A 72,089-nucleotide genomic window follows, 5' to 3' on the forward strand; every position below is an offset into this window, starting at 1 on the left:
CAATAATTCAAGTTGTTTTTCTTAGAACTTGTTGGTATTTTTATATCATCAACAATGTAGTGATCAAGGAATATCATCCCTAGTATTCTTTTCTCATCAACAAGAATCTTACATCCTAGAATGCCCCATGATAGTCACTTTTTCCTTCCTCTTACTGATCACGCAAATCCATTTACTTTTATATTTCTACCAACCGAATAAAGTTAATGAGTAGCGTGACACCCTCTACCCTTCATGCATAATGATATAAAAAATATAAAAATACTTCATCAAACAACTCAAAATTAAGGCAAAAGGTACCACATTCTAGATTTAAGATTCAAAAGACTAAACCAAATTATTACAAGAAATTGTGGAAATGTTTTCAACGGAAATAAACTAAAATCCATATTGCAAAAGAATAGAAAAAGCATCCTATATAAACTTTAACGTCACTTATAATCAAAGCATTTCCATCCACCACCTAAAAACTCCTCTAAAGTGAAAATCACCTACATATATATCACAAAACAAACATAAGGAAAAAGGGGAGTGAGAACATATATCATTTCAGCTATTGGTGTAGGAGAAAGTTGGGTAGCCACATACAAACAATATTCATAAATTGAAAATACATTGGGCTCATCAATAATTATTCCATATATAAAGCTACAACAATTAAAACAATAATTATCAAGTCATGTCTCATCACATCCCAACATGAACCATATTTATAATTCATAAGCAAACAATATACCATGTTCATATAGGGACAAGACTCTCCTATTTATATGCATGTCACGCTAGTAAAACATGTTTATCATTGCCCGAAGACTAAGTAGTCTACGAATAACACTCTACACTAGAATTAGGGATGGCAACGAGGCAGGTCGGGTACGGGTTTCATGATACTTGTCCTCATCCTCGCGAGTCAAATCTATCCATGTCCCCGTACCTGTACCCGTCGGGTATATAATTTTCATCCCCATCCCCATCGGATATCGGGTATACCCGTACCTGTACTCGTCATTTTTTTTTTGTAAAAGAAATATGATATTTTTAAATTATTTTTTTATTATATTATAATTATAATTAGGTTATTTTTCTATCTCATATTATAATAAATAATCACACATAAAATAAATTAAAATTCTTTAATATAATTAAATTGAAAGTGGGTATTAAATTAAAAATGAAAACAGGGACGAGTATGGGTACAAGTACGGGGTAGGTAAGTACATACCCTTATCCGTACCTGATTTAATATATCGGGTTTTACTCGTACCCGTACCCGGTTAAATTGGATATTCCCTGTCAAAATCGGGACGGGTTCTGGTATTACTCGCGAGTACAGGTATATTTGTCATCCCTAACTAGAATGATATACTACTAAGGTCTCATTGGGATAACTGAATCGCATAAGATTTGCCTCATGCACACAATGGACAAGACTAGAGCTTCCCAAACCAAACTATCCTCGAGGATTGATCCCCAAACTATTACCCAAGGGGCCTTTCCCTATCGGTGTATTCCATATCATATCAATCACAAAACACTCATGCAAATGATCAATGACATTTTAACTCTCATGCAAGATCACAATCACAATTTCATATCCACATAGTATCTCAAATCACAATTTCACTTCACTATTAAGGCATACTTATGCTCTTCAAATCACTTTCACATATTCACAGTATTATAGGTTTGCCACAATGTCACATACTCTATAGAATTCCAATGCCATACACTTAATTAACATCTCATCCATAAGAATCACTTGTTGTAAAGTTCATACATATACAACATTTTTACATAAAATTCAATTCTAAAAATAGGGTAGTGCCCAACAAGACATGCCTTACACACAACACACTCGAGGTCGCAAGCCTCTAAAAGGATCACGCTTGACATGATTTTTCTCATGCTTAACGAGATCACAACAAGGAGCCCGTGAAGCTCTCGTGCTTGACATGACCAAGTTCACGCCTGGTGTGAATAAAGTTGCGAGCACTCTAGAACTATCATGCCCAACGTGAACCACCTCACGCCTAACGTGATCGTCCTAGGGGTAAATTATGACTCTCGAGCCACGTGAGCCCAACTTGTCACCCAATGTGGTATTAGTAAAACAAGTTCTACATAATTTGCATTTTCCACGTTTTGTTTCTACAATTACTACGAATTTTATCAAGTAAGGAGCATCTAAGGTCTAATTAATTTTGTACTCAAACATGTTATTGTCATTATTCAAATAGTTTTCCAATTAAGGATTTAGATATATCCTTAAGGTTTTCTTGGGAACCCATAGGTACTCATGAATTCATAAACAAATTGAACTCACAAATCAAACACATAATCACGTACATATATCATTCAAATCACAACAAATACTCATGGATCTTCAAGTTCTTCTCCAACTGCCTCATGTTTTCTTCTCTCTTTAGATCACAAGATACACGATCAAATTTTGCAAGTGAGGCAAATTAACCTAGTTACTAACGTATTTAACCGAAAACCCTAACCATCACCCACATGCATAGTTCGTCAGCATAAGTCCAAATAAATTATTCTCACTAATTTGAATTTTAAACAGATAATAAACTACTATAATCTTATCTTATCTCAAAGAATATATTATCTTTCAATTAATTAAATAGAAAATCTTTTATTAATTTATTTAAAAAAAAGTGGATGTTACAAGTAGTGTGCTATAGGAAAAGTATGTACACAAATAAAATATTACTCCTTTTATCTATACTAGATAGTAGAATATCTATAACTAAATCAAGTTGTAAAAAAATGCATAAAATAATCATGTTTATGGTTTTGTATCATTTATCCTAAATCTTATTTAATTTTTTTTAAATAATAATTAATTTGAACAAAATATAATGGATTAAATAAGTAAATAAACCTCTACTTTTTAGAGTTGACTATTATTAATTTTGATGAGAGAATAATTTTTTTGTTATTTAAGGTAATTTTATATTAGTTTTATTAAATTTATTTATTATATTCAAGACTTTTATATTTTTTACAAATATGTTATATTTTTTTAGTGCATGTAACTTTTTTTTTAATCCGCGAATTCATTTTCTTTTAACATAACTTTTGTTAGTTTTTCTATTTATATTATTGATATGACACTATTATTGATTTTATATTTTATTTTTATTTTAAAAGGGCAAATATCTTTCAAACTAAAACTATGAAAGAAAGATATTATATAAATGTCTACAAGTACAAAATATATTATACTCATATATATATATATATATATATATATATATATATAAAGATGTAACATAAATGATGTGATATTTTACTAATATGACATATGATAATGTCATTTTTTAGCTAAATTATGCTTTTGATCATTAATCTTATTTTTTATTCATTAAATTTGTTTATATAATGAATAGAAAATTCAATTGACATTCAAGTTCATAAGAACTGTAAATATATATAGTGAAAATTGTATGAGAAATATATCTAACAAGCGATTAGAAAATAATATAAAATTTGATTCTTTTTGAATTATTCAAATGTTTTTTAGGCTTATTTTTATACAATTTTCATCATATCTAGAAATATTTTTTTTTGCACTTTAGTTAATTTTTGTATAAGTCAATTCAATAAAACAAGTTTCAAGTACAAAATAAGTTAAAAATGAATTCAAAATCATATTTCAAATTTGAAAACAATTATTAGTCCAATAATATTAAAACAATTATTATTTGAATATGATTAAATCTATCCGAATTTAAGAGGTAAAAGACTAAAATAAATATTTTAAAAGATAAAAATTTAAAATAAATATAAAAAATAAGATAAAAGACTAAAAATATAATTTAACATTTTTTTATGGGATGACATGTGATGACATCAACAAACTAACATTATTGTTGAGGTTGTTTAAATTTTATAAATATCTTTTTAGTTCTTGTAAAATTTTACTTTGTTTTTTATTCTTTTAAAACTTGTAAATATTATTTTTGGTCTTTAGAAAATGTTTTTGACTCTTGTAAAATAAGTAAATTTTGCTTTTACTCTTTCTAAAATATTTTTATTTTATTTTCACCATTCTAAGATCTAAAATAATTATTTATGATCCTTATAAATGATTTTAAGGTAGATAAATAATATTTATTTTAAGAACATATACTAAATTTTAGAAATGTCATATATAGTAAGAATGAGAATATATTAGATCAGACCAAATTTTAATTATATAAGTCAAATTTATTTTTATAAAATTAAAGTCCAAATTTAACGTATTATTTATCATAAACCTTTTTATAGATTTAATCTAACCTTGTTAAAAATTTGGGCTAACCTATTAATCTTTTTGAAAGTCAATTTAAATTATTAATTTTAAATAAATCAATAAATTTAGATTTAAATAAATCAATAAACATATTTTTAAAAATATGTGCGAGTGTTTTTTAATCTACTTAAAAGAAATATTCACTTTATTAAGATAATCTTATAGTTTATTTTTTATTTTTACAAATATTTACTATATCCTATTTGAAATATTCTAAGTTATTAATCATTAAAAATGAAGGAAAAGAACATTTTCTATTTTTTATATCTTAATTTTTTTTATAAAAAATATAAATATTTAAGCATAATATAAATTAAAAAATATTGATAATTTAATTTTTTATTCTAAATTTAGTTACTTAAACATATTATTAAAAAGATAATACCTATATTATTTTTATTATATTATTATATTATATAGATAAATATTATAATTTATCAGACTTAATAAATTTTATAAATTTAAGTTTAACTTTTTAAATAAATATTTTTTTTTTAAAATTAAAACTTAAATTTTTATTAAATAGATTATATACTTTTTTTTAAGGTCCTGCCTATTGTCTTTAGTCGCACACTTAATATAATCACTTGACTAAATAACGAAAAAGCTAGAAATATTAGATAACAATAAAGATCTGAAGTAATAATTTTAAATTTTGAAAAATATTTTTTTTCACAATATTAAAATCAAAACATCCTCAATTTTTTAGCAGAGTCAAAACATATTTAACTTGACAAATGTTATAAAAAAAAAGGTTAAATTACAGATAACAAAGTTATATATATATATATATATATATATATATAATTTTTTTTTAAATCACCTTGCAGTTAAAAAACAGAGGAATGAGGTCTTAATTTCTAGGGTTTGAAGCTGTTTGGAAAACAAGAGAAGAAAATGAGCGAAAACACAGAGACCCAGAAGCGTGCTGGTGAGACAGAAAGCAAGGACGACGTTGTTGAGTCGAAGAAGCCAAAGATCGAATCTTGCGAAAGGTATTCCGTTGACAATGGCACAAAGGAACCATCTTTCCTCGTTGAAGCGGATGCCGCAGAAGATAAGGGGTCCAGGCACACCATGGAAGATGCATCTGTCGTGCTTCTCGACGCAAGCTTAGATTACCCTGGAAAATTGAGGTTCTTCTTCACCCACCTCTTTTTGTTTATGGTGATTTAGTTTATATTGTTGTTGAAGTTTGTTAATTCCTGAAAGTTTCCAAAACGAGTAAACAACTACTTTGGTACTTGAATTTGTAATTACGGTTATATTAGTTCCTGAAAGTAAGAAATTGTAAAATTAGTTCCTAGAATATCAAACAAGTCATTAAAATTAACTATTTACTGTCATTTAGTCCTTAAATATATATCAACATTATTACTTTTGTCTTTTTGACTTTTGGACTAATGTGATTGTGAGTTTGTACTTTCAGGTACTAATTTTACAATTTTTTTCATAGACTAATATAACAACGCCTTACAAATTCCTTAAATATATATCAACATTATTTCTTTAGTCTTTTGACTTTTGGATTAATGTGATTGTGAGTTTGTACTTTTGGGTACTAATTTCTTAGTTTCATAGACAAATATAACTATGCCTTACAAATTTAGGGATCAAAGTGGGTGTTTACTCTTTTCAAAACCTAGTATCTTGTTTTTTGAAAAAAAGATAAAAAGGGTGTGATGTGAACTGCAATGTGTGTTACAATGAGGGGAACTGTCAATGATTTTCTGCAATGTCTTATTTTTAGATTAAGAAAGGATACTAAGTTATGGTCACTGAATAACTGAGCAAATTTTAACAGTTCCAGGATTTGCAATATATGTGCTTATTTTATTACACTGTCAATGGTGTATTATTACTATGCAATTTTCTTTCTTTAGATGGATTGGGTTCCTGCTTTACTTCATTATTTATGATATTCTTTCTTGGGTAATTTATGAGTGAAAATACATGTGAAGAAGCATGCTGCATATAACCACAATCAATCATAAGCTCTAGATGCATTAAAGTAATAATTTAAAAGATAACAAAGCCCTTGCTGAAGTTATTTTAAATGTTATATCGAGTTTTTATCCTGTTGTGCTTATCGGTCAGGATTCTGTTCATGCAAAAATTTCTATTCATTTACTAGTGGTGTGTGTTTGTGGAGTTATGATGTATTTTTTTCTCTCTGTAACTCTGGCTGTATAATTTTCAGATGTGCACACTTTGCAATTTATGATGGACATGGTGGGCGGTTAGCTGCAGAATACGCCCAAAAGCATTTGCATCAAAATGTTCTTTCAGCAGGATTACCACGTGAGTTGGTGTGTTGACTTGGTCTAATTTGAAGTATACTTGATCAATTGGGCTCTTAAGGATATGACAAACTGAAAAATCTATTTCTTGGTTTTGGTTGTTCTATGTTTACCTTTTAGTTCATATTTAAGAACCAATTAGGGACAGCTATGCAGGCATTCTTAACTGAGTAGTATGGTTTGGAAACACAGATGTATTTTATCTCTTTGTTAGTTGAGGCACCGGGAAGTAAGACATAAATGTTATGTTATTGAAAACATGGTTATAATTCCTAGAAAGCAGTGTGAAGCAGCTGACCTGCAAATGCTATACTGGTACAGTGCATAGTGGGATGGTCTTATTTAGAATTTTTATATATAGATTAAATAATTTAATTTATACCATATACATATAAATGCTATTGTTTTTTTTTTAAAATACCCAATTTTCATCACATATTCATAATTAATGATATAAGATCATAGGTTTTAATAAAATATACAAGTAAATATAGTAAAATTCAAGGAAACAAACAAAATTTAAAGGCCAATTCATATTTAAAATTTCAAAAAAATATATCTTGAACATTCAATGAAGAGTGGGGGTTGGTATTGCACAGAGAAAGGAACAGAGGAGGCTGAGGTTTTAGAGTTTAGAATGGTTTGAAAATAGATAAAAGAATAGAAGGCGAGTGTTGCCAGAAATATTGCTGAGGTGAGTGATTGTTAGTTGAACAGTGTGTCCCACAGTAGAGTAGATAAAAGCTTGGGAAACTTCCAATTTGGGATTTTTTTTTTAAATTCTTAGAAGGGGAGGGAAATCTAAACTTTGCCCCTAACTCCTCCGTCTCCTGCCCATTGATGCTGTTTTGAAGGGCAAATGGGTTTTTTAAAAAAAAAGCCTCACACTAGTGATGCTACTAGGAAAATGCACTACTATTAAAAAATTTGTAGTTGTCCATGGCTTCTCCACACTGCTACACCGGCATAGCTGACTATTGATAACTATGATTGAGAATTAATCTTTTCCTTCAAAAAAAAAAATGTTGATTTGATGCAATGAGTCTCAATTAAACTATTAAGGAAAAAAATAGCCCAATTTACAGATGAAAAACGGATTATGATCTGATCATTTGAATAATTGAATGTTTGAAAGGAATTCTATTTCCTTCTCTGGGTATATTTGTTTAAAAATGTAAACATTTTTCTTTATCATATACTTTTATCTGAGTTGCTTACTATTTTATATATTTTCTGTATTTTCTTTTCTTTCTTTGTGTATTTCAGTTGGATGTGAAGACAGCTAAACGATCTATTCTGAATGGTAAGCATTCGGTTCACAATTCCCCTATTGCTTCCCCACTTTTTGTAAATTACCATGTGGGATGTTCATGGAATTTTACTATTCTAATTTTTTTTGGGTCATAATAAATTTTCATTTGATATTTTTATTTCAATTTAGGTTTCCATAAAACTGATGAGTCTCTTCTTCAAGAAAGTGCTGAAGGTACAGTTTGAATGCTTTAAATATGTTGATATGCTGCTATACAAATGCTAAATATAGTGTAAACTTTGTTTATACAAGAAGATAAATCAAGTTTTATTTCCATTTCAAAATTTACTGGTTTCAAGTCCATCTAATTTCCTTTTTTGTGCTTTGACAACAATGTATCACAAAGCTGAAGGTTATTTGCGCATCTCTTTATTCTGATTTTAGCATTGCAGATCTCAATTCTTGTACTAATAATCATAATCATGAGAGGTATTTTGACGTACTTTATATCTTGCTGAGGTTTAATTACTATTTCCAGGGGGATGGCAGGATGGTGCTACAGCTGTATGTGTTTGGGTATTGGGATCAAAAGTAAGTTTCCTGTTATTTTTTTTCCATTTTCCATACTAGTACTTTCTGCTTTTTTACAGGAGTTATAAGGTGGTCAAGTAGTTTAGGGGGAGGGGCATAAGGGCTGGAGTGGTAATGTGGTGTCTGTTCCCCTCAACTAACATAGCATACTAATTAATAACATTTGCCTATAAAAAAACTGCTTCTTTCCAATGCTACATGAATCATGTTTTAGGCCATATGCTAACTACAGATAAACATTATAGGTAGTATAATTACGGGTATTTGTTTGAGCAATCTTGCAGAAAAAAAGGGAAAATCAATGTACTGTTCCGTATTCTTGATGTTTTTATCCTTTTAATGAGTTTAGCTCTTGGTTTGTTTCAGTCTTCTTGCAAGTCAGTGGTAACTTGTTTTGGCCTTTTCTGTTTGTTGAATACTAGGTTTTTGTTGCAAATATAGGAGATGCTAAAGCAGTATTAGCTCGGTCAACTGATGGATCCCGAAATCACTCAGATGGTGTGCAGGTGCTGAAGGCCATTGTTTTGACTAGAGAACACAAACCTATCTTCCCACTGGAGCGTGCACGCATTCAGAAGGTGTGAAAAGTCTCAATGATGATTGATTAGATCACCAGAATTATTTGAGAATACTTGATGATTAGAACCTGCCTCCCCTGCTGTACATCAAAGTTGCCATTGCCACCTCTTTTTATAGAGCATTTAATTGCACTCTCTTTCTATGCAACATACTTTTTCACTCTCATTATTGAGTAAAATGGAACATATTGATATTTAGTTAAGCACTTGTATTATGATTAGTTGTTTGAACCATCACTTTTTGTTGCTAACAGATTGAGTTAATTTTTGATTGGGATTATTTAGGGGATGATAATCACTTTGTTTTTTCTTCTTAAAGCTCTCTCAAGATGGGAATAAAAGTGCACTTATATTTCTTAAAAATAAACTGATCCAGACATGACTCAAATTACTCGGGACCTGTTCTAACTAGTAAGGTGCCAGGTTCAGGCTAGATTTAAAATGAATTATTAAGCAACCCAACCTTGATCCACTGTTATTAATTGTCTCAGAGAGATATGGTTTATTTTATATATATTGCTCTCTTGAAATTGTGCTTTGAATAACTGTCAGAAGTGATTGAATTATTCATTCTTTGTGATTTGTTTTAGTTTAGAATCAATGATTTGGTAGTGAACCTGTCTCCAGATATATGTGATTCATTTTCAAATATGATATTTTCTACTTACAGTCAGGTGGTTTTGTGAGCCAAGATGGACGGTTGCAAGGGCGTCTAGAAGTTTCTAGGGCATTTGGAGATCGCCAGTTCAAAAAGGTTTACTCTCATTTGTTGAAAAGGCTACTGTTATTTTTGTTACTTATCGAAAGATAATTTCTTTATAGCATCAACTAATCCTCAAGAAGAGCATTTATGGGCCTAAAAATGTTTGCAGGTGGGTGTTGTTGCTACCCCAGATCTATATTCATTTGACCTTTCTGATAGAGAGCATTTCATCATTCTTGGCTGTGATGGCTTGTGGGGGGTATGTCTCTTTGTATGGCTAGACATTGTTTACCCATTTTACTGGTTTGAATTTTGTGTTCTAAGATGAACATGGCATTTTGGGTATGTATCAGGTGTTTGGTCCCAGTGATGCTGTTGATTTTGTTCAGAAGTTATTGAATGTAAGAGTTTGTTCTATCCTTTTCTATCCTGCAACTAGAACAAATAAGTGTACAATTGTTATGAAACCATAAATGAAGAATGAGATAGAAAGGAAAGGGATGAATCTATTATTGCTGAATGAAATCTGAACAGAAAAGGAGAAAAATCTCCTTTGAAGGGTTTCCCTTTCCCCTTTTACAAAGTGGAAGCCTTTTTTACAATTGAGCTACCTGCATAATTCCAAGACTTATGTCCTCACTCTAACTAATTGTTCTAACTATTGGTTCTCTAATTAAATTGTAAATAACTATTGGTATCTGGGGCATCTTAACCTCTGTTAAAAATTCTAATGCGTTTTTGGTTCCATTTAAATGCATTGCTTTAAATTTAATGTCACTATAAAGGTGTTTTGTCATAGAATTTGGTCTTAGGACCTAATTGAACTCCCAAATAACCAGCTTGTAAGGTGAGGACTATCCAAGCTTTATACGCTCTATTTTAGCCATATCCTCAATCAATTAAATTACCACCCTTGAGGCTGCAATTAAGGCAACCCCCCAAAGAGGCCACAACTAAGATGGGTTAGGACTTAGGAGTGACTGCAACTAAGGCGGGGCTTTCCAACATTTTTGGTTTAACAATTTACATGTCCCCCTATGATAACTGAAAGGTAGGGGTGGTGTAAGGTGGTACTTTCTTGTAATTATTGGTTAAATCGTTTCTGTGGACGTGATTAGTGATTTGGCAACTGCCACCCTTATAGTTTGCATTGCAATACTCATACCTTTTGATATCATATTTATTTATCAAATTAATAAAGTTATCGCCATTCTTTCTTAAAAGCTGGTTAAAAATGTCCATTAAATTATCCGTGAGTAAAGGAGTTCGAATCTAGATAAGTTGATTACGAACTTTGGCGATTGGCAAAATGTCTTAATTTTCCATTCTATGAAGGGTTCCTTTTCTAGATTTTCTTTTCATTTCTTATTTTTTTTTCTCCCTTTACTGAGGGAGGATGCTGTCTTACATGAGAACATATTGAATTGAACCTTTGTAGGAGGGGCTACCTGTTACCACTGTGAGCCGCCGTCTTGTAAAGGAAGCGGTTCGTGAGCGTCGCTGTAAAGATAACTGTACTGCCATTGTCATTGTATTCAAGCACAAGTGATCCCTTAGGCACCATCTCCATGTGTCACATACCAGCTGGGGTATCAATAGAAATGCAATGTTTCCAGATGCTGCTTTCAAAATGTACAATATGTGAATGTGAATTATTTCTCACTATAAACAACTGGTGGTGTCACTATACGCACACCTAGTTTTTTACACTTACGAAACCGATTTTTTTTTTATTGTAATACATGTTGAAAGGTAGTGGAGGTCAATTTGTTTTACGACATCTAACTTTTATTTCAGTCCATTAGTTATTACAGCTGCAGCTATGCTACCCCTCATGTTCATTGGACCTACTTTACATGTTGTGGGGGTAATGCAAGTAAGCAAAGACCTTAGAGCATCTACAATGGGAGTTGCTATTTTAAATGGGTCCTATTGTACCACATCACTTATAAGCAACTCATATTATATTTTTACAATTTTTATTCCAATGAGAATTGTTTATAAGCACTTCAACTTTTCTACAATTTATACTACACTTTTTAATATCTCAAACTATACTTTATGATAAATTAATTATAATAATTTATGTACAGAAAGGGAAAAGGAAAGTGAAGAAAAAGCAAACAAAAAGTACAATAGAAGCAGGCAAGCACCCGTTGTTTCTGCAAGACACGGACCTAAAATTTTTTATTTTTTTTCTTCTTGTGCCACGCAAGCGTACTTCAACGGGCGTTCCTTGTTGGAGACGGTGCTTGTGAATAAGAAACTCGTTAAGCACCGTGCGTTGGAGGTGCTCTTAGATACAACCTAGGTGAGAATGCAGTATCAACTTTTTGTCAGAGACAAAAAAAAAGTAACATGGCAATCCCATCAGTATTAATTTTAAAACTTTGAATATGGAGAGGGTATGCACAATTTTGTTTTGTTTTTTTTTTTTGCAAAATCGAATGTGATTTGGACACAATGTTAATATGTTGTTTTGTTAATTGAAAATTGATATTGATTAGCACTCATTTAGTCGCTTGTTAATTCATTTCTGAAACTTATTTACACCGATAAATCTGTAAAAAGTTCAAGTAATTGCTGCGAGTAGTTTCTAATTTGAACAGTTTTTCAATATAATAGAACTACTTGGCTCTACCAAGTACCAACCCGTTTCACCACCGTTGCGCATAAGAACACTAGAATTGAATGTTGAAAAGTAACAAATGTCAACCTTTGCCATCTATTAAAGGGGTTGGCAATTGGAAAATGTGGATGCCAAAATAGAGTAGGACAAGGCTCATGGATGGTGAGTTGGTTTTAAAGAAAGGATTGGCATTTGGAAGAGACTCGAGAGATATAACAATCATAATGCAATGATATATTAAAGTAAGCAATCAGGACAAATTATGAACTTTGCTACCAACAAGCCACATATTAATTAGTGATTCTATATTTTAGTAAACAAATATTGTTGCCTCTGCTATGCGGTGCAGCAGATGCATAATGTATCATCCACACGCAGCCTCTTAATCCCGAATATTCTCACACTTCAATTACATCTTTGTTGTCATTTCTTTTATCTTTTTTGCTCGACACTTGTATGAACCAATCTACCTTAGGTTCATGAATAAGTACATCAAGGCAATAATGTTCCTCCCATGATCTAGTTGATGTAATGATTGAGATATTATTTTTTATTCAAGGGAGCACCTACCACTGAAGAACTCTGAGAAAGCTCACTGAAACGTGAAAGGTCTCATAAAGAAAAAGAAAGGGTGAAGTACCTAGTAAGGATTGAACCCACATATTTTCTTTCATGTCTCGCAAAACTGAATTATCTCAAGGTTAACTAAGAAATTTGTCTAGAATGAATATAATTTATAGCTTCATTCTATAAAATACCGTGTCACATCTAATATCAACTTGATAAAAACATCAGTTCATAGAAAAAAAAAATAGTCTCTACAATGAAGAAGACCAAAAGAAAAATTTTCAGTTGCAATTTATGCGAATTTTCAGGGCAACATGGAAAGTTTAATCATAAAATATGCCTAGTTGTAATAAACAGCAGCACATGCATCTTTGATTCATATTCTCATTCTTCCCCTCATTTAAGTGCATTCAAAAGAATTATCGAGTCTGGAGCAGCAGCCAATCATCATCGTTATTATGGTTGATATGTGGCTTCAAACTTGATGTATAAAATAATCAAATCCCTGTTGTATTAGATTTGTCAAAAATAAAAAAAAAAGTTGAACTATTCATTTGGTCCCTACAATTATCTTTATTTCAAGTTTAATTTCCTATACGAAAAAACTGTAATTTAATTCACAGACATGCATGAAAGTTAAGCCTCTGACACTAGCATCAGAGAATTATTTCTGGCACAATAAAAATGCTTCAAAAACCATTTAACAGGAATAAGCCATTACACAAAACTGTGTAGAGACTAAAACATATAGTTTTCCTGTATAGGGACTACAACTTGAAATGGAAACTATAGGACCAAAAATGAATATTTTAACCTAAAAAAATGAAATGATTAATCTCTACAAAGATAGAGAGTTGGGACAACGGTCTAATAAACATAGTATGAAAAGTGATGGTGGGAACATGTTCATACAAATGATAGAGGTTGGTTACTCTGTAGCTACCCGAGTAACGTGATACACCTTGACTATGTCCCCCTGAATTATTCAATTCAAAGTCAACGAGCAAAATAAATTGAATTATATCCAAGATTTGTAGAGCATGAATAACTTAGCATAGCACATATGTTAAACGTTTACACACCTTAGTAGCTGCTATTCTGATACATCGTATAACACAACTAACTACCGATGGTAACAATAACAAGATCTTTATAATTTAATATTCCTTCAACATTTTTCCATCTATATAAGGGCCTTTCACTCTTCTAGTCTCTTATAAACAAGTTATACAAGAATGGAGTGCGTTGTGACAGAGAAAGTGAAGCTTCTTGTGGCATTACTTACCCTGCAGTTCTGCTTTGCAGGATTTCACATTGTGTCTAGACTTGCACTAAATATTGGTGTCAGCCAAGTTGTTTACCCTGTTTATCGAAATTTGATTGCCTTGCTTCTGTTAAGCCCATTTGCTTATTTTTTAGAGAAGTGAGTTTCCAGATGAAGCTTGTTTTCACTTTTAACCTTTCCTATCAAAATCTTTCTGTTATTTCTTTTGAATTCATTCTCCTTAGAGCTATATATATTTTTAGAATTTCATTTATATGCATTGTAAATGAAAAAAGTTTTATATTGTCGATCAATCATAAATCATGTCAAGTATGACTTTTAAGGTAGTAATTTGTACATGTTGATAAACATATCATACTTGACAATTTCTATTTGGTTCACAACTTCACGGTATAAAAACTCTTTCCACAGTCAATGCATATACCTATTTACTCATAATTTTTTAACATGGAACATTATCAATGTCTTTATAATCAGGAATCAAAGGCCACCCCTTACTTTATCTTTACTGGTTCAGTTCTTCCTACTAGCATTACTGGGGTAAGAAAGTAAAGAAGTTGCAGATTACTAAACTTATATTTCCTACTTATGAGTTCTAATATTTTCTTCTTTCCATGATTTTCATTGACAATGTAGGATCACTGCAAACCAAGGGTTTTACTTGTTGGGACTATACTATGCCTCTCCAACTTTTGCTTCTGCATTGCAAAACTCGGTTCCAGCGATCACTTTTGTCTTGGCCATGGCTTTAAGGTAACCGCGTCTACTTGTAACGTTCTTTATTATTTTATGTTGTAATCTTGTTACAACTTGATAAGTTCATTTGATGTACCAGTCTAGAGGAAGCCAACATCACAAGGAGAGATGGATTGGCAAAAGTTCTTGGAACCATTGCTAGTGTGGGGGGTGCCACAATAATTACTCTTTACAAAGGTCCTCCTCCTCTTCACCTGCAGAAGGACCAAATACAAGGAGACACTTCAGATGTAGATCAGTCTCCAACAAAAATGCAAAATTGGACTTGGGGTTGCATATACTTGCTTGGACATTGTCTATCATGGGCTGGCTGGATAGTTTTTCAGGTCTTGTCAATAATCATGACATAGGCAGATTATATAAACAGAAAAATCAGAATTCAGATAAACATTATGTTGCTTCAAGCCTATTTGGATGCAAGCTTAATCGTGTTTTTTAGAACTTATCTACTCAAAAATGTTCTTTATTTTGAGTAGAGAAACTCTTCTAAACTTGTATCAAAAGAGATTCTTCATACTTGAGATAAACATATCCATAAAAATATAGTAATATTATACCTAGGGTATAATTAGCAGGGTGGCGACCAGATATATGACTCTGAAGTTTACTAGTTTAATATAACCAATATGACCTGAATGGTAAATTAAAACTTTGGTGCAGGCTCCTGTGGTGAAGAAGTATCCAGCAAAACTAACCCTCACTTCTTTTACATGCTTCTTTGGATTGATCCAATTCTTGATCATAGCAGCCTTTGCTGAAAATGACTTGGAAAATTGGAAGATACAGTCACTAGAGGAGCTTTTCATCATTCTATATGCTGTAATATTCATCACTTCAATTCTCAAATATCATACTCTAATAAATTTGATTTACATGATAAATCTAGTGTTAATCAAGTGCTGACAATTTTGAAGTTAATCCAATTCACTATTGCATGATGATAATTGCAGGGAGTTGTAGCATCTGGCATTGTCATATCTCTCCAAACATGGTGCATTCAAAAGGGTGGTCCTGTGTTTGTTGCTGTCTTTCAGCCTGTGCAAACTATTCTAGTTGCTGTCTTGGCAGCCCTAATTCTCGGGGATCAGCTATACTCCGGAGGGTACGCGTAAAGTTTGTTGATCACCAGTGGAATATTTGCTCCACCAATTTTACATTTATAAATGAAATGGCTGAATAACAGAATTGTCTGAGTTATTCAATTTTTGTTGCAGGCTTATTGGTGCAATTCTCATTGTGCTTGGTCTATACTTAGTCCTATGGGGCAAAGCCAATGAAAATAAAGTGACTGAGCCATCTCTAACAAAACCCTTGCTTAAGACAGAGGAAGAGAGTAAAGAAACTGATGCAGCTCCAAAGGACATACCATGACATGTCCATCTGTTGACAGAGACAGACTAAGTAGTTTTGGTTTTAAGTATTTGAACAACCAGTTAACCACTTATATGCGGTCCTGGTTTAGCAGCATTTCAGGGTGTGTAAGATAACTAAAATTGTTCTTATTAATATGTTTGGATGTAGTTATTAGAGTAAAAGTGCTCAAGGCTATGTTGGATTGAGGAATAAGCCTGGTGGTGCATTTTATTATCAGAGAAGCTCATTCATTGACATTTGATTACTAGGTCAAATATGCCAGTTATCTGAGCATTTGCATCATGTCAATGATACAAACAAAGACTATGAGCTGTATGTGACACTGACTATACATGAATACTATGGAGTATGGATATTGACAAGCTTTCACTTTTCGGTCTTTAGATATTAATTTTAACCTTGAGAAATTATTTCGATTTTCACTGGTTAGTTATAAATAATCAGAATTCTCCATATTAAATTACAACGACTTCAGGATAAGAAGTTAACAAAAGATACCAATTTTTTCCTTGAAGGTTTAATACCACTACATACCACTGAAGATTGAAAAAATTGGAATGAACCAGACGCTTTGCAATTCAAGAAAGAACCGATGACGATGCAGTTACAAATCTAATAATGGTTGACACTCATGAAACCACATATTCATTCGATATTTTTATCATAATAAAAAAGAATTACTTTTAAAAGTTGATATCCTAGACTGTGATTCACTTGGTGCAATTGAAATAGTTGTAGTTCTTGCCAAATGTCAACAAGATATAAACAGGTTAGAAACTAAAATATTCAATAGAGATTTTATTGTTAGTAATAATTTTGAAAATGATATGCCGCAACAGTCCCATAAAATTTTGCACAACGGGGAAAACAGATTTCCAAGCGTGAGATGTTTCTGTTCATTGCAAAGAGAAGAAGCAATATTGTTAGAATTTGTTAACAACTCAATTTGCTTAACTAACAATGGCACGACAATTTACCATGCTAAAGAAGATACAAAAAGCAACCAGAATGTAGTGTTAGAATAACAAAAGATCATTATATCTTATTCAATGATATCCTTATAATGTCATAGATCACATTATTCACAAAAATTTTGTGATACCTCATGTAACAACTAAGTTTATGATGAAATCATGTCAAGGAGGTCAAGATGTGACACATTGAAAGATCCAAGAAAAATGAGCTAGATATGAAGATTTGGACTAGTTCAGAGCCCAATGGGTCCGGTAGGCTTGGTAAGTTGCTCCTCACATGGGCCACACCCTGAGATTTCTATTGTCTTTTATTTGTATATATAATATTAGTATAAGTTTCATATATTTTGCTCTTGTATTTTAGACTACATAAATTAGAATTTTAAGGTCATAGGCTTATTGGGCCTGTTTTCAGGCTTAATGAGCCTTGAGTATTTTGGTACCCAATATTGAGTTTATTTTTATTTATTTATTATTTCTTAGGGTTTGTGATAGGTTGGCCATTGTAATTAGGCCATTAGAATATGAATATAAAGAAAAAAGTTCAATTAGGCAAAGTTAGCTAAATTAAGGTCACATTTAGGAGTAATTTGAGTTGCATTTGGTGCACATGAGTTAGCCTATATTGTGCAGCACATGGTCTGCCCAAATCAATATCAAACTAACTTTAAATGCAACCTTAATGCACATCGGATCAACTCTTGGATATGCACATGGGGGCTGCCAAGAAATTTGAATTTCAAATACCATTTGAAATTCAAATTTTTGGTGCCAATTGCATTCCTTGAGTTAGGCGCCAATTTGCTTCCTTCCTAGCCTATAAATTGAGCTATCTCTTCACATTATATTCACTTTGAACTCTTATGAGATTTCTGATCATTCACTTCAACCAAATCTCTCTCAAAGTCACCTAAACTTTCCTTGCTTAAGCTTAGGAATCCGAGTGTTCTAAGGCTTCCATGAGCAATCCTTTGAAGTTTCTTGCTTGAGTGCTTCCATCTCTAGCTTAGGAACACACTTTGCTTCCAGTTCTGGAAAACCTTTTCCGGAATTGAATCTCAAGGAAGAAGATCGTGACAATTGGAGAAGGAAAAGGAAGAACATCAATCACTTCACTTGCCTCATCCATCATTTTGGTATCTAAAGCATGGTTGTATTCCTTGAGGTTAGGTGATTCTTTTCACCAATTGTGTTGCTTGTTTTGTGTTCTCTTATTTGTCATATTTGAGTTTCTTTGATTGGATCTAAATTTTGGCAAATTATTTGATAGATCCATGTGTTAGTGATTGCTTGCTTAATTTCCACAATCACTTGTATCTAGGATTCTACCTTGTGCAGTTTTTCTTCTTTGAGTCTTGATTCATTTTCTTTGATCCGGTCATTTTATTTAATTGCATGTGATTTTTGAATTTTTGAATCATTTCAAGTTGTCTAGAGTCATGTTTAGTCCTTATTATGTCAACAATTCAAGATATGCTTAGTTAACCTAGTTTGCAAATTGTTGTTGTGTGATTTGAAATTTGGCTGAGAATTGTGCTTTCAGTTTGGTGCTTTTCCTTTTACATCTTTGAGTTCATATCCATTAGTAGATCATTGATGGATTCTTAGAGTTAGGTTTCCATTGTGTTGTTTAAAATTTTCAATCCTATATTTGCTTCCAAAAATTGTATAAAAATTTCAAGATCCTTCCAATTGTGATTTAAATTGTAATTCAATTTTTGAAATCAATTTTAGTGCATGACCTGAACATCTTTGGATCTGTAAAAACATTCAAAAATAGAGTTAAAAACAAGGGAAAAAGTTTCAAAGTGATTTGAATTGAAAAAGAATCAATTCTAGGTCACAGCACTAGAATTTGAATTTCAAATTGCTTGATTCATTAAAATCCGGAACCTACATGTGCTTGTAGTGGCTGAGAAAAAGGCAAATATACTTCTCCTTTAATTATAAAATAAATTTGAAAAATAAAAAATAAAAAATAAAAAAATATAGAAAAAATTAAATCAAAAGCCGAGAAGACAAAAAGAATTGAAACTAGTTGAAATTAGTCACTACATGCTTGGTTCCTTCAATTTGAATGCTTAATTCTTCTTTGCTCCTTTTTGTTTTTAAGTTTTCTTAATCCATTCTAGAGCCATTCTAAAAAGTTCCTATTTGAGTCATTTTTGAAGAGTCTTAATTTTAGTTTTGTGTCTTGTTGGCCATCTTTGTGTTTTGTCTATATTTGCTTCATTCCTTTTGGTATAAGCTTGCTAATTTGTTTTTGTTTGTCAAGTTTTCAATTCATAAAATTCCAGTGCTAGAATTTGCTTCAAACTCTTGCAAAAAGCACAAACATTGACTCACCAAGATTAGAAAAGGAGGATTGGTAATGCTAAGACAAGTGCACTTGAAAATTTTGACCAAAAACTTGTCCTAGATCTCTAAAATTCCTTCGCAAGAGTGATCCTACCCTAATCATTGTGAGGAGCCACTGTTTGCTTTGAATTGTTTGTTCAATTGTTCAGGTTAAGAGGAGGAAAAGAAATTTCCAACTTAGAGACGAATTTAGAGACCAAAATCTGGTTGCTGGAAAAATCTGTCACAAAATTTGTCTCTAATTCCGTCACTAATTCAGTTACTAAAATCTATTTTAGGCTAGTTTAAAATTTCTTGCAATTTTCTTTGATTCAATTCATTTGTAATTGCTTGGAGGGAGTATTAAGAAGAGGGTCATGTATATCTAAATCCTAATAGCCTACTCATGTTAGTACTTGTGGAAGTGGCTTGAAAATTTCATATGTTCTTCAAATTTCTACATAGGATCCGACTAGTTACTTGATATCCTTTCATTGTTACTTTACTTAGTTTCAATTGAATTCTGTGAAAACCTTGTTTGCTGAACCTTGCTCGACTATTGTAGCTTTAATTTTTAATTTCTTTCATGTTAGTGTGGCATTATAAAAAAAATTGTGAAAATTCATAAGCATAAAATTTTGTGAAAATTTTTTGGAAGCAAGACTAACATAAATGGGTTTAGTAATTTTCACTTGAAAAGACTTGGTTATTAAGTGACTCTTAGTAGCTCACCTCCCTTGATAGTGCAATTTGTATACTTAGACCTCTAAGTGTTTAGTTTTGCTCCACCCAAAAACAAAATTCAATTTCTTTTTGCATTGCATATAAAGACTTCTTGAAATTTAACCATGAGTAAACATTCCTTAAGTGTAATGACTCAAGCTCTCCAAAAAGAATTTCTCATCTTGCTCAAGAGTTTAAGGCATTAAAACTTTGGAAGAAACAAGAGGTGCTTGCTAAAGAAAAAGAAAGGATTGAAAGAGAAACACATTTTGCTATTCTAGAGGAACAAGAAGAAAAACTTTTGGCTAAAATAAAACAAAAAAAGAAAAGTAGTAAAAGTTCTTATAGTTCCACAAGTCTTGAGGAGGTAGGTAGCAAGAACCTAGATGAATATTACCAACCTACCCCTAGAAGAGTTATCAAAGAACCAAACGTAAGGGAATCAAGAATTGATCTCCCTTCCTTTCATGAAAAAGAGGATGTGGATGCCTACTTGGATTGGGAAATGAAAGTAGAACAATTTTTCACTTGTCACCAAGTAGGGGAAGAAAGAAAATTTCCCTTGGCCACCTTAGCTTTCCAAGGACAAGCTATGTATTGGTGGACAACCCTCGTTATGGAAAAAAAGGCTTCATAATGACCCACCCGTACAATATTGGAATGACCTAAGGAGTGCTATGAGAAGAAGACATATTCCTTCTTATTATAGTAGGGGGCTTATAGATAAACTCCAAAGACTCCAACAAAAAAAATATGAGTGTGGAAGAATATAAACAAAAACGAAGCTTTATTTAATGAGGGTTGGAATAAGGGAAGAGGAAAGATTGACCATAGCAAGATTCTTGAGTGGTCTTAATTTTGATATAAGAGATAGAGTTGAATTACTCCCTTACAGGGACCTTGATGACATGGTCCAACTTTGTATATGGGTAGAACAACAACTTCTTAGAAAATCTTCTAAAAATATCAACTCTAAATCTTATTTCAAGGAAGACCTCAAGAGGGAGGGAAGTTCATCCAAGAATTATCCTAAAGAAAATCCCTCTAAAAGCTAAGAAAATGATAAAGATATTGAGAAAAGAAAGATCACCACACACACTAGCTCAAGGACAAGCAAAATCAAATGTTTTAAATGTTTAGGTAGAGGCCACATTGCTTCTCAATGCCCCACCGAAAAGACTATGATAATAAGGGGTAAATACATTTATAGTGAAGAGTTCTCATCGTCTTCATCTTCTAGTGAGAGTGAAGAAGAAGCTAGTGACAATGAAGACAAAATACAAAAACCTTATCCTGTTGATGGTGATCTTCTTATGGTCAAAAGGCTTATTGGAAGCCAACCTTGTCCCACTACCTTATCACAAAGAGATAACATTTTTCATACAAGATGTTTAGTTTCCAAAAGATTTTGTTTTCTCATTGTTGATAGTGGATTATGTTCCAATTGTTGTAGTAGAAGGTTGGTTAACAAGCTAGCTCTCACTACCATTCCTCACCCTCACCCTTATAAACTTCATTGGCTCAATGAAGATGAGGAATTGGAGGTGAACCAACAAGTGAATGTCAAGTTTTCTATAGGGGATTATAAAGATAAAGTCTTATGTGATGTGATCCCTATGGAGGCTTGTCATATTCTGCTTGGTAGGCCATGAAAATTTGATAAACAAACTATACATTATGGCCTTACTAACAAAATATCCTTCACTCATAAAGACAGGAAAATTATTTTTCATCCTTTAACACCTTCCCAAGTGTTCGAGGATCAAAAGCAAATGAAAAGAAAAAGAAAAAAAGAAAAAAAAGAATTTTCTCTTTGGGAAGAGTGAGGAAGAAAGTGTCTCCTCTAAAGAACTTATAACTGAAGAGAGTTACTTTATCACCAAACATCCTTTGAAAAATACTCTCTTTATTCATAAAGATCTTAATTCTTACCCTTATGCTACCACTAGTCATGAAGTCGAGATTTTGAAACAAGATATTTTTAAAGAAAAAGAATCTCAACTTCAAGATGTAGTGAAGAAGGTGTGGATTTACCTAGTCCTACTTCTTGTGCCACTTCCTTGGAGGTGCTCAAGGAAGATAGTTTTCCTATCTTTGGGACTCCTTTTTTCCCTAGTTGTTTTAATAAAGCACCCATTTTTTGGTTTATATTGTTTGATAGATACATCTTGTAGTGTCTTATATTCTATGTTTGATCTTATGGGAAGTTTACCTTCATTTGAACTTAATTTGATTCCTTCCTTACAAGACAAATATAGATTATATGAGTTTTCAAGACTTTGTTTGACATTGAATTTTCATGACTGTCTAACAAATAATATGATCCAAAATTGTTTATGAAGTTTTCTAGTAGTATTTTCTTTTTTTTCTAGGAAACGCCTAGGTCACTATCTAGGGTACCTTAGGCAAGATGTTTTAGTTATTAGGATTAACTCTTTCAATTGTTATAACCTTAGTTTTATCACATTTTTGGGTTTTAGCTACACACATAGACTTTGCTTTAGAAGAGGATCCTATCCCTACTTTTAGAGGGTCTAGTTTCATTAGTGTAAATTTCTTTAATAGGACTTATAACAGGATTCCTCTTAGGGTGTATCCTCCATTTTTTCCATTTGAACATGTCAACTCTCATGTATGGTATTTTGTTATTGTAGGTGATGATATCTATCATAGAGACCCTCGTGATTTGAGGACAAATCCTTTTCAAAAGAGAGAGGATGATGGAATCATGCCAAGGAGATCAAGAGGTGACACATTGAAAGACCCAAGAGGAATGGACTAGACATGAAGATTTGGGCTAGTTCAGAGCCCGATGGGCCCAGTGGGCTTGGTAGGCCCAAGTTGCTCCTCACATGGGTCACACACTGAGATTTCCATTGTCTTTTACTTGTATATATAATATTAGTATAAGTTTCATATATTTTGATATTGTATTTTGGACCACATAAATTAGGATTTTTAGGCCATAGGCTTATTGGGCCTATTTTCGGGCTTAATGGGCCTTGAGTATTTTGATACCTAATATTGGGTTCATTTTGCTTCTTTTATTATTTCTTAGTATTTGTGATAGGTTGGCCATTGTAATTAGGTCATTAGAATAAGAATATAAAGGGAAAATTCAATTAGGCAAAGTTAGCTAAACTAAGGTTACATTTAAGAGTAATTTGAGTTGCATTTGGTGCACATAGGCTAGCCTATATGGTGCTGCACATGGTCCGTCCAAATCAAAACCAAATTAACTCTAAATGCAACCTTAATGCACATTGAATCAGCTCTTGGACGTGCACATGGGGGCTGCCAAGAAAGTTGAATTTCAAATACCATTTGAAATTCAAATTTTCGGCGCCAATTGAATTTTTTGATCAGTTAGGCGCCAATTTGCTTGCTTCCTAGATTATAAATTGAGCTATCTCTTCACATTATATTCGCTTTGAACCCTTATGAGATTTTTGATCATTCACTTCAGCCAAATCTCTCTCAAAGTCACCTAAACTTTCCTTGCTTAGGCTTAGGAATCTGAGTGTTCTAAGGCTTCCATGAACAATCCTTTGGAGTTTCTTGCTTGAATGCTTCCATCTCTAGCTTAGGAACTCACTTTGCTTTTCCAATTCTGGAAAACCTTTTCCGGAATTGAATCTCAAGGAAGAAGATCGTGACAATTGGAGAAGGAAAAGGAAAAACATCAATCACTTCACTTGCCTCATCTATCGGATTATCCATATTGTTCTTTCACTATTCACCTGTGGGATAAAAAAATTCATCACAAAATCAGAGGAATTACCATAGATTATAGATTAATTCAACTCAGAGTCGCATAAAAATTTACAAGTATAATTAAATAGGAAAGGAAAAGATGGATAAATTAACAGTGACTCTCAGGATCTGCCATTGGTAAACAAACTCCCAAAGCACATGATTTGGAAGGGTTTATGAAGACTACAACAAATATCACCACTTACAAGGATATCAAAATCACTTATTCAGTATTTCTCTACATTTCTATGTCACATTCTTCTCCTAGATGTTAATAATTTGATCCCTTATCGTATTATCCTGAAACATTAAATATTCACAATGACAGAAAAAGAACATGACACAACCTCTCAGCACAAAAATTCAATAGGAGAACAATGGCAAGTACCATGGTTGACATGCATCCAGAAGATTTGGCTTTACTGACCAAATTTTACTTAACAACCCAGCATCATCCTGAAAGAAAAAATCACTGTTGAGCAAAATAAACCACTATTTGCGTTCAAGCCACTAATTATATATCAATGCTCAAATTTTAAATAGAATACTTCATAAGATGGAATATTTACATAATATAATACTTAAAGAAAGTAACACTACAATTATATAATTTGAAACATTAAACTTAATTTGGTGGGGTATGCCAAGCCCATGTTGTAGTGCAACAAATAGGTGACAGTTGAGAGCCTCCGTAGCAAGCTACATTAATAGACTCACCCCTCAAATAATTAATTTAATATCGTGTGAACTAATAACCCACATATCAGATATTAAACAGATATTAAACTGATAAGAACATATACTAGACTTGATCTTAGCCAAAAGGCCGAGAAAGGTATGTTTAAAAAATTGGATAGTTGTGTCTTTTATTTTTGTAAAGTTGGTTGCTGCTTTGTTGACTGGAGGAGGTGGGATCTATGCCGTAAACATGTTTTATTCCTGCTAAGAAGTGGCCGAGTAACTGACATAGTATTCTTCCAAATCGAAAGTTTAAATCAAATGATGTATTAAACTCATAAAAACGTAAAATTAAATATATTTAACAGTGTTTCTTAATATATATATAAAGAGAGAGGTCCAGAGAGATTATATGAGACAGAATGATAGTTTTACAATATTTATCTTATTTAATTTTATAAAAAATAATAAATAGACAGAGAATCTTAGTATTAATTAAGGGTATAAAATAAAAAATTAAAAAATAACATTATTAATACCACCTTGAAAAGTTAAAATGACAATTTTTTCTTCTTCTTTGTAACAATTATTTTGAGACAAAGGAGTAATATCTATTTCATTCATTGATTGCACATTTTCTTTGTTTGTATAGGCAAATAAGGTAGCAGTGAGAGTCAAAGATACCAAAATCCCTCTGGAGTTGCCTCCGGCTCAGGGAGATTCATTTACATTATGAGAAGCGAGTTGATGCCATTTTACATGAAAATAGATTACATTAGATATTAATTTCAATCACCAAACTCTTTCTCTCTCTCTCCCAATCTATAATTAAAATAATTAGTTAAGACTAAATATAATAATAACATTTTTTTTCTTCATAATATTCTTACGAAAATAAAAGTTAAACACTTAGTAGTGTATAATACATATCTTATGAATAATGTGTGAAAGGTGGTAAAATAGAAGATAAAAGGAAATGGTGTAAACATACCATAACGTTGTAACCAGTAGCATTGACAATCGATGTTTCCAAAGCAGCAGCAACAAGAAGCAACTCATTCAAATGACCCACAAACATGAGGGATATCATTTGTAAACTATACTAAAAGAAACTCACAAATACCATCGGCCCTGCCAACCATAGTTGCTTCTTTAACTCTCCTTTTATTTCGTTGTTCCATAAGGCCATTCTCTCGGCTACAATCCTCTCCAACAGAGAATATCAACTCTCACAACGAGGACGAGGACTACAATGCTCTCCAATAGAGAATATCAACTCTCACAACGAAGGGCTACAATGCTCTCCTCTCAAACTGCGTAATAAATAGAAAATACGATTGTAATATACAAATAATGTATTCTCCATAAAAAAGTTTGCATCAAATTAGAAATCACCATTTAGTCATTAATACTATAATTGTGAGCCATTGACCGTAAAACAAATTTCCTGTTGATATTTTCGGTGTATAGTCATTTTTAATTCGTAAATTAATAACACTAAATAGTATATGTATATTTTTATAAATTTGTTCAACTTTAATGAATAAAAATATTCATTAAATTTTTCTTTAAAAGTTTAATTTATTACAAAAATATGTTATAACATTAAATATTATACATTTTTATAGTCGTACGGAGACGCGTGCGCCATGGGGGTTTGGTCGTGCGGATCTGTGCACGGGTCACGAAGGTTTGGTCGGGCGGTTTCGCATGGGCAGAAAGCGGCGCATGAACATCACAGACAACAGATAAAAATAAATATAATAATAACATTTTTTTTTCATAACATTCTTACGAAAATAAAAGTTAAACACTTAGTAGTGTATAATACATATCTTATGAATAATGTGTGAAAGGTGGTAAAGTAGAAGATAAAAGGAAATGGTGTAAACATGCCATAACGTTGTAACCAGTAGCATTGACAATCGATGTTCCCAAAGCAGCAGCAGCAAGAAGCAACTCATTAAAATGACCCACAAACATGAGGGATATCATTTGTAAACTATACTAAAAGAAACTCACAAATATCATCGGCCCTCCCAACCATAGTTGCTTCTTTAACTCTCCTTTTATTTCGTTGTTCCATAAGGCCATTCTCTCGGCTACAATCCTCTCCAACAGAGAATATCAACTCTCACAACGAGGACGAGGGCTACAATGCTCTCCAATAGAGAATATCAACTCTCCCAGCGAAGGGCTACAATGCTCTCCTCTCAAACTGGGTAATAAATAGAGAATATGAGGGCTACAATGCTCTCCTCTCAAACTGCGTAATAAATAGAGAATACGATTGTAATATACGAATAATGTATTCTCCATAAAAAAGTTTGCATCAAATTATAAATCACCATTTAGTCATTAATACTATAATTGTGAGCCATTGACCGTAAAACAAATTTCCTGTTGATATTTTCGGTGTATAGTCATTTTTAATTCGTAAATTAATAACACTAAATACTATATGTATATTTTTATAAATTTGTTCAACTTTAATGAATAAAAATAATCATTAAATTTTTCTTTAAAAGTTTAATTTATTACAAAAATATGTTATAACATTAAATATTATACATTTTTCTAGTCGTACGGAGACACGTGCGCCATGAGGGTTTGGTCGTGCGGATCTGTGCACGGGCCACGAAGGTTTGGTCGGGCGGTTTCGCACACGGCGAGGGGTCTGGGAAGAAAGCGGCGCATGAACATCACAGACAACAGATAAAAATAAATATAACAATAACATTTTTTTTTCATAACATTCTTACGAAAACAAAAGTTAAACACTTAGTAGTGTATAATACATATCTTATGAATAATGTGTGAAATGTGGTAAAGTAGAAGACAAAAGGAAATGGTGTAAACATGCCATAACATTGTAACCAGTAGCATTGACAATCGATGTTCCCAAAGCAGCAGCAGCAAGAAGCAACTCATTCAAATGACCCACAAACATGAGGGATATCATTTGTAAACTATACTAAAAGAAACTCACAAATATCATCGGCCCTCCCAACCATAGTTGCTTCTTTAACTCTCCTTTTATTTCGTTGTTCCATAAGGCCATTCTCTCGGCTACATTCCTCTCCAACAGAGAATATCAACTCTCACAACGAGGACGAGGGCTACAATCCTCTCCAATAGAGAATATCAACTCTCACAACGAAGGGCTACAATGCTCTCCTCTCAAACTGGGTAATAAATAGAGAATATGAGGGCTACAATGCTCTCCTCTCAAACTGCGTAATAAATAGAGAATACGATTGTAATATACGAATAATGTATTCTCCATAAAAAAGTTTGCATCAAATTAGAAATCACCATTTAGTCATTAATACTATAATTGTGAGCCATTGACTGTAAAACAAATTTCCTGTTAATATTTTTGGTGTATAGTCATTTTTAATTCGTAAACTAATAACACTAAATACTATATGTATATTTTTATAAATTTGTTCAACTTTAATGAATAAAAATAATCATTAAATTTTTCTTTAAAAGTTTAATTTATTACAAAAATATGTTATAACATTAAATATTATACATTTTTCTAGTCGTACGGAGACGCGTGCGCCATGGGGGTTTGGTCGTGCGGATCTGTGCACGGGCCACGAAGGTTTGGTCGGGCGGTTTCGCACACGGCGAGGTGTCTGGGCAGAAAGCGGCGCATGAACATCACAGACAACAGATAAAATTAAATATAATAATAACATTTTTTTTTTCATAACATTCTTACGAAAACAAAAGTTAAACACTTAGTAGTGTATAATACATATCTTATGAATAATGTGTGAAATGTGGTAAAGTAGAAGATAAAAGGAAATGGTGTAAACATGCCATAACGTTGTAACCAATAGCATTGACAATCGATATTCCCAAAGCAGCAGCAGCAAGAAGCAACTCATTCAAATGACCCACAAACATGAGGGATATCATTTGTAAACTATGCTAAAAGAAACTCACAAATATCATCGGCCCTGCCAACCATAGTTGCTTCTTTTACTCTCCTTTAATTTCGTTGTTCCATAAGGCCATTCTCTCGGCTACAATCCTCTCCAACAGAGAATATCAACTCTCACAACGAGGACGAGGGCTAGAATGCTCTCCAATAGAGAATATCAACTCTCAAAACGAAGGGCTACAATGCTCTCCTATCAAATTGGGTAATAAATAGAGAATATGATTGCAATATACGAATAATGTATTCTCCATAAAAAAGTTTGCATCAAATTAGAAATCACCATTTAGTCATTAATACTATAATTGTGAGGCATTGACTGTAAAACAAATTTCCTATTGATATTTTCGGTGTATAGTCATTTTTAATTCGTAAATTAATAACACTAAATACTACATGTATATTTTTATAAAATTGTTCAACTTTAATGAATAAAAATAATCATTAAATTTTTCTTTAAAAGTTTAATTTATTACAAAAATGTTATAACATTAAATATTATACATTTTTCTGGTCGTATGGAGCCGCGTGCGCCAGGGTGGTTTGGTCGTGCGGATCTGTGCACGGGCCACGAAGGTCTGGTCGGGCGGTTTCGCACACGGCAAGGGATCTGGGCAGAAAGCGGCGCATGAACATCACAGACAACAGATAAAAAAAATATAATAATAACATTTTTTTTCTCATAATATTCTTACGAAAATCAAAGTTAAACACTTAGTAGTGTATAATACATATCTTATGAATAATGTGTGAATGGTGGTAAAGTAGAAGATAAAAGGAAATGGTGTAAACATACCATAACGTTGTAACCAGTAGCATTGACAATCGAAGTTCCCAAAGCAGCAGCAGCAAGAAGCAACTCATTCAAATGACCCACAAACATGAGGGATATCATTTGTAAACTATACTAAAAGAAACTCACAAATATCATCGGCCCTCCCAACCATAGTTGCTTCTTTAACTCTCCTTTTATTTCGTTGTTCCATAAGACCATTCTCTCGGCTACAATCCTCTCCAACAGAGAATGTCAACTCTCACAATGAAGACTAGGGCTACAATGCTCTCTTCTCAAACTGGGTAATAAATAGAGAATACGAGGGCTACAATGCTCTCCTCTCAAACTGGGTAATAAATAGAGAATACGTGGGCTACAATGCTCTCCACTCAAAGTCGATCGGTAATAAATAGATAATACGATTGCAATATACGAATAATGTATTCTTCATAAAAAAGTTTGCAACAAATTAGATATCACCATTTATTCATTAATACTATAATTGTGAGCCATTGACCGTAAAACAAATTTCCTATTGATATTTTCGGTGTATAGTCATTTTTAATTTGTAAATTAATAACACTAAATACTATATGTATATTTTTATAAATTTGTTCAACTTTAATGAATATAAATAATCATTAAATTTTTCTTTAAAAGTTTAATTTATTACAAAAATATGTTATAACATTAAATATTATACATTTTTCTGGTCGTACGGAGCCGCGTGCGCCAGGGGGGTTTGATCGTGCGGCTCTGTGCACGTGCCACGAAGGTCTGGTCGGGCGGTTTCGCACATGGCGAGGGATTCTGGGCAGAAAGCGGCGCATGAACATCACAGACAACAGATAAAAAAAATATAATAATAACATTTTTTTTTTCATAATATTCTTACGAAAATAAAAGTTAAACACTTAGTAGTGTATAATACATATCTTATGAATAATGTGTGAATGGTGGTAAAGTAGAAGATAAAAGGAAATGGTGTAAACATACCATAACGTTGTAACCAGTAGCATTGACAATCGAAGTTCCCAAAGCAGCAGCAGCAAGAAGCAACTCATTCAAATGACCCACAAACATGAGGGATATCATTTGTAAACTATACTAAAAGAAACTCACAAATATCATCGGCCCTGCCAACCGTAGTTGCTTTTTAACTCTCCTTTTATTTCGTTGTTCCATAAGGCCATTCTCTCGGCTATAATCCTCTCCAACAGAGAATATCAACTCTCACAACGAGGACGAGGGCTACAATGTTCTCCAATAGAGAAAATCAACTCTCAAAACGAAGGGCTACAATGCTCTCCTCTCAAACTGGGTAATAAATAGAGAATACGAGGGCTACAATGCTCTCCTCTCAAAGTCGATCGGTAATAAATAGATAATACGATTGCAATATACGAATAATGTATTCTTCATAAAAAAGTTTGCATCAAATTAGAAATCACCATTTATTCATTAATACTATAATTGTGAGCCATTGACCGTAAAACAAATTTCCTATTGATATTTTCGGTGTATAGTCATTTTTAATTCGTAAATTAATAACACTAAATACTATATGTATATTTTTATAAATTTGTTCAACTTTAATGAATAAAAATAATCATTAAATTTTTCTTTAAAAGTTTAATTTATTACAAAAATATGTTATAACATTAAATATTATACATTTTTCTGGTCGTACGGAGCCGCGTGCGCCAGGTTGGTTTGGTCGTGCGAGTCTGTGCACGAGCCACGACGGTCTGGTCGGGCGGTTTCGCACATGGCGAGGGATCTGGGCAGAAAGCGGCGCATGAACATCACAGACAACAGATAAAAAAAATATAATAATAACATTTTTTTTTCATAATATTCTTACGAAAATAAAAGTTAAACACTTAGTAGTGTATAATACATATCTTATGAATAATGTGTGAATGGTGGTAAAGTAGAAGATAAAAGGAAATGGTGTAAACATACCATAACGTTGTAACCAGTAGCATTGACAATCGAAGTTCCCAAAGCAGCAGCAGCAAGAAGCAACTCATTCAAACGACCCACAAACATGAGGGATATCATTTGTAAACTATACTAAAAGAAACTCACAAATATCATCGGCCCTGCCAACCATAGTTGCTTCTTTAACTCTCCTTTTATTTCGTTGTTCCATAAGGCCATTCTCTCGGCTACAATCCTCTCCAACAGAGAATATCAACTCTCACAACGAGGACGAGGGCTACAATGTTCTCCAATAGAGAATATCAACTCTCGCAACGAAGGGCTACAATGCTCTCCTCTCAAACTGGGTAATAAATAGCGAATACGAGGGCTACAATGCTCTCCTCTCAAACTCGATCGGTAATAAATAGATAATACGATTGCAATATACGAAAAATGTATTCTTCATAAAAAAGTTTGCATCAAATTAGAAATCACCATTTATTCTTTAAAACAATAATTGTGAGCCATTGACCGTAAAACAAATTTCCTATTGATATTTTCGGTGTATAGTCATTTTTAATTCGTAAATTAATAACACTAAATACTATATGTATATTTTTATAAATTTTATCAACTTTAATGAATAAAAATAATCATTAAATTTTTCTTTAAAAGTTTAATTTATTACAAAAATATGTTATAACATTAAATAGTATACATTTTTTTAGTCGTACGTAGACGCGTGTGCCATGGGGGTTTGGTCGTTCGGATCTGTGCACGGGCCACGAAGGTTTGGTCGGGCGGTTTCGCACACAGCAAGGGTCTGGGTAGAAAGCGGCGCATGAACATCACAGACAACAGATAAATATAAATATAATAATAACATTTTTTTTTTCATAATATTCTTACAAAAATAAAAGTTAAACACTTAGTAGTGTATAATACAAATCTTATGAATAATGTGTGAAAGGTGGTAAAGTAGAAGATAAATGGAAATGGTGTAAACATACCATAACGTTGTAACCAGTAGCATTGAGAATCGAAGTTCCCAAAGCAGCAGTAGCAAGAAGCAACTCATTAAAATGACCCACAAACATGAGGGATATCATTTGTAAACTATACTAAAAGAAACTCACAAATATCATCGGCCCTGCCAACCATAGTTGCTTCTTTAACTCTCCTTTTATTTCGTTGTTCCATATGGTCATTCTCTCGGCTACAATCCTCTCCAACAGAGAATGTCAGCTCTCACAACGAGGACGAGGGCTACAATGCTCTCCAATAGAGAATATCAACTCTCGCAACGAAGGGCTACAATGCTCTCCTCTCAAACTGGTAATAAATAGAGAATACGAGGGCTACAATGCTCTCCTCTCAAATTGGGTAATAAATAGAGGATACAATTGCAATATACGAATAATGTATTTTCCATAAAAAAGTTTGCATCAAATTAGAAATCACCATTTAGTCATTAATACTATAATTGTGAGCCATTGACCGTAAAACAAATTTCCTGTTGATATTTTCGGTGTATAGTCAATTTTAATTCATAAATTAATAACACTAAATACTATATGTATATTTTTATAAATTTGTTCAACTTTAATGAATAAAAATAATCATTAAATTTTTCTTTAAAAGTTTAATTTATTACAAAAATATGTTATAACATTAAATATTATACATTTTTCTAGTCGTACGGATACGCGTGCGCCAGGGGGGTTTGGTCGTGCGGATCTGTGCACGGGCCACGAAGGTTTGGTCGGGCGGTTTCGCACTCGGCGAGGGGTCTGGGCAGAAAGCGGCGCATGAACATCACAGACAACAGATAAAAATAAATATAATAATAATATTTTTTTTTCATAACATTCTTACGAAAATAAAAGTTAAACACTTAGTAGTGTATAATACATATCTTATGAATAATGTGTGAAAGGTGGTAAAGTAGAAGATAAAAGGAAATGGTGTAAACATGCCATAACGTTGCAACCAGTAGCATTGACAATCAATGTTCCCAAAGCAGCAGCAAGAAGCAACTCATTCAAATGACCCACAAACATGAGGGATATCATTTGTAAACTATACTAAAAGAAACTCATAAATATCATCGGCCCTGCCAACCATAGTTGCTTCTTTAACTCTCCTTTTATTTCGTTGTTCCCTATTGCCATTCTCTCGGCTACAATCCTCTCCAACAGAGAATATCAACTCTCACAACAAGGACGACGGCTACAATGCTCTCCAATAGAGAATATCAACTCTCACAACGAAGGGCTACAATGCTCACCTCTCAAACTGGGTAATAAATAGAGAATACGAGGGCTACAATGCTCTCCTCTCAAACTGGGTAATAAATAGAGAATACAATTGCAATATACGAATAATGTATTCTCCATAAAAAAGTTTGCATAAAATTAGAAATCACCATTTAGTCATTAATACTATAATTGTGAGCCATTGACCGTAAAACAAATTTCCTATTGATATTTTCGGTGTATAGTCATTTTAAATTCGTAAATTAATAACACTAAATACTATATGTATATTTTTATAAATTTGTTCAACTTTAATGAATAAAAATAATCATTAAATTTTTCTTTAAAAGTTTAATTTATTACAAAAATATGTTATAACATTAAATATTATACATTTTTCTGGTCGTACGGAGCCGCGTGCGCCAGGGGGGTTTGATCGTGCGGATCCGTGCACGGGCCACGAAGGTCTGGTCGGGCAGTTTCGCACACGGCGAGGGATCTGGGCAGAAAGCGGCGCATGAACATCACAGACAACAGATAAAAAAATATAATAATAACATTTTTTTTCTTCATAATATTCTTACGAAAATAAAAGTTAAACACTTAGTAGTGTATAATTCATATCTTATGAATAATGTTTGAAAGGTGGTAAAGTAGAAGATAAAAGGAAATGGTGTAAACATGCCATAACGTTGTAACCAGTAGCATTGACAATCGAAGTTCCCAAAGCAGCAGCAGCAAGAAGCAACTCATTCAAATGACCCACAACATGAGGGATATCATTTGTAAACTATACTAAAAGAAACTCACAAATATCATCGGCCCTGCCAACCATAGTTGCTTCTTTAACTCTCCTTTTATTTCGTTGTTCCGTAAGGCCATTCTCTCGGCTACAATCCTCTCCAACAGAGAATATCAACTCTCACAACAAGGACGACGGCTACAATGCTCTCCAATAGAGAATATCAACTCTCACAACGAAGGGCTACAATGCTCACCTCTCAAACTGGGTAATAAATAGAGAATACGAGGGCTACAATGCTCTTCTCTCAAACTGGGTAATAAATAGAGAATACGATTGTAATATACGAATAATATATTCTCCATAAAAAAGTTTGCATCAAATTAGAAATCACCATTTAGTCATTAATACTATAATTGTGAGCCATTGACCGTAAAACAAATTTCCTATTGATATTTTCGGTGAATAGTCATTTTTAATTCGTAAATTAATAACACTAAATTCTATATGTATATTTTTATAAATTTGTTCAACTTTAATGAATGAAAATAATCATTAAATTTTTCTTTAAAAGTTTAATTTATTACAAAAATATGTTATAACATTAAATATTATACATTTTTCTGGTCGTACGGAGCCGCGTGCGCCAGGTTGGTTTGGTCATGCGGATCTGTGCACGGGCCACAAAGGTCTGGTCGGGCGGTTTCGCACACGGCGAGGGATCTGGACAGAAAGCGGCGCATGAACATCACAGACAACAGATAAAAAAAATATAATAATAACATTTTTTTTCTTCATAATATTGTTACGAAAATAAAAGTTAAACACTTAGTAGTGTATAATTCATATCTTATGAATAATGTGTGAAAGGTGGTAAAGTAGAAGATAAAAGGAAATGGTGTAAACATGCCATAACGTTGTAACCAGTAGCATTGACAATCAATGTTCCCAAAGCAGCAGCAGCAAGAAGCAACTCATTCAAATGACCCACAAACATGAGGGATATCATTTGTAAACTATACTAAAAGAAACTCATAAATATCATCGGCCATGCCAACTATAGTTTCTTCTTTAACTCTCCTTTTACTTCGTTGTTCCGTAAGGCCATTCTCTCGGCTACAATCCTCTCCAACAGAGAATATCAACTCTCAGAACGAGGACGAGGGCTACAATGCTCTCCAATAGAGAATATCAACTCTCAAAAAGAAGGGCTACAATGCTCTCCTCTCAAACTGGGTAATAAATAGAGAATACGAGGGCTACAATGCTCTCCTCTCAAACTGGGTAATAAATAGAGAATACGATTGCAATATACGAATAATGTATTCTCCATAAAAAAGTTTGCATCAAATTAGAAATCACCATTTACTCATTAATACTATAATTGTGAGCCATTGATCGTAAAACAAATTTCCTATTGAAATTTTCGGTGTATAGTCATTTTAAATTCGTAAATTAATAACACTAAATACTATATGTATATTTTTATAAATTTGTTCAACTTTAATGAATAAAAATAATCATTAAATTTTTCTTTAAAAGTTTAATTTATTACAAAAATATGTTATAACATTAAATATTATACATTTTTCTGGTCGTACGGAGCCGCGTGCGCCAGGGGGGTTTGATCGTGCGGATCCATGCACGGGCCACGAAGGTCTGGTCGGGCGGTTTCGCACACGGCGAGGGATCTGGGCAGAAAGCGGCGCATGAACATCACAGACAACAGATAAAAAAATATAATAATAACATTTTTTTTCTTCATAATATTCTTACGAAAATAAAAGTTAAACACTTAGTAGTGTATAATTCATATCTTATGAATAATGTGTGAAAGGTGGTAAAGTAGAAGATAAAAGGAAATGGTGTAAACATGCCATAACGTTGTAACCAGTAGCATTGACAATCGAAGTTCCCAAAGCAGCAGCAAGAAGCAACTCATTCAAATGACCCACAACATGAGGGATATCATTTGTAAACTATACTAAAAGAAACTCACAAATATCATCGGCCCTGCCAACCATAGTTGCTTCTTTAACTCTCCTTTTATTTCGTTGTTCCGTAAGGCCATTCTCTCGGCTACAGTCCTCTCCAACAGAGAATATCAACTCTCACAACAAGGACGACGGCTACAATGCTCTCCAATAGAGAATATCAACTCTCACAACGAAGGGCTACAATGCTCACCTCTCAAACTGGGTAATAAATAGAGAATACGAGGGCTACAATGCTCTCCTCTCAAACTGGGTAATAAATAGAGAATACGATTGTAATATACGAATAATATATTCTCCATAAAAAAGTTTGCATCAAATTAGAAATCACCATTTAGTCATGAATACTATAATTGTGAGCCATTGACCGTAAAACAAATTTCCTATTGATATTTTCGGTGAATAGTCATTTTTAATTCGTAAATTAATAACACTAAATTCTATATGTATATTTTTATAAATTTGTTCAACTTTAATGAATGAAAATAATCATTAAATTTTTCTTTAAAAGTTTAATTTATTACAAAAATATGTTATAACATTAAATATTATACATTTTTCTGGTCGTACGGAGCCGCGTGCGCCAGGTTGGTTTGGTCGTGCGGATCTGTGCACGGGCCACAAAGGTCTGGTCGGGCGGTTTCGCACACGGCGAGGGATCTGGACAGAAAGCGGCGCATGAACATCACAGACAACAGATAAAAAAATTATAATAATAACATTTTTTTTCTTCATAATATTCTTACGAAAATAAAAGTTAAACACTTAGTAGTGTATAATTCATATCTTATGAATAATGTGTGAAAGGTGGTAAAGTAGAAGATAAAAGGAAATGGTGTAAACATGCCATAACGTTGTAACCAGTAGCATTGACAATCAATGTTCCCAAAGCAGCAGCAGCAAGAAGCAACTCATTCAAATGACCCACAAACATGAGGGATATCATTTGTAAACTATACTAAAAGAAACTCATAAATATCATCGGCCATGCCAACTATAGTTTCTTCTTTAACTCTCCTTTTACTTCGTTGTTCCGTAAGGCCATTCTCTCGGCTACAATCCTCTCCAACAGAGAATATCAACTCTCACAACGAGGATGAGGGCTACAATGCTCTCCAATAGAGAATATCAACTCTCAAAACGAAGGGCTACAATGCTCTCCTCTCAAACTGGGTAATAAATAGAGAATACGAGGGATACAATGCTCTCCTCTCAAACTGGGTAATAAATAGAGAATACGATTGCAATATACGAATAATGTATTCTCCATAAAAAAGTTTGCATCAAAGTAGAAATCACCATTTAGTCATTAATACTATAATTGTGAGCCATTGACCGTAAAACAAATTTCCTATTGATATTTTCGGTGTATAGTCATTTTTAATTCGTAAATTAGTAACACTAATTACTATATGTATATTTTTGTAAATTTGTTCAACTTTAATGAATAAAAATAATCATTAAATTTTTCTTTAAAAGTTTAATTTATTACAAAAATATGTTATAACATTAAATATTATACATTTTTCTGGTCGTACAGAGCCGCGTGCGCTAGGGGGGTTTTGTCGTGCGCGGATCTGTGCACGGGCCAGGGGTTTGGTCTTGTAGAGGCGCGCGCGGTCTGGGTCTGGTCAGGTGGTTCCACGTTGGCCACAAAGGTTTGGTCGGGTAGTTCCGCGAGCAGTAGGGGGTCTGGGCGGACGGTAGCTCGCGCGGCCGGGGAGTTTGGTCGTGCGGAGCCGCGCGCCTGGGTGTCTGGTTTGATGGGTCGCACGCGTGTTGGAGATGGTCTGGACGTTAGAGTTGCGCGTGCATGTTAAGGGTTCTGCTCAGAGATGAGTGAACGACTATCGGCCGACGTCGACAACGCTCCCCTCCCCGACGTCCAGCAACGACAACACACATGCCTAACAAAGGGAGAACCAAGAGAAGAAGTTTTATCTATTTTTTTTTATTCAAATGACCCACAAACATGAGGGATATCATTTGTAAACTATACTGAAAGACACTCACAAATATCATAGGTCTTCAATTCAAAACAAAATATGGATTCCGTCATGAACATCACACACAACACATATACAAATAAAAGTTAGACACTTAGTAGTGTATATAATACATATCTCATGAATTATGTGTGGAAGGTGGTAAAGTAGAAGATAGATGGAAATGGTGTAAACATATCAAAATGTTGTAACCAGTAGCATTGACAAATGAAGTTCCCAAAGTAGCAGCAGCAAGAAGCAACTCATTCAAATGACCCACAAACATGAGGGATATCATTTGTAAACTATACTGAAAGACACTCACAAATATATATCATAGGCCTTGCCAATCATAATTGCGTCTTTAACTCTTCTTCTATTTCCTTGTTCCATAAGGCCATTCTCTCTTGCTCAACTCTCACAGACTGCGTCTTTAACTCTTCTTCTATTTCCTTGTTCCATAAGGCCATTCTCTCTTGCTCAACTCTCACAGACGACGACTACAATCCTCTCAAATTATCCCTATTAATATTGGATAAGAAAATAAAGAATATGTTTTCATTATATATTACACATTTTTTTGGTCGTGCAGAGGCGCGCCCTGGGGGGTTTTGTCGTGCAGAGGCATGCACGGTTCGGGTCTTGTCGGGCAGTTCCGAGTGGGCCACGAAGGCTGGTCGAGCAGTTCTGCGTGGTGGAGGGTCTGGGTGGATGGCGGCACGCGCGGCGAGGGGTCTGGTCGTGCGGAGCCGCTTGCCAGTGGGTCTGGTCTGATGGGGTTGCGCACGTGTCAGAGGTGGTCTACACGGAGGAGTTGCACGCGCGGGTTAGGGATTCTGCTCGGAGACGCGCGACCGGCGTGACCGGCCAACGTTGACAACGCTCCCCTAACATCCAGCGGCGACAACACACATGCCTATCAGATGGAGAACCAAGTGAAGAAGTTTTATCTATTTTTTTTTTATTCAAATGACCCATAAAAAAGTGAAAAAAAATTATATGGTAAATATTGGGATGCAAACCAAGTTGTGAATCATTAAAACGAGAAATAAATTTAAATTGCATACATATTATTAATTTTTTTAAGGTTGTCTAACATCGAATTTATTTTATTAAATTATATTAAATTACGTCTTTGAATACTTAATATATATATATATATATATATATATATATATATATATATTTTCACCGACTATGTCTATTTTTGAGATATTTTTTTCTTCACAAAATTAAAGACTTTTATTACCAAAATAAATAACATTCTAAAAAAAATTAATAATAGAAACTAAAAAAAAAATAAAGGTATAAAAACTAAAAATATTTATCTTAAACTCTAGAAATTAAAAAAGATTGAAAATGATAGCTCAAACAAATTATAAAAAAAAAACCTATCAGTAAAAATATCTATATCTATAAGTACTTGCAAAAATAATCTCTCTTGGGAGAAAAAGAAGGATTTCCACTGTACAAAGTGTATAAATAAAACTGTTATGTTATTTACAACATTATTTTTACTTTATAGAAATTTCAAATGAATAAATAAACTTATTTTATTTGATTTTGATATAATATAATATTGAATTATTTTATACGATGTTAATTCATTATTATAATTTTTAACTTCATAAATTATTGTGTTTTTCATGATATAACTAGTCACCGTTGTTACTTATCTGAGTTTGGTTCTATTATCAATAACTATAAAATCCTTTTAACTATATTAGAAAACTCTAATAGTATGTTTGGATGGACAATTTAAATGAAATAATTCATTTATTTGAAGAATTTCAAATTTTTTGAAGTAAAGTACTTTTTTTTGGATGAATAATTTATAAGGAATTTGAAATTTAAGCATTTGTGAAATTTCTTGAAATAGTAGAATTTCAAATTCTCCCAAAAGAGTAAGAATTTGAAATTCTTCATTTTTTTCTTCTTCTTATTTTACTTATATATTTTATCTTATCTCTTATCTCTTCATGTTTTTAATTATTGAATATTCAAAAGTATATTTAAAATTATTAAATATTATCTAATATTAATTTTTAAAATCATTACATATTTAAAAATTACCTAATATTTTTTTATATAAAATTTAATTTAAAAATATCAACATACACCTAACAATTTAAAATTTGAGAAATTTGAATTGACTTATCCAAACAAAATATTTTAAGAATGATAGAAATTGAAATCAAAGTAATTCAAATACCAAGAATTTAAAATTTCTTGAATTTGAAAAATTCCTCATCTAAACATACCATTAGATTAATTTTGTTGGTAGACAAGCAAATTTGGTAGTTCACAAGCTTGCAAAGGCGACCAAATTTCAAGTTGATCTTGTAGACTAATATATTCCTTCAACATACAACTTCCCTTTTATCTTGATAAGCAAAAGAAGACAAATGCACAATTTTAAGGTGATTTCCTTCTTATTTCTATTTTTCAAGCTTTGAACATAGGACACATGCATACATGAAAAGAGAAAATGTGTAAAAAAATAAAGAGAAATGTAAAACTGATCAGAAGCTATCCACTTAGAACATTAACCTCTCTTCCCTTAAATACAAGTTAAAACTTACTTAACTACTGTTACAAAACCCTTCCTTCACTTAATACAATAAATACATCATTTAGTTATAAGACTTTATAATATATATTCATATACATATAAAATAATCAAAACAATTATTAAAACCATCCCAATTAATCATAACAAAATACAATAATTAATAATTAATAACATATATATATATATATATATATATATTAAAATATAATAATTAATAATTAATAATATATATATATATATATATATATATATATTAAAATATCATAAAATACATATTTTTCAAAAACACATTTAATTACATAATTAATTAAAACATATTTTCTATAAAAAATATCATTAAAAAAATACATATTTCTCTAATAAATATTATCCAAAATAATTTTTATAAATATTTATTATTTAATTAAAATACTCATAATTATTAAAAACTTCTAAAATATTTTATAAAACTCTTTAATAAATCAAAATATCCATTTATTACAATAATACTCTTAAAAATTGTGCCATCAAAATTTTATATGGATTGACCGAATAAAATTAAAAAAAAAAACACCTCAATGATGTAGATCTTTTACGGTTTTAAAAGATCCATGTGCTGAGTTAAATTCCAATAATTTGGTGACTTGGCAGTGCATTTGCATCAGCCTTGCCCTGGACTCTATTGCAGTATGAAGATAATGCAAAATAAGTAAAAGGAAGACCCACAAGATAAAAGATCCAAGATTCATAAATGCACCAATTAAGCTTCTGCCAACCACATCCTCTTACAATACCTTTTTTCACACTCAAAAGTATTAGCATAGGTTAAGTTCATATAGTATATAATAAACAAAAGGTCTCTCTAGATCAAGGATCATGTAATATTTACTCCTTTGATAGTTAACTAGACATGTACTCGCGTTATGCGATTTATTGAAACTTCATATTTTTTTATATAATATTTTAATATATGTAAATTAAAATTTTGTAATATAATAATTATTATTTTGGAATATCAAGATATAAAATAAATATATGATATTTATTATATATTATTTTTTATTGATTATATTAAATAGATTCATGTGATTTAATAAAAAATGACAACAAATTATGGAATATTCTTTTTTATAAAATTCACAAGGAAATTGAAAATGTTTGGAGATGGAAATGAAGGAATGTCTACAATACTTGGATTGAATTAGATACTTCCTCCATTTTTTTTCATAGTCGTTTAAGGTTTTGCACGGGACTTAAGGAAATCATTGATATTTTAGTTTTCGAAAATATTTATTACTTACTTTCCTATTTTACCCTTTATTTCTTTTTTGTATTTTTGAGACTATTGAACTGCAATCTACTCCATTAATTATTAATGCATTGATTACAAGTGAACTGTAACCTACTGTATTTAATTATACCTGTTCATGAATTAATGGTTATAGTTAAAGAGTCTTGTAAATAGTTGTCCTTTTTTTTGTTTTTTTATTGTATTTTGTTGGGAACATATTGCTCTTATAAATGCACATTAACTTTATATGGATAGTTAGAGAAAAAAATAGGTAGACATTAAAAATAAATACACACATTGTTCAGTAAACATGTAGTAATTATCAAGGGTAAAAATGGAGAAAAAAATTAGTAAGTCATTGATTTTAGTAAAATGACAATGAAAAAAAATAACAAATTCTAACAAAACGACTATGAAAAAAAACGGAGGGAGTACTATTTGAAGAGTTTTATAGGTTCATTGACGAGGGCTTTTAAAGTTTCCAAAAATTGAGGATACAGATCAAAAAATTGAATTTCAATTATTTGTAAAAACATATCAATTATTAAAACCCTCAATAAATAAAAAAGATATTGTATATGAATTATCTACATATTCAGCTAAATTATATATATCCGCGGGATTAATTTGGAAAAGTAGTAGGGACATATAAGAATTAATAAACTATTTTTGTTGAAAACATTCCTCTAATTAATTCTCTCGAAACTTTTATAGTAAATGGAATATACAGAATTGTAATCAATCAAATATTGAAAAGCCCTCACAGAAATGGAATATTGATTGTTGTGGACTAACCATTTTAAGTCGTTAGGTTTTCTTTTTTGGGCTAGTATAATTGCATATAATCATAATTAAGAGACATAATTTGATTAAAATATTAATTATAAAAAATAATAAATAATATTCAATTATTATTTATTAAAATTAATAACATAGTAGGTGAGAATACCAATGATATATGTCTGTCTTTATTAACGTGTGAGTATATTTATTTATTAAACCTTACTAACATTATTTCATAATTTCATAGAAAAATTAATTTAGATATATATGCTTAGCAGACCTTTCAGATAAGGCAAAAAATGAAGAATGACAATATTTTTATAATTATATTACATACAAAGAAGTTTTGGCACGTCCTTCTAAGTTAGATTCTTTTTTTATGAGAAAGTAAAGAAAGTAATGTGCCTAGTTGTATTGAGGTTAGGACTCACTTGTTTCTAAAAACAGAGCTCATTGAAGGGAGACATTAAGATTTGTAGTTATTATTACTTTTATATTATAAATTAGGATTTGTAGTTATTATATAGTTATATCATCAAAATAAGAAGGGTAATTCAAAATGATACGTAAGCAATTTTTTTGACATGACAGCATTTTAGAGATATTTTAAGCTGACATGTTAACGTAATACAAAGTAGTTTGGATTTTATATTATAAATAAATAGAGAGAAGTTCTAGCACATCCTTCTAAGTTAGATTCTTTTTCTGAGAAAGTAAAGAAAGTAATATGCTCGGTTGGATCGAGGTTAGGACCGACTTGTGTCTGAAAAGAGAGCTCATTGAAGGGAGACATTAGAATTTGTAGTTATTATATAGTTATATCATCAAAATAAGAGGAGTAATTCAGAATGACACATAAGCAATTTTATTGACATGACAATATTTTAGAGATATTTTAAGCTGACTTGTCAACGTAATACAAAATAATTTAACTTTTATATTATAAATAGATAGATACTTATAAAATAGTTTAAATTCAAAAAAGTAATTATACATGTTAAAGCGCCACAATTTTAATAAGAGTATATGAGTATCTTTAAATATAAGTTAGAAGTGTTTTTAAGAACATTTCTGCCAAATTTTTTTTTTTACTTTTGAAAAGAAACTTTGAAAAATCCTTTTAAATTCGTATCTAAACAGATTTTATATTTATGGTATAGAGAAAATTTTGTTCGGAAATCACATGCTAATAATAGTAGTGCCTTTACTTTTTAGGCATAATTAGATACACATTAATGCTGCAATGCTTTTTTATTTTTAGGCACTAGATGAGTTGGAATCCATTCAGTTTCCTCATATACTTGCTTATGAAAAGTTCATGCATAATGTTCTTAGAAGTTGTGATGAGAAGTTAATTTTAGTGCAACTTTTGGTAACAGGGATCACAGTTTTGAGTGATTTTATTCAATACCTGATAATGCTGTTTGAAGCGAATCAATAAAGACAGAACTTGCAAGAATTGGTGTCATGGAGGCCACATAACTTACTGTACTTCAGTTACATTGATAAAAATATGGCCCCAAATGTTCCTTGTTAGTATGTCAAGAGTAAATCCAAAAGCCCCAACTAATATAGTGTGTTTGAATGAAAATTTTTACAAATTTAAGAAATTTTAATTTTTTTGTATTTGAATTACTTTAATTTCAATTTCTATAATTTTTAAAATATTTTGTTTGGATAAGTCAATTCAAATTTCTTAAATTTTAAATTATTAGTTTGGATATAATAATTTGATTCATTGATTTAAAAAATATAATTGTATGTTGAGATATAAGAAAAATAAGAAAAAAAAATATGAAGAATTTTAAATTTTTACTTTTTTGGGAAATTTTAAATTTCTATTATTTCAAAGAATTTTACAAATGCTTGGATTTCAAATTCTTTATAAATTCTCCACCCAAACGAAATATTTTACTTCAAATAATTTGTAATTCTTCAAACAAATGAATTACTTCATTTAAATTATTCATCCAAATATACTCTCAAGGAAATTAATAAGGTGACTTTAGCAGCTAAATAAGTAGCTTTTCGCCAGCCAGAACCTAGTTCATTTGAGATCCTTGTACTGTTTAGAGTAAACATATTAAATGTAATTAGACTTGGTAAACCAACAATAACATATGCAACATGAGATTGAAATATTTGTCTTTTGGTAATAGAGTTAGCCAGTTATTAATTTTTTTTTCTTCATGGTTGAAATAGAAAACTCATTTGGAGTTCATTATTACTCTTCATGAAACATAAACATACTTTTGTTTTAAGATTATTTTTGTATTTTCTATATTTCAGATTTTGAAAGGGAAAATTAAATATGCAAATTATTGTAATGGAATTGGGCAAGAAATTATATGTGACACCCTTACTACCCCTAACACATATATTGTAATAATGTAAATAAACTAAGGAAATAAATTTTTCAACGTTGGTAAAAAGGGTTCACATAAAACCTTCGTAATTGTTCTTCAATATCCAAAATAATTGAAAATAAAACTTAAAAATAAAACCTAAGACTTTACAAATTGTTTTTAAAATAATAAGTACAACTCCAAATCTATATAAAAATCTATGTCCTAGAAATCCTCTGCCCTGATGTCACAATATCAGAGCATACCCACAATTCAACTGTTGGCATTCTAGATGTCACTCATAGCCGGATCTTCCTCACCTAAAACATCCACAAATTGTACGGTGAGAAAAAAAAACATCTATATGTAAAGCACATAAGGAAAATCCACAACATAATCTCATTACTTAATGAAATATTCACAAGCATTTTTATATATCATAATTTTACCAATCATGCATCATCTTCACATCATAATTCACAATCACACCAATCCATCACAAGTCTTGCAATTAACACTATGCCAAGGTCACACCACCCCTGTAGCAACTCTTTCCCAAGGTCGTGCCATCCTGACATAAGTGATACGTGTTAATTGCCTCACACATCCAACACTATGCCAAGGTCACGCCATCCCTATAGCATCACTTACCCAAGGGTTGTGTCATCCCTGGTCATAAGTGTGAGGAACCACAATCACATCACATTCATAATCATCACAAATCTTACAATTAATACTATGCCAAGATGACGCTTGTAGCATCTCTTGACCAAGGTCGTGCCATCCTGACATAAGTGATACGTGTTAATTGCCTCACACATCCCACACTATGCCAAGGTCACGCTATCCCTGTAGAATCACTTACCCAAGGGTCGTGCCATCCATAGTCATAAGTGTGAGGAACCACAATCACATCACATTCATAATCATCACAAATCTTACAATTAACACTATGCCAAGGTCACGCCTGTAGCATCTCTTGCCCAAGGTCGTGCCATCCTGACATAAGTGATACGTGTTAATTTCCTCACACATCCCACACTATGCCAAGGTCACGCCATCCCTGTAGCATCCCTTACCCAAGGGTCGTGCCATCCCTGGTCATAAGTGTGAGGAACCACAATCACATCACATTCATAATCATCACAAATCTTACAATTAACACTATGTCAAGGTCACACCTGTAGCATCTCTTGCCAAAGGTCGTGCCATCTTGACATAAGTGATACGTGTTAATTGCCTCACACATCCCACACTATGCCAAGGTCACACCATCCCTGTAGCATCACTTACTCAAGGGTCGTGCCATCCTTGGTCATATGTGTAAGGAACCACAATCACATCACATTCACATTCAATACATCTCATTTCATGTCAACATACTCACATCATAATTAATTGAACAATTAAGTCATAATATACCATTCGCCACATCGTGTTATCAATTCAATATGGTAGATACAATATGTATACATTTGTGCCATGACATCACACCACAGTCCATAACTCAATTCCACATCACATACACAATATAGATAAGTCCACACAAAATAGTGGTTTACATACCTCTCGAGCAATTCACCATGAATCCACCTCTAAATCATCAATTTTTACCATATAATATAACAATAACATTTATAAATTAATATAACACTCAATTGAATCACCAATTTAATAAAATCTTAACCAAATAGTAAAAATCCCAATTTTTCTAGAAACCTAACTCATAAGCACTTTTCTACAATTTCGTTCTCTCTCCCAGATCATCATGTTTACAAATTATTTACATATTTCTAATCCTCAATACATGCAAAATCTAATGAGATCATCAATTCCTCAAATAGAAATAATTATAAAATTACCCATAATCCTACGGGATTCCTTCTTTACCCAATTCTCTCATGTAACTTTACATACAAATAATCTCATTTTCCCCCGTATCTCGATAAGCAGTAGCTGAAACTAAAGCTAGATTTGGTTGATCTCCTCCTCTGGGTTTCCCTCGATCTTTAGAGAGTGTAGAAGGAAAAGAAGTCAGAAGTAAAAAGTGTACTTTTGGGAGTGTTAGAGGGCTATTTATAGGAATCAGGAGTGGCACTACTACAAGATGCATATTTTACATTGGTTCTCTAAAGTCATCTACATCGGTTCTAAAACCGATGTAGAATAGAGCGACGTAGAAAATGTATACATTTTTACATCAGTTCTGAAAAACCGATGTAGATTTAAGCATAAATCTACATCGGTTGTCCAGAGAACCGATGTAAATTTAAGCATAAATCTACATCGGTTCTTTGGAGAACTGATGTAGATTGCATTTTTAAAAAAAAAATCATGCTTATTTGTAGAAGGGGACCAACACAACCCAATAGCTTAAGATAAATCATAGCGATCTTAGGCAGGGTCATACACTCCCCCAACATCAAGAACAACATCAAGACCCTCCAACACCTAGAGATCCACAATTAAAACTAATTAATATAGCATCATAACATTAATGGATAACCATTTTATTAACACAACTCACCTGGCTTTTATTAATTAATGGATGTCTAGGTAGGGTAAAGGAAACAAGATATTGCAAGTAATTTGGTATAAGTTTAGATGCTGTGAATGCGAGTTTTCAGAAAAGTTATTAAAGATTTTTTTTACACCCAAGAATATTGATTCAATTTTTTTTATTTATCAATTAACAAGATATGAAATAGAATGCTTACCATGACAAACAGTGGTTACTACGATAACAAAAGGTCCAAAGAGAGCAAAACATGGCAGGGCGAATGACGAATACAACCAATAATACAAACAACACTGCACCTAAAAGATGCATCCAAGCATTTGATTTATCTTCTAACATAATTCTAGAGAAAGTAAGCAATGTTATCTTCTAATCTTCCTAACTCTGAATTCAGGATCTTGAGCTCACTTAATCTTCCTTTTTTTGTGTGTTCATTTTCACCGGCTATAAATACATTTATCCTAAGATTTCACTTCATATAACCAACATTAATCCAAGGTTTTTCAACTTTCAAGCAGTGTTAACATTTTGGTTAGATGGAAGTGTCTCAAGTTGGACTCCACTGCCCCTTACTCTTGTTGCTGCCTTCTTTGCCTGAACAATGAAGACACTCGTTAATATTCTGAGTTGATAATATAATTAAAAGTCAGATTAGATAAACTTCTGTAAAAACATTTATAGAAAAGAAAAGAAGAAGAAAAATTAATTAGTGCTAATACACTAGTTAAACTGTATGAAGTGACAAGTGTTAATACACATAAGAGTTTTGTTCAAATGATTTTTTCTTCTTATTTTTTTTCTTTTAAAAATATTTTTGAAAAAGTTTACACAAATAAATCTTACGTTAAAGATACAAAACTTACTTCATTCTCCCAATTGGCGCGTAAGGTGACAGCAAGAAAACACACCACTTGCACAATAAGTGCTAATAGGATCCCTAAAAGTAGCCCCTGTACTTGTCAAGAATCAAAATAATCACTCGCTTCAGTTTAACAAGTTCAATTTTATGCAAGTTAGGAACAAACAATATTAATAGCTACAAATATATAAGAGTTTTTGAGGATTTTTTTTAATAAAAAAAACTCGTTATTTTCTGAGAAAAACTCTTGTAGATTTTCATCCTAACATACTAACTCAGATCAATTACATGAATTACATGACATCATTTACCTCGGCTAAAAGCCAATTTTTCAAAGATATTTTTTGTTGTTAGATTTCTTTTTTACTAATAATTAAATGGTTAGATTTTACCTGTCCTTTCATGTGGAAGACAAAAGCTGTCACAATAGAAAAAGGAAGGCCCAAAATATAATAAGATCCTAGATTGAATAATGCACCAAGTTTTTGCCAACCACATCCTCTGGCAATGCCTGTTCATTAACAAAGATATAGCAAAGTTCACACGTAGGAGTAAACATTTGGGTTAGATTGCATTTCAATTGCATTAGTAATTAGATATATAGTTAAATAACAAAAGTGATGTAATTGAATGAGGTTATTTTGTTTTTCATGGAATCAACTTAATCCAATTTCCAAAGGGAAGGAAAATGGAAATTTTTTTGGATTGAATGAATGATTTGATTGAATACCTTGAAATCCTGTTTGAATTGAATCTATAAAGGCAGAGCTTGCAACAATTGGGATCATGGCAGCGACATATTTGATCACTTCAGGTACGTTGGTAAAAGCACGCCCCCAAACATTGCGTATCAACATAAGTGCAGCAAATTCCAAAGCACCCACCATGGAGGCCAAGAACAAGGTTACTTTAACTGCTACAAATGCAGCTTCTGGACGACCAGCCCCTAGTTCATTTGAGATCCTTGTACTGTTCAAGTGCAAACATGTAATCAAACTTGTTTTATATGATCAACAATAAGCACAAAGCACATGTTATGTTAATAGCATGCACATTTTTTTAAGGCTTAGTAACACTTGTTTTTTTTTTTTTTTTTGCTATTTATCTTCATAATTTTACAAATTTTATTGATTAACTTTCAAAATTACATATTATATCACTTAATTTTTAAAATTTTGTATATTTTATCATTGTCAATTGATTGTCTAAAGTCGTTAACTGATTATTGATATGACATATTGATTATTGACATAACATGTTAACCATTCATATATATTATTAATGTGTCATATATATAATGTATGTAGTGATTTTTTAACAATTAATATGTCATATCGGTAATTAATATGTTTTGTCAACAGTCAATTCATATATGAAAAAATGTATAAATTAAAACTTAGGTGACATATTTAAACTATTTTTTTTCAAGTCTGTTTTTGGATACTAATATAATATAATCAGGCTAACCTTCCAGCAGCACTAACTCCAAATGGTACCATCCAAAATATTCCAGTTGTGGTGAGGCTGGGGATGAACAAAAATTAGTTGGTCATTAACAAGGGAAGAAAATGGAATTTTCAAACGAGAAAGATAAATATAATAGCATATGATATATGTAATATCCATAACATATAGTAGCATAGCCCCTAAGATATTAATTGAAAAACTAACCATATAGAAAGCACAGAAGTTTGCAATTTCGCATTAGGAAGAGCACCAGACAGGAGCACCATTATTTCAAACGTCCATGTTTCAAAGCTGCAACATAGTGATACGATAAGAGCAACAATTAGAACTTCTCAGTATCACTCATTTTAGGAAGAGAAATAAGTTTTTGCAAATAATCCCTATGTGATAGTGCATTTTATTCTTCCAAAAATATACCCTATATTACATTAATATTAATTAGTGATATCAAATTGTTCATAGGATAATTAAAGTTATTAATTTTGTGCTTCAAGAACCAAAGTGATGACAAAAATATGATATTAAGGACTAATTAACTACTGTAGACTTACGTTAAGTGTAAATTTTTAAATGACTGTAAATGTGTTCATTTTTACATTTGAGATGCTCAAATCCCAGTTTGACCCTAAGTAAAAAAGACAAACTTTTCTGTTAAAGTATCTTAAAAGTTGTGACAAGTACAAACCAAACACATACTATATGGTTGCAAATTGTACATTCTATGGAAGTGAAATTTGGTTCAGAAACGAATATCATACCACACCATGAGTGTTGAAGGTAAAGCAAGTTTGATAAATTGAGGGATGTTATGCAATGATTCTTTTGAGAAACCAGTCCAAGTTGTTTTGCATGACGGGGAGAACCAAACATAAAGTGAAAGTACTATGGTGTTAAACCAATTTGAAACGCAAATTGCAATGGCAGATCCTTTGAAACCAAGCCCAATTTTCATAACAAAAATCCAACAGAGAAGAACGTGTAGTAAGCAAGTGAGTCCACCGGATAACACCATAGGAAATACTATGCTTTGGGTTTGTAGGAACTTGACAATGCAACGAAGAAGCCCATTGGCTGAAAGGCTTGGGATCAAGTATCTTGCATAAATTTGGGCTTGGGCTGCAATTACTTTGTCTTGATGAAGAGCAACTAGAATGGGCCCTAAGAAAACCCAAATAACGGAAATGGGTATGGTAACAAGGGTGAGAACCAACATGGCCCCTTGGGTGTGTACACCAAGCATGTGATATTGCCTTGCTCCATATGCTTGACCACAAAATGTGTCTAGTACACTTGACATTCCCATCTAAATCAAGTGACCATGAACATGAGTAAGAATAACACCATGAAAAGCAAACAATGCAAATAAGTTAAAAAAGATAAAAATATTTTTCTTCCTTAGACATTTTTTTTTTAATTTCTTGATCTCAATGTTTTAATTCAAGCTAAACAATTGCATTTCGTTATTTACTTCTATTTGATTGACACTGATTAAAAGGTAATAAATAACAAAAATTAATGAATTGTAAATAACTCCAAATAAGTAATCACAAAAAATTAAAAGGATATACAATTGTGTAAAATATTTGAAGATAGATGCCAAAAAATAACAGTTTTGAATCCAAAACAAAGTATAGATTCCAACACGAAAACCACACATAACACATATACAAATATAATAATACACTTTCTTTTTCAAAATGTTTGTATCCTTAAAAGGGTCTAACCGTATGAAAGTACACAGTTCAAATATCTAAAAAAAAAAAAAGAAGAAGAAACAAGTAGTAGTGTCCAATACATATCATACAAGTATCAATTATTAAGGTAAAAGTGTCAAATGATATTTCACATCTGAACACCTCAAACAATAAAACACAAGCGTCTGTACCTCATTAATTATTAATTATTAAAAACTTAAAACACTTGTCATGCTTCTTCTTCGATAATGATGCAATTTGTACGTAGAAAAAGTTATCCTGGTTTTACATTTTGCTCGTTCAAGAAAAAAAAAAGTGTAAGTTATTAAGAATGATGCAAGTTTTTTTAATGTACATATATCAGTTTTGTAATCCAAAGTTTGTCAAGTTGACAAAAACTATACTGATAAAAACCGTCATTAAAACTTAAAAATTTATAAATTAATATCTATTTTATATTATTTAAAAACGATCTATCTATTTAATATGATAGTTATATAACGAATTTTTAGATTTTATCTTCAACAAATAGTTATATAAGTATTTGAATTTTATATGGTTATCGTGCAAGTAAAAAGTCATTTTTTCTTGTATAAGTCATTTTTTTTTTCTTTTTGTGACAATTATGTATTGGTATAGGTTAAAGTTAAAATGATGGCAGAGAAATGAACACCTTCAACAGAGGCATGCACAGATCTCACACACCCTGAAAGTTGGTAAACTACAACATGTATAAAAGGAAAAGAGTGTGAACATACCATCACGTTGAAACCAGTAACATTGACAAATGAAGTTCCCAAAGCAGCACCAGCGAGAAACAACTCATTCAAATGACCTACAAACATGAGAGATATCATTTGTAAACTAAATTGACAGACACACACAATTATTATAGGCCCTGCCAGCCATAGTTGCTTCTTTGCTTCCTCTCTTATGTTCTCTTTCCACATTCTCATTCTCTTTCCTCAACTCTCACACACAGACCATAACACAACCTTCTCAAATAGCACCGTTAATGTTGGTCAAGAAATTAATAAATAATTCTTTTTCATTCATATTATAGTATATATACAGATACATTTACATTGAATATGATCAATATTTTTAATAAAAAAGTTTAATTTTAATGATCAATAAATATTTTGACTGAAGTTTATTGTGAAAACAGGTTATCATAATTTAATAACAATCAATAAATATTATTGACTAAACTTTTTTTTTATGCTTTTTATAGTGTATTAAAAATAATACATGTAATGATAATGTAAATATATTTAACTTTGCCATCTAATTACAAATCATCGTATATGATACATTTGTTAATTTTTATAATAATACCTTAAAAGTAACAATATTGAACAATGTATGAAGAGAAGTGATAGTATATTGGATATGACTGTTTTTGAATATAAACTACGTCATCGAGACTTTTATGAAAACATATTTTACTTCAAAAATTTTAAACTTTAAGTCATTTAAATAGTCTTTTAATTATAATAAGTGAACTTTTTCTTTTAGAAACTATGTTAATATTGGTTTAGGGTATAATAGACAAATCATGCTTAATTTAATATTTTTTTACTAACTAATTTTTATTGAAATTTAACTTATTGTATCCTTTAATTATGTTCTTTCACTTATAAGAATCGATTTAGAGATTTTATTTAAGGAGATTAAATTCATTTTATTTAAATTAACAACTTGTTAGTATATAAATATATTTTAAGTAAATTGTTATCTCGTTTGGCAAATGTACCAAATCGTATAAGTAGTTCAATGAAAGTATGAGTATCGTCTCCCAAGGGACTTGCGCAACACATTGCAGTTTCACTTGTTATACTAACTAAGCTACCGGAAAGCAATAAGAGTTTGATTTGTTGCAGTAAATAATGTAAACAAACAATAACAATTCTTTTTGGTATTTTGGTAAACACTTAGAGTGCAAAACTTGATTCTAATGCAATATTAATAAATTGTTGGGGTTTGACTTCACTAAACCTTCCTCTCATGCTTATCACTAAGTTCACAATAGTTATTATTCAGAATTTATCAATCACCCTCAAAAGTAACCAACCCTAATCTCTTACAAGTTGGAATCTAAGTTTCTAACTTAAACTATCAATCTCTTGCATAGTTTAACCAAGAAACCAGCTTTAAAAACAAGAGCTTAAGAAAGACCAATGACATTTACTCTATCTCTAGCAATAAGCATCATTAGCTGCTCTATTTCAAGTCAAAGGTTTAAAATCATTTCTCAATCTCTTAAAAACCTTAAGTTCAAGTTAAGGGTGATCAAGCCATAACAAGCATTATGCACAGAAAAAGAGCAATAAAACTGAATAGCAACTTAGATTGATAGCTTAGAGTTTACACATGAGAATGGGTTTAGTTACATCAAACCCCAACAAGGGTGAGTTTAGCTACACATAGACGTGTAGAACTCTACAAATGATGAAGAAAGGAAGAAGTTTGATCTTGAAGGTTCCAGAGCTCTCCAGCCGCCACACACACTCCAAGAATGATCCTCCTTACTTCTTTCCTCGAAAATTCCACTTTTAGGTCATAAAAGCTTTTGTCTTATGTGAATAATGACATGTCAGCACAATCCACGCTAAGCGTGAGAAGCCACGCTAAGCTTGATGATAGGTCTGGAGAGAAATGAGGTTCTGGGACTCCCACGCTCAGCCTCAGTTCCACGCTCAGCATGAGGATTGAATTTTTGTTCCAGGGACTCTCTGCCAAGCTGAGGCTAAGCTTGAATCTGGGGCTTAGCCTGGGGACTTAACCACAAATTCCTTCAACTTCAAATTCACCACTTTGTGCTTGACTTCCTTCCTTCTTTCCTAGCTTTCTCCTAAACTACAAAATAATAACCAAAAACTTGTAAGTTACCTAAAAACATGATTCAAAGACAAAATGTGATCACCTAATAATTTATATATGTTTTGAGTTAAAAATAAGGTCTAAAACAAGGAAAATTGATATAAGTGCTTCAAACTAGGCCATAAACTTCATGAAATCATTGTGACACCCTTACTACCCCAACACATAAACTGTAACTTTACAAATAAATGTTTAAATTTCGATAAAAGGGTTCACATGAGAAGCTTCAAAAATCGTTCTTCAATAACCACAATAATAAAGATTTTAAAAAATGAAACACAAGAGTTTACAAATTATTTTCAGACTGATATTTACAATTCCAAATTCATATAAAAATTTCGTCCTAAAAGTCCTCTGCCCTGATGTCACAATATCAGAGCATACCCCCTAATTTAACTGTTGGCATTCTAGATGCCACTCGCAGCCGGATCCTTCTCACCTAAAACATCCACAAAATTATACGGTGAGAAAAGAAAACATCTATATGTAAAGTACATACAAACACACAACATATCATCTTATTATAACTCGATACTTAACAAAATATTCATAAACATTTCAATGTATCATAACTTTATCAATCGTGCATCATCATCACGTCACAATTCGCAATCACAACAATCATCACAAATCTTGCAATCAACCCTATGCCAAGGTCGCGCCTATAGCATCTCTTGCCTAAGGTCGTGCCACCCCCGACATAAGTATTAATTGCCTCACACATCCCACACCATGCCAGGGGTACGCTCGTCCTTTACCCAAGGTTCGTATCATCCCTGGTCATTAGTGCGAGGGACCACAATCACATCACAATCACATCACAATCAATCCATCACAATCCACATAAATCTTACGATTAACAATATCATTTCCACATCCATAATTCAAGTCAATCTTACAATTAACACTATGCCAAGACCTCGCCACATCTGACACAAGTGATACAGGTTAATTACCTCACTCAACCCACACCATACCAGGGTTCGTATCATCCCTGATCATTCAGGAGTACGCTCGTCCCTGAAGCATCACCTACCTAGGGTTCGTATCATCCAGGAGTACACTCGTCCTTGAAGCATGAGTGTGAGGAACCACAATCACATTACAATCCATACAATCTCTTGCAATTAACCCTATGTCAGGGCTGCCATAATCGACATAAGTGGTGTGTGTTAACTGTCTTACTCATCCCACACCATGCTAGGGTCACGCCCTCCCTGTAGCACCACTTACCCAGGGGCCGTGCCATCCCTAGGCATTAGTGTGAGGAAACACATCGCAATCACATTCTTAATCATGTCCATACAACATCTCATCTCATATCACGATTTCATATCACATAGACAATTTCATATCACATACTCAAGAGATAAGTCTAACAAAATAAGCGTTTACACATCCCTCATGCAATTCACCATGAATACTCATTATAACAATAATATAACAATAATATAAAACTCAATTAATTCCCCAGTTTAATACAATATTAAATCAATAGAATTACCAATTTAATATAACATTCATAAATGTAATAATAATCAATGGAATTATCAACATAAACAATAAAACCCCTAATTATTCCAAAACCTAGCTCACAGGTACTTTTCTACAGTTTCGTTCTCCCTCTCAGATCATCATTCTTACAAATTAAATATGTATTTTGTGACACCCTTACTACCCCAATATATATATAATGTAGTAATAGAAACTTATAAATAAATTTTTCAATTTCGGTAAAAGGGTTCACATGAGAATCTTCAATATTATCCTTCAATAACCACAATAAAAATGCAAGAGTTTTCAAATTGTTTTCAAAAATAACATTTACAATTCCAAATCCATATAAAAACCTATATTCTAAAAAATCCTTTGCCCCGATGTCACAATATCAGAGCATCCCGCAATTCCATTGTTGGCATTCTAGATGCCACTCGAAGCCGGATCTTTCTCACCTAAAACATCCACAATTCGTACGGTGAGAAAAGAAAACAATCATATGTAAAGTACATACAAACACACAATAATGTAATCTCATTACATAAGGAAATATTTACAAACATTTCTATATATCATAATTTATCAATCACTCATCATCTTCATATCTCAATTACATAAATCCACATAAATCTTACAATTAACACTATGCCAAGGCCACGCCACAACTGACATAAGTGATACAGATTAATTGCCTCACTCATCCCACACCATGCCAGGGTCACGCCCTCCCTATAGCATCACTTACCCAGGGGTCGTGCCATCCCTAGTCATTGATGTGAGGAACCACAATCACATCACAATCCATACAATCTCTTGCAATTAACCCTATGTCAGGGCTGCCATATCTGACATAAGTGATACGTGTTAACTGTCTTACTCATCCCACACCATGCTAGGGTCACGCCCTCCCTGTAGCATCACTTACCCAGGGGCCATGCCATCCCTAGTCATTAGTGTGAGGAACTACAATCATAATCATATTCACATCCATACAACATCTCATATCATAACTCAATTCCATACACATATCAAATAGGTCCGAAATAACGGGTTTCATACATATCAAGCAATTCATCAATTTTTATCAAATAATATAACAAGGATATTCATAAAATGATATAATAATCAATAGAATTAGCAGTTTAATATAATTCAGCATAAACAGTAAAACCCTTAATTAAAACCTATCTCACAGGCACTTTTCTACAATTTCGTTCTCTCTCCCAGATCATCATTCTTACAAATTATTAGCATATTTATAATCCTCAACACATACCGAATCTAATGGTATAATTAATTCCTCAAACAGAAATAATTCAATTTTTCCAAAACCTAGCTCACAGGCACTTTTCTACAATTTCGTTCTCTCTCCCAAATCATCATTCTTACAAATTATTAGCATATTTATAATCCTCAGCACATACCGAATCTAATGGTATAATTAATTCCTCAAACAAAAATAATTCAATTTTTCCAAAACCTAGCTCACAGACACTTTTCTACAATTTCGTTCTCTCTCCCAGATCATCATTCTTACAAATTATTAGCATATTTATAATCCTCAACACATACCGAATCTAATGGTATAATTAATTCCTCAAACAGAAATAATTCAATTTTCCAAAACCTAACCTACAGGCACTTTTCTATAATTTCGTTCTCTCTTCTAGAGCATCATTTTACAAACAAATCATATATTTGTTGTCCTAAATATATACAGAATCAAATAATGCCAATAATTCTTTAAACAGAAATATTTCTAAAATTACTCATAATTCTAAGGGGTCTTCTTCTACCCAATTCCCTCATGTAACTCTTCATATAAATAATTCCCTTTTCCCCCGTACCTGGATATGAAGAAGCTGAATCTAGATATGTAGAAGCTGAATCTACACTAGAGCTGGTTGGTCTCCCTCGTTGGGTTCCCCTCGGTCTGAAGTAGAAAGTAGAGAAAAGAAGAGAGAGAGCAGAAGAAAAGAAATCAGAAATGAGAGGTGTGCCTTTTTGGGAGTGGCAAACAACTCTATTTATAGGCTTTTTATGCCGGAATGGCCCGTTCCGGGCCCTTAAAACGTGGCTAAAAATCACATCCAGAACGGCCCATTCCAAAACCAAAACGGCCCGTTCTGGTGTGCATTAATTACCCCCAACGACCATAATTTTAAGAACGCCCGTTCCAAGCCCGTTCCCAATTAGGGTTAATGGCATATTTAATAGTCCGGAACGGCCCGTTCTGGGCTATTAACTCACACACAACTTGGTAGTTTGGAACGACCTGTTCCAATTCTGGAACGACCCGTTCCGAGCTACTAAATCATATACCTTTTGGTAGTTTGGAACGACCCGTTCCAATTTCGGAACAGCCCGTTCCAAGCTACTAAATCACCCCTATCACCTTTATAAAATTACCAAAATACCCTCAATTAAAATAAATAAATAAAAAGTGAAATAAAAACTGGGGTGTTACATATTTCTAATCCTCAACACATACAGAATCTAATGGGGTCATTAATTCCTCAAACAGAAATAATCTAATTTTTCCCAAAACCTAACTTACAGGGACTTTTCTATAATTTCGTTCTCTCTTCCAGAGCATCATTTTTACAAACAAATTATATTTTCATACTCCTAAATTCATATAGAATCAAATAAGACCAATAATTCTCCAAACAGAAATAATTATAAAATTACTCATAATCCCCCATACCTGGATAAACAGCAGTTGAAACTACAACAGGGATCTCTTGGTCTCCTCCTCTAAGTGCCCCATGGTCTTCAGAGAAAAGAAGAGGGGAAGAAGAAAGAATAGAAGAGAATAGGAGGAGAGAATGAGAGATGTGAGAAAATGAGAGGTAAGGCCTCCTATTTATAGGAATCTGCCTCAACTAACCCGGAACGGCCCGTTCCAAAAGTGGAACGGCCGTTCTGGACCCTCTAGAACCAAGCAAAAATCTCAACTGGAACGCCCCGTTCCAAAACCGGAACGGCCCATTCTCAACTACGTTTTTTAGACAATTTCTTTATTCCGGAACGGCCCGTTTCACTTTCGAAACGGCCCGTTCCAGGCAACGAATTGGGCCCACGGCCCAGTGAAAATTTGGGTTGTTACAATCATAGCACTTATCAATACCCCAAACTTAAGATCTTGCTTGTTCTCAAGCAAAGAAAAATGCAATTAAGTTAACACACAACCTAGTCTCCTAATTGAACACAATTTGAAAACTGGTAATCACACAAAACAGCCATACATGTCTTCCAATAGTTGAACACCAGAAAATGTTTACACTTGATCAGCCAATTAATGTGGTACCCACACAATTTGATGTCAGAAGTGTATTGCAACAGTTCCCAAAGGGATTAACAAGCATGGCAATGATACTAATGAAAATTAGTGAACAACCTCTTCCTCACCAAGATCAGTGTTTCTCTCATCACACAAGTGTATTTAGGTGAGAATCTCTCAAATTTATACAAATGAGTCACACAAATCAACTTTGCTTTTCATCTCAATCAAATTCAAACAGTCACATAATCATGCATAGATCACAAGGTCTTTCATGGGTTGTAATGTGGCTGGGCTAACAAAAGAAATTGGTTTTTCTGGGTAAACAAATGACACCACAAGAGTAGAAGAGCAAGTCTTAATGATCACCATGTATAATTCCTCTTCCTTTCTCTATTCCCAGAAGTTCCAAGATACTACCTTCACCCAAAGCATATAGATCATACAACACACTTATTCACACAATTTAATCACTTTTTGATGTTTGATTTTTTTTTTTTTGATTCTTGATTCTTGATTTTTGAATTTTGAATTTTTTTATTTTTTATTTTTTATTTTTGAAACTGAATAATAGCTGACTAATGGCCACAACGTACAACCATAACATGTACATTCATCAATATGCTCCGCAACAATGATCACCCCACAATACCCCAAACTTAAGACTTTTCTCCCCTTATGATCAATTTGATTGCTATCATATTCCTAAGGTGTGGGAGAATTTTGTCTTTCTTAAGGGCTTCAAGGTTGTTAATGAATTCACTATTTGGCTCAAAGTAGGGTGCAATGGATTCACTTTTCTGTTAGGTTGGCTTTTTGGTCAAGTGGCTCAAATTTACAAGAAAAATTGCCTTGATCATTTCTAAACAACATATGCTATGCAAACTCAAAAGAGACTCAAGCAAAATCAACCGCATGAAATCAAATGGTAACACTCTTAAAGCAAGAGGGGCCAAAACTCACATGGGCTAATAAAGGTGCTCAAAACTTTTCAAAAGTATCATGCCACAGTCATTAACCACAAAAGTAACAATCACACACTATCTCTAATCATCCCTAGAGTGCAACCACAAACATTTTCGATCTTGTGTCTAAAAATTCCTTTGTTCACTAAGGGATACATGCACACCTGATTTTTGATTTTTCAGTTTTCAAAACGCATTAAAACCACACAGTCATAAACATTGAAATATGTACACATGCAAAGGTTACAACTAATTAACATCCATACCACTCAAAGTACACAACAAAAGGTAAAAGGTTAATAAAACAGTACACAACAAGATAATCAAAACAAAATAACAGAGCAAAATAATAGAACAAAATAACAAAACACAATTTTCCAAAGTGAAATAGCTTAGTCTTCCTCCTCATCCTCTTCAGCCTCGTCTGACTCTTCTTCATCGTCATCCTCCTCCTCAGATTCCTCCTCAGACTCCTCATCATCATTAGCTGCATCACCTTCCCCCTGCGGTTAAGCATGGCCCCCTGGCCATGCTACATGAGCAGAATAAGCTGCAGCTGAAGGTGGTTGAAAATTTGGGGCGAGTCCTGATGCATGAATGGAAAGATTACGAACACTATCCATCACCATAGTAATAGCTCTGAACATGGCCTCATCCCTCTGTTCACTGCGAAGCAGAGCAGCATTAATATCTTCCCAGCGCCGAGACTCCATAGCACTAACTGGTGGTGGTGCTCGAGAGGAAAAAGCTGAGGTACTGGCAATCCTCCTATTAGTCTCCTTGTAGCAGTAGGTATCAATGTAAACTTTGTTGATGGGCATCTTCAACTTCTCAAATGGTGTTTCAGTAACATCGACTCCAGCTCGATGAAAAAGATGTGTAATGAGTGAAGGATGACCCAAGATACCTGTATGTTGGGCACAATGTCTAATTTCTTCAGCTATGAGGGCCCCAACATCAATAGCTTTTTTATCCATAATAGCATATAGAAGTAGTGCCCTTGACTCCAGGACATCAGAAGTGTGGCAACAAGGAGAAAGATTGGCATAAATAAAAGCCACCCAAACTTTTGCCATTGGAATCAAATCTTCTCGGAGAATGTGAGATATCTTCCCCCTGCTTGTGTATTGAAATCCCTTCCCTGGTTTACAAACCGTGTGTTTCACCAGCCTATAATTCTTGTTGCGGGTTACCCAATCAGAATACTCGCAGTACCTAAGGCCTTCAGTCAGATGAGTGCCTAGAAAAGTGTTAATGGTGGCGGCATCAAACCTGATTGTGATATACCCCGAACATAACTAGTGTACTCAGGCAACTCATTGCTAAGAACCCGAGCATTGCAATAAAATTCCCGCACAACAGAAATGTTAGCAGGAGCCATGTAGGAGGCTAGCTTTTCCCACTTCCTTCTTTGTATTTCTGCTTGGAATTCTGGGTATTCAGTTGGCTTGAGTTTGACCATCTTTTCTATCCAGAGACTTCTTTCTTCCAACTTGGGATAAAATTCTTGATGTTCCTTGTCACGGAAAGTGTGAGAGTCAAATGAAGGGGCACAAAATGGTCGCCCTGCAGTAGTTTTAATTCTTTTCTCCGGGTGTGTCTTTGGTGGAGCCATCTTGTTTTGGGATTAAGAATGATGGGTTGCCTCCCATAAAGCGCTCGTTTTCTGTCACTAGCTTGACAAACCAAAGCTTCAGGGGTTCTCCAATGCAACGGTGGAATAAGCTCGCTCAATTTCATCGCCCAAGTAGAATTTAAGTCTTTGGCCATTTACCACCTAGCTCTCCTTGGAGGAAACATCCTCCACTTGTATTGCTCCATGAGGCTTAACTTGCTTAACTCTGAATGGCCCTGACCACTTTGACTTCAGCTTCCCTGGAAAGAGTCTCAACCGGGAGTTGTAAAGGAGCACAAGTTGTCCCGGATGAAACTCTCGCTTTAGAATCTTCTGGTCATGATACAGCTTTGTCCTTTCCTTGTAGTGCTTAGCTGACTCGTAAGCGTTGAGACGCAATTCTTCCAATTCATTCAGCTGTAATTGTCTCTTCTCAACTGATTGGGTTCGATCAAAATTCAAGAACCTGATAGCCCAGTATGCCTTATGTTCCATCTCAACCGGCAAGTGACATGCTTTACCATAAACCATCTGAAATGGTGACAATCCAATAGGTGTCTTACAAGTAGTGCGATAGGCCCAAAGTGCATCATCCAACTTGAGAGCCCAATATTTCCTGCTTACATTCACTATCTTTTCAAGGATACGCTTGATTTCCCGGTTTAAGACCTCGGCTTGCCCATTTGTTTGCGGGTGATAAGGAGAAGCTACCTTGTGTCGCACATCATAGTGTTCCAACACCTTCTTTAATTGAGAGTTGCAGAAGTGAGCTCCCCCATCACTGACCAAAACTCTTGGAACACCAAACCTAGAGAAGATGTTTTTCTTGAGAAACTTGATCACGGTCTTAGCATCATTCTTTTGTGCAGCCACAGCCTCGACCAATTGGGAAACATAGTCCACAGCCACTAATATGTACTCATTTGAGTAAGAGGAAGGTAAGGGCCCCATGAAATCGATTCGCCAGCAATCAAAGACCTCTACTTCAAGCATGTTTTGCAATGGTAGCTCATAGCGTTTGGAAATATTTCCAATTCTCTGACATCTATCACAACTCTTTGCATGATCATAGGCATCCTTAAACAATGTTGGCCAAAAGAACCCCGATTGTAGGACTTTGGCTGCAGTTCGTTCACGATTGAAATGACCTCCATAGGGGGAATTATGGCAGTGCCACAATATGTTCTTGGCTTCATCTTGAGCTACACACCGCCTTAGCAGATTATCAGCCCCTACCTTGAAGAGATAAGGGTCATCCCAAACATAGTAATTGGCATCACGGAAATTTTTTTTCTTTTGCTGCCAAGTATAGCCTTCCGGAATGATACCAGTTGCTTTAAAGTTCGCCATGTCAGCAAACCACGGACGTTCTTACACTAACAACAAAGCTTCATCCGGAAACTCATCCTTGATTTCACCCTCCTTGCAAGTAACTTCTTCATTGACTAATCTTGAGAGGTGATCAGCCACTAAATTCTCAAAACCTTTCTTATCCTTTATCTCTAAGTTGAAATCTTGCAGCAGCAAGACCCAATGGATTAGTCGAGGTTTTGATTCAGCTTTGGTGAGCAGGTATTTAATGGCTGCGTGGTCGGTGTATACAATGACCTTGGATCCAATAAGATAAGCTCGAAATTTCTCCAAGGCATACACAATGGCTAGCAACTCTTTCTCTGTGGTTGCATAATTTAGTTGTGCTCTATTCAACACTTTACTAGCATAATAAATAGAGTGAAACACCTTATTCCTCCGCTGACCCAAGACAGCTCCAACAACATAGTCGCTGGCATCACACATCAACTCAAAGTCATCACTCCAATCCGGAGCAACAATCACAGGGGCTGTGGTGAGTTTGTTCTTCATGGTCAAAAATGCTTTCATGCACTCTTCATCAAAGAGAAAGGGTTGGTCCTTGTTCAATAAGGTGCACAAAGGTTTGGCGATCTTAGAAAAGTCCTTGATGAACCTCCTATAAAAACTGGCGTGCCCAAGGAAGCTACGAACACCCTTAACATTAATTGGGGGAGGCAATTTCTCAATCACATCAACCTTGGCCTTGTCCACTTCTATTCCTCTAGCTGAAATTTTATGGCCAAGAACAATACCTTCTTGAACCATAAAGTGGCACTTCTCCCAATTCAGAACTAAGTTGGTATCAATGCACCTCTTCAAAACTAGCTCAAGATTCTCCAGGCATACATCATATGAAGACCCAAAAACAGATAAGTCATCCATGAAGACTTCAATACATTTCTCCACCAAATCAGCAAAAATTGCCAGCATGCATCTCTGGAAGGTAGCTGGTGCATTGCAAAGACAAAAGGGCATTCTTCTGTAAGCAAACACCTCGAATGGGCATGTGAAGGAAGTTTTTTCTTGATCCTCAGGATTAACCGCAATTTGGTTGTACCCTGAGTACCCATCTAAGAAACAGTAGTACGCTTGACCGGCTAGTCGCTCTAACATCTGATCCATAAAAGGAAGAGGAAAATGGTCTTTCCTAGTGGCTTGATTTAACTTCTGGTAGTCTATGCACATTCTCCAGCCTGTTACTGTTCTTGTTGGGATCAACTCGTTCTTCTCATTGGTAATCACAGTCATTCCTCCTTTCTTTGGCACGATTTGTACGGGGCTCACCCACTCACTGTCTGAAATTGGATATATCATCCTAGCTTCCAAGAGCTTTAGAACCTCTTTTCTCACCTCCTCCTTCATAATGGTATTTAGTCTTCTTTGAGGCTGAGCTACTGGCCTGTAATCACTCTCCATGTTTATTTTGTGCATGTAGTAAGCTGGACTGATGCCTTTAAGGTCAGAAATGGACCACCCTATAGCTTCCTTATGCACCTGCAAAACTTTAATCAATTTTTCTTCTTCCAATTGAGACAGGGAGTTACTAATGATGATTGGTTTTTCACCATTTGGCTCCAAAAAGACATATTTGATGTGAATTGGAAGTATCTTCAACTCTGGCTTAGTGCTCACTAGTGTGCTGTCACCCTTTAACTCCTCATGGTTGGCATCACTAGGTGGAATCTCCTTGAAAGTATTTAGGTGCTTCAAGCATTCAGACATTTTAATCACATCCTCCTCATTGAGTTCATCCATAGTATCAGTTAACACACATTCAAGAGAAGATGACTTTTTTAGCTGTTGTGTAGCCTCAAGCACTACCTCGTCCAGCACATCCATTCAGAAACAAGCACCTTTATCATTCGGATGGGCCATAGCTTCAAATACATTAAAAGTGATCACCTCATCATGGACCCTCAATTTAAATTCACCATTCTCTACATCAATGATTGCTCGTGCAGTCTTCATAAATGGCCTCCCCAAGATAATAGGAATAACAGAGTCTTCTTCCATATCCATAACCACAAAATCAGCTGGAAATGTGAATTTGTCAACTTTAACAAGCATGTTTTCAATCACACCATAGGGATACTTGATAGACCGGTCAGCTAGTTGCAAAGTCATGCGGGTCAATTTTACTACCACCTGGCCAACTCTATCTAACATAGACAAGGGCATGAGGTTAATGCTTGCACCCAAGTCTAGCAGTGCTCTTCCAACTGATAGGTCCCCAATAGTGATTAGAATTGTAAAACTTCCAGGGTCCTTGAACTTGGGAGGCAAGTTCTTTTGAATTATGGCACTACACCCCGCTTCCAACTTAATAATCTCTTGCTCAATGAACTTTCTCTTCTTTGTCAAGAGGTCTTTCATGAATTTTTCATAAGTGGGCATCTGCTCCAATGCCTTTGAGAATGGAATGTTGATCTGAAGCTTCTTAAAAAGCTCCATGAAGCGTACAAATTGCTTCTCTTTATCCTTTTTGCTTGGGGCAGGGGGATATGGCATATCCTTGGTACTAGACACCTTGGATTTCATCTTCAATTCTCTTGCTAGCTGGCTCTTTGATTTTTTAACAGCAACTTCCTCAGCCAACTCTTCTCCCTCTATGACATTCTTTTTTGCATTTTCTAATTTTTTATTTTTTTCATTATTTTCTCCATCTCCCTCTCTCATTTCTACCTCTTTTTCTTGCTGCTCTTCCTCATCCTCCAACACTCCCACTCTCTTACCACCTCTTGTTGTAATTGCACTACAATTCTCCTTTGGATTAGTTTGAGTATTGGCTGAAAAATTTCCACCAGAATTTTCAGCCAATTGTTTGGCCAGCTACCCCATTTGAATCTCCAAATTCTTTATAGATGTTTTAGTATTCTTGTGGTTAGAGATTGAGACCTGCATGAACTGATTCAATGTTTCTTCCAATTTAGATTGCCTATCATACCAGTTGGGCCTTTGCATAGGAGATCTACTAAACTAAGCAATATCATTTTGGTTCCACCCTGTGCTAGGGTGTGATTTCCAATTCTTCCCATAATTACCACCAAAATTTCCTCCTTGTCGAGCCTGATTCCCCATGTAATTCACCTCTTGTCCATGAGATAGGAAAATATCAATGCACTGCCCGTGAGGATGATTCAACTCACAAAGATCACAACTTAGAACTTGATGTTGAGTGGATTGTAGTTGTTGTGGAATCCGAGCAACTTTCTTGGTAAGAGCCTCAATTTGTTGGGACAAGAGCTTATTTTGAGCTAATAAAGCATCTTGAGATCCCAACTCTAGAATTCCTCTTTTCTGTCTTGACTCCCTTTCAGCTGGTAAATCATAATCATTTGCTGACATAGCATCAATCAACTCTATAGCCTCCTCTGGTGTTTTAAAACGCATGCTACCTCCAGCTGAGGCATCCAATAGAATTTTCACCCGTGGCTGCAATCCACCCAGAAAAATATTAACCTGAGTAAGGTCATCAAATCCATGACTTGGACATCTCCTCAACAAGGATTTGTATCTCTCCCAAGCCTCGGAAAGAAGTTCATCTTGCTTCTGAGAGAATGTGACAATCTCCCTCTTTGCTTGATTTATCTTAGCAAGAGGGAAGAATCTTGCCAAGAACTTTGTCTCTATGTCAGACCACCTGGTTAAGCTTTGATGTGGTAGAGCATTGAGCCACATCTTAGCTTTTCCAAGTAGTGAGAAAGGAAACAACTTCATCCGAATCACCTCTTCAGGAACTTGATGTATCTTCACTGTGCCACAAAGCTCAATAAAAGTATGAAGATGCAGATATGGGTCCTCATGATCAAGGCCCGCAAATTGATTGTTCTGAATCAAATTCAACAGTGCTGGCTTCATCTCAAAATTAGTGGCAGCAATTGCAGGAGTGGCAATGCTAGAGAAATGAGTAGTACTAGTAGCAGTTGCATGATCACCAAGAGTAATTCTTGGTCTTTCCTCTGCCATTTCAACTTTCCCTAAGATTTCAGATAAAGAAGGACTGAGAGAGGACGAAGTAGCCTCTCTGTGTTGTGCCTGCTTGGCTAGTAACCTTTGCTTCCTTACTGCTCCCCTATTCCTCCTAGCTGTTTTCTCAATTTCTGGGTCGTAAGCTAAATCACTAGGAACAGTATCTCACATAAACCAGAATCACAAAGCTACAACAAACAGTTAGCAACACAGATACAATGAATTAAAAGAAAAGGAATATAATAACTAAAAAATGTAAAAGAATAAATGAATCAAAGCCTAGATTAGTAATCCAAGTGACTTTGCCTAAGTATTGAGACGCAAGTCCCCGGCAACGGCGCCAGAAACTTGTTATCTCGTTTGGAAAGTGTACCAAATCGTATAAGTAGTTCAATGAAAGTATGAGTATCGTCTCCCAAGGGACTTGCGCAACACATTGCAATTTCACTTGTTATACTAACTAAGCTACCGGAAAGCAATAAAAGTTTGATTTGCTGCAGTAAATAATGTAAACAAGCAATAACAATTCTTTTTGGTATTTTGGTAAAAACTTAGAGTACAAAACTTGATTCTAATGCAATATTAATAAATTGTTGGGGTTTGACTTCACTAAACCTTCCTCTCATGCTTATCACTAAGTTCACAATAGTTATTATTCAGAATTTATCAATCAATCTCAAAAGTAACCAACCCTAATCTCTTACAAGTTGGAATCTAAGTTTCTAACTTAAACTATCAATCTCTTGCATAGTTTAACCAAGAAACCAACTTTAAAAACAAGAGCTTAAGAAAGACCAATGGCATTTACTTTATCTCTAGCAATAAACACCATTAGCTGCTCTATTTCAAGTCAAAGGTTTAAAATCATTTCTCAATCTCTTAAAAACCTTAAGTTCAAGTTAAGGGTGATCAAGTCATAACAAGCATTATGCACAGAAAAAGAGCAATAAAACTGAATAGCAACTTAGATTGATAGCTTAGAGTTTACACATGAGAATGGGTTTAGTTACATCAAACCCCAATAAGGGTGAGTTTAGCTATACATAGACATGTAGAACTCTACAAATGATGAAGAAAGGAAGAAGCTTGATCTTGAAGGTTCCAGAGCTCTCCAGCCGCCACACACACTCCAAGAATGATCCTCCTTGCTTCTTTCCTCGAAAATCTCACTTTTAGGTCATAAAAGCTTTTGTCTTATGTGAATAATGACATGTTAGCACAATCCACGCTAAGCGTGAGAAGCCACGCTAAGCTTGAGGATAGATATGGAGAGAAATGAGGTTTTGGGACTCCCACGCTCAACCTCAGTTCCACGCTCAGCGTGAGAATTGAATTTTTGTTCCAGGGACTCTCTGCCAAGCTGAGGCTAAGCCTGGATCTGGGGCTTAGCCTGGGGACTTAACCACAAATTCTTTCAATTTCAAATTCACCACTTTGTGCTTGACTTCCTTCCTTCTTTCCTAGCTTTCTCCTAAACTACAAAACAATAACCAAAAACTTGTAATTTACCTAAAAACATGATTCAAAGACAAAATGTGATCACTTAATAATTTATATATGTTTTGAGTTAAAAACAAGGTCTAAAGCAAGGAAAATTAATATAAGTGCTTCAAACTAGGCCATAAACTTCATGAAATCATAGCACTTATCATAAATATAAATGTTAAAGTTTGATGGGTACTATTATTATATTATTTTTTTATAATGCATTAAAATCATATTTACGTTTTTTTTTAAATACTAATCATAACATACATAAAGTTAAGCCTATGAACTTATTAAAGAAAAAAAATTATTAAAGAATAAACTTATGTCTTATTTAGATTCTTATTACAAAATAAACATTTAAATACTTCGTCACTAAGTTATATCTAACTTTAAAAATATGATTATATTATATAAAAAGATGGAGGACTAATTAATGAATGAAGTCAAACTTAAAAAATAAAATAAAAGGTTAGACTAGTAACAAGTTAGGCTTGAGCCTTAAATATTTTTAAATAAGAAAAATATATTTAAGTAAGTCTTGCATAGTCGAATCTATTTCCATTCTTAAACATATTATTTTTACTATTATTTAAAATTTATTAATAGTATACATTAAGTAGAAAATAAGATTTACCAAAAATTTATAATATCAAATAAAAAGTGTATAAAGAATTTATAAGTATATATTAGCATTTCTCATGAAAAAAAAAATTAAACATGTATGATCTAACTTTGGTCTCTGTATTGGTTGAAATATGAATAAATTTTGATGGACTTAAAAATAATTTTAATCTTTTTAAATTTAAAGTAAATTTGTTTTTAGTATCTCAAATTTAAAATGGATCTTTTTAATCTCTATAATTTTAAAAAAAATTTATTTTAATCTTTATATTTAAATTTTGTTAAGGAATTTATGAAATAATGTGACATAAAATTTACTTAGTATTATTTCTATAAATAAAAATATCATATTAAATCTTATTAATGATGCATAAGTGTTATCAGTTTTAAATATATTATTAGTATATGAATGACTAAAATGAGATTTATAAAAGTTATAGGATTAAAAATAATAATTTTAGAATTTAAGAGAGAAAAAATAAATTTATCTTAAATTTTTAAAATTAAAAACATATTTAAATCATTTTGATATTATTTTTCGGAATTTATGTCATAGATTTGACTTACCAAGTGTCGGAAAAGGTTTGTCGCCTAATGTCTATGAAGAATGTTCAAAAGTTTTTATTATTAAACAATAGAAATGAAACTGTAGGAGTACATCATAAGCTACCCTGATAGATATTAATTAAATAAAGTAATTAAGAGGTAAAAACTTTGACCGTTGAATGCATTTAATTGAACCGGTTAATGGATAATACTTGCATATATTCATGCAGCTCATGCTCAGGTTATTTAAATAATTTAATCAAAATTATTTAATAATCATATTTATATATAATCATTATAATTTAATCATAACCAGTTATGATCTTGGATAGTGGATTTTAAATTTTTAATAATCGGTTATATTTTAAAACTAGATATATAATTGGTTTTGAAAGAAAAAAAAAATAAAAGAATAGTTTATATTTAATACACTTTTAAATTTTTTTTTGTTTTATGTTTTAACGATTTTTATTATATAAAATACTATTTCATATCTTTGTATATTTTATGTAAAATATAAAAAATAAAATACATAATAAAATTAATTAATGTGAAATATGTGTGAGTAATTAATAATTAGGGAATGTAAGCAGTTTTGAGTGGTTATTTAATAGATATAAAATATTTAAAAAGTAAAATTACAAAAAAGTGAAAAAGAAAGAATAAAAATTAAATAAAAATATATGGAAGAGAAAATAATATTTTGAAAGTTAAAGGTTAATCGGTCAATGGGTACATTAAAAAGACATATTGTCTTTATTATAGATTAAAATAATTATTTTGAATAAAAACTACTCTTCAATTTAAAAAAATTAAGCTATTTTTCTTTAAGAAACTTTTTGAGAATTTTGTTTTAAACTCTATTATTTTTTCTAAATTAAATCTCAATATTTTTTAAATAAATTATTAATAATTAAAATATTTTTTATAATTATATAAAAATATTTATTTAATATTATTTTCAATTGATATGATTTATATATTGAAAAGTATTTATTATAAATTTCAATTAAATGAAATAAAACTTTATGATCTTCATTAATTTTAAAAGTTAATTTTTAAAAAAAATTTAAATTTAGTTTTGGTTATAACCGGTTAAATAACTGGTTATGATATATAATCAGTTTTTAAAAGTTAAAAATGGTTTAGGGTTTAAAAAAGTTAAAAATGGTTATGATAAACTAACACAATTATATAAAAAAATATTATAGTTAATAACCGCTTAATATATATCTGATTAATTTTTATAATCATTTTTAAATAATTGATTATTGCAAAACTAATTAATTATGGTTATGGATAATTTTTTTATAGCTCATTATTTTAATCACCCTTACTCTTTATCTTATACAAATACAAGGATTATTGTGTTGTCAGAAATGTGTATCGCAAATGAGAATAAATTATTTTTATTATGAATTTTACCTTGAATTTCTTATATAGTGAAAATTGAGTATACACTCAATTTTATTTTACTTTTTATTTATATATTTTTTAATTATCTTAATTTTAATTGATGTAGAATTTAAATTTTTTTTAATACTATTTTCACCCACAAGTTGAAGACACATCCATATTTGATAAGATTGACATTTAGTGAGAACCCCAAAATGAGAAGAGTAAATCTTTCAATGTATAACAAAAGACCTTACTAACTAGTGTTTTTTTTATTAAAAAAATAGTAAAATTGAAAATATGTAAAGATAGTAAAAATTGGAAGTTATGCATATGTGAGGTTGCTGATGTGACGAAAAAAAAATCTAACAGAATAATTTTAGTGTGCAAATAGGTTTTTTTAATAAAAACAAATCTCATTCCAAATCTTCCAATGATGTTTCCTTTTCTAAAGCCTAAACATTTTTATGAACCCCAGTCATTGTTCCACATTGTACTTATCTAAGGACACACTCGTAATTTTTTGGT

General features: G+C 32.8%; 3 protein-coding genes and 1 pseudogene across 4 annotated transcripts; 2 read left to right on the plus strand and 2 right to left on the minus strand.

Annotated features, from left to right (window-relative positions):
- The first annotated feature begins 5,141 nt into the window (after nucleotides 1–5,141).
- LOC109801432 (Protein phosphatase 2C family protein) lies at nucleotides 5,142–11,508 on the plus strand. Of its 2 annotated transcripts, none has more exons than XM_083073210.1 (10): nucleotides 5,142–5,445; nucleotides 6,510–6,618; nucleotides 7,876–7,912; nucleotides 8,051–8,095; nucleotides 8,400–8,452; nucleotides 8,875–9,030; nucleotides 9,701–9,784; nucleotides 9,903–9,992; nucleotides 10,087–10,134; nucleotides 11,172–11,508. In XM_083073210.1, the coding sequence occupies exons 1-10, from the start codon at nucleotides 5,207–5,209 to the stop codon at nucleotides 11,280–11,282; spliced, it is 972 nt and encodes a 323-aa protein (XP_082929336.1). In that variant the 5' UTR covers nucleotides 5,142–5,206; the 3' UTR covers nucleotides 11,283–11,508. The 2 variants fall into 2 exon arrangements, with proteins under 2 accessions (XP_082929336.1, XP_082929339.1); XM_083073213.1 differs by having other exon boundaries at nucleotides 5,304–5,445; nucleotides 6,510–6,610.
- Nucleotides 11,509–13,286: 1,778 nt separating this feature from the next.
- LOC109801526 (WAT1-related protein At3g18200) lies at nucleotides 13,287–16,978 on the plus strand. Its single transcript, XM_020362609.3, has 7 exons — nucleotides 13,287–14,352; nucleotides 14,692–14,754; nucleotides 14,851–14,967; nucleotides 15,050–15,296; nucleotides 15,631–15,789; nucleotides 15,921–16,072; nucleotides 16,185–16,978. Exons 1-7 carry the CDS (start codon nucleotides 14,165–14,167, stop codon nucleotides 16,339–16,341), a joined length of 1,083 nt encoding a protein of 360 aa, XP_020218198.1. The 5' UTR covers nucleotides 13,287–14,164; the 3' UTR covers nucleotides 16,342–16,978.
- Nucleotides 16,979–24,764: 7,786 nt separating this feature from the next.
- Nucleotides 24,765–24,970, minus strand: LOC114916053 (uncharacterized; annotated as a pseudogene).
- Nucleotides 24,971–47,835: 22,865 nt separating this feature from the next.
- On the minus strand, nucleotides 47,836–53,038 carry LOC109799776 (protein DETOXIFICATION 16-like). The gene is made up of 7 exons (XM_083070506.1): nucleotides 52,705–53,038; nucleotides 51,011–51,555; nucleotides 50,457–50,543; nucleotides 50,253–50,309; nucleotides 49,516–49,754; nucleotides 48,790–49,296; nucleotides 47,836–48,520 (listed from the first exon to the last, which is right to left on the minus strand). Exons 1-6 carry the CDS (start codon nucleotides 52,900–52,902, stop codon nucleotides 49,136–49,138), a joined length of 1,287 nt encoding a protein of 428 aa, XP_082926632.1. The 5' UTR covers nucleotides 52,903–53,038; the 3' UTR covers nucleotides 47,836–48,520; nucleotides 48,790–49,135.
- Nucleotides 53,039–72,089: the final 19,051 nt, after the last annotated feature.

The sequence above is a fragment of the Cajanus cajan genome, chromosome 1 (genome assembly GCF_000230855.2).
Source record: "Cajanus cajan strain Asha chromosome 1, NIPB_CcT2T_4, whole genome shotgun sequence".
Taxonomy (NCBI): domain Eukaryota; kingdom Viridiplantae; phylum Streptophyta; class Magnoliopsida; order Fabales; family Fabaceae; genus Cajanus; species Cajanus cajan.

Bases quoted from the DNA above. Each gene is read 5' to 3' on its own strand.
- LOC109801526 (XM_020362609.3), top strand. From the start codon at position 14,165: ATGGAGTGCGTTGTGACAGAGAAAGTGAAGCTTCTTGTGGCATTACTT. The intron at 14,353-14,691 runs GTGAGTTTCCAG...CTTTATAATCAG, and splicing joins TTTGCTTATTTTTTAGAGAA to GAATCAAAGGCCACCCCTTA. The intron at 14,755-14,850 runs GTAAGAAAGTAA...TTGACAATGTAG, and splicing joins TTCCTACTAGCATTACTGGG to GATCACTGCAAACCAAGGGT.
- LOC109801432 (XM_083073210.1), top strand. From the start codon at position 5,207: ATGAGCGAAAACACAGAGACCCAGAAGCGTGCTGGTGAGACAGAAAGC. The intron at 6,619-7,875 runs GTGTGTTGACTT...TGTGTATTTCAG, and splicing joins CAGGATTACCACGTGAGTTG to TTGGATGTGAAGACAGCTAA. The intron at 8,453-8,874 runs GTAAGTTTCCTG...GTTGAATACTAG, and splicing joins TTTGGGTATTGGGATCAAAA to GTTTTTGTTGCAAATATAGG.
- LOC109799776 (XM_083070506.1), bottom strand. From the start codon at position 52,902: ATGAGAATGTGGAAAGAGAACATAAGAGAGGAAGCAAAGAAGCAACTA. The intron at 49,755-50,252 runs GTTAGCCTGATT...GCACTTGAACAG, and splicing joins GGAGTTAGTGCTGCTGGAAG to TACAAGGATCTCAAATGAAC. The intron at 49,297-49,515 runs GTATTCAATCAA...GTTAATGAACAG, and splicing joins AATTCAAACAGGATTTCAAG to GCATTGCCAGAGGATGTGGT.